Source organism: Rutidosis leptorrhynchoides, chromosome 10 (genome assembly GCF_046630445.1).
Source record: "Rutidosis leptorrhynchoides isolate AG116_Rl617_1_P2 chromosome 10, CSIRO_AGI_Rlap_v1, whole genome shotgun sequence".
NCBI lineage: Eukaryota > Viridiplantae > Streptophyta > Magnoliopsida > Asterales > Asteraceae > Rutidosis > Rutidosis leptorrhynchoides.
The window spans coordinates 42044646-42116734 of NC_092342.1; positions in this window are offsets into that span (position 1 = coordinate 42044646).

Below are 72089 nucleotides of genomic sequence, written 5' to 3' on the forward strand. Positions count from 1 at the left end.
TGCAATTAATAATTTTTATCATGTCGCTTTCATGTGAATAGTAAATTAATTAATTTCTTTTCATTTACTATTCATGAATAGTAAATGAGTTAAAAAAAAGTTTTGAAAAAAAATAATAATAATAAAAAAATTATTAATTCCTTTAATAAAAAAAAATTGTGTAAAAAAATCGTTTTTTTAAAGGAAAAAAATTCGTTTTAAAAAAAAAATTGTAAAAAAAAATCGTTTTTTTTATAAAAAAAAAATTTTAAAAAAAAATTTTTAAAATCCTTAAAAAACGAAATATAAAAAAAAATTAAAAAAAAAGTTTTTTTTTTATTACCTTTAGATTTTTAGACTCTAGTTACAATTTTTAGTATTAAGTTTAGTTTTGCCATAGTTATTTTTATTTCTAGAATTTTTAGGTTTGCCGTAAAATCCCTTAAGTGCTTATTCCTTAGACTAAGATTTATGTGCTTTAGAATTTTGCGACGCCGTTTTTCGCGCTACTTTCTTATTTTTATTTTTCGACGCCTATTTTTCGACCTTTTTCGACGCGTTTTTTTTTTCTTTCTTATTTTTCGCTATTCTAGTTTTAGGATAAGATTTTTATTCTACTTCTTATCTAAATTTCTTAAAATTACGAAAATTTATTTTAAATGGTTAAATTGATAGACAACAAAATTTTCTGGTTCGTAGTAATAGTTGGATTTGTACGTGGACCGGGTTATTGGAGTCAAACAGTACTCAATTATATTGAGACCAAACGAATCCTGCCCCTCTGCTGCATCTTTTGGCTATTCGAAATGTGGGCAAAATCAGAAAAGTCTATTAATTGGATAACTTATATAATTTTTCTTTCCTTTTAAAAACTAATAGGATATTCAGTGAATGCACCGAGTAAAACGTTCACCACCTTTCATACGTTCACCACCTATAACTCGATCAAGACATTTAGCAAATATTACCGCCGTTGATTTTTCTTTAGAATCGTCATCCAGTCAACCAAGTACTCCAATTCAAATTTCCGATAATCCATTTTTTGAACCCGACCTCACAATTGAGAATCCGGAGAATATTCAGGGACGATTCATAGATCCTGAACCATTAAATTTTCCTCCGGAACCACCAATCATTCAAACAGAGATTGTTGAGGAACAAACCATTAAATCAGAATCCTCTAGTGATTCCGATTCAACAAATTCAATTATGGAGAATCTGGAACCTTTAAGTATGGAAGACCGAATGAGAGCCACACGCACGGGCCAAGGTCACGCCATTATTAAGCCAGACATTAATGCGCCAGATTATGAAATCAAAGGACAAATCCTACACATGGTAACTAATCAGTGCCAATATAGTGGTGCGCCGAAGGAAGATCCAAACGAACATCTTCGTACGTTTAATAGGATCTGTACACTATTCAAAATCCGAGAAGTTGAGGATGAACAGATCTATCTCATGTTGTTTCCCTGGACTTTAAAGGGAGAAGCCAAAGATTGGTTAGAATCGTTACCTGAAGGGGCGATTGACACATGGGATGTTTTAGTTGAGAAATTTCTTAAAAGATTCTTTCCGGCATCTAAAGCCGTGAGACTTCAAGGAGAAATTGTTACGTTTACACAAAAGTCAAATGAAACTCTATATGAGGCGTGGACAAGATTTGGAAAGTTGTTGAGAGGATGTCCTCAACACGGTTTAGACACTTATCAAATAGTACAAATATTCTACCAAGGCGTAAACATCGCTACACGAAAAGATATCGACACAGCAGCTGGTGGTTCTATTATGAAGAAAACCGAAACTGATGCTTACAAAATTATTGATAACGCTGCTTCCCACTCACATGAGTGGCACCAAGAAAAAGATATCGTTAGATCATCTAAAGCAGCTAGAGCCGATTCTAGCCATAACTTTGATTCTGTTTCCACAAAAATAGATGCTTTCGAGAGACGAATGGAAAAGATGACTAAAGACATTCACGCAATACGAATCAGTTGTGAGCAATGCGGTGGACCACACTTAATGAAAGATTGTAATGTTGTACAAACGATGGAACAACGTGAGAATGTTTCCTACATGAACCAAAGGTCGGGAAATAATTATCAACCGCCAAGGCTAAACTTCAATCGAAATCAAAACATTCTTTACAATCCAAAAGGACCCGACAATAACTCGTATAACCAACAAGGTCCGAATAACCAACCAACTCAAAACAACACTTTCAATCAACAAAGACCTGGCTTATATAAACCACCACAACAAACCGACGAGAAGAAGTCAAATCTGGAAGAAGTGGTATTTAAGCTAGTTGAATCTCAAACACAATTTATTGAAACTCAAACCCAAACGAATGAGAGGTTTGATCAGTCATTTAGAACTCAACAAGCTTCCATTTTGAATCTAGAAAAACAAGTAGGTACTCTTGTTAGATTGATGAGTGAAAGGGAACAAGGAAAGCTACCGAGTAATAATGAAGTAAATCCTCGGAATGAAAATGTTAACATGATATCAACAAATTCTGAAAAACCAATACCAGAAGATGGGAAAGTTTTAGATGTAAGTAACAATGAAGAAGTTACAACATCACCACCACCCGAGTATGTAAAGCCAGTGGTGGCACCATACAAAACACCCATCCCGTTTTCAAGAAAAGGAGTTGAGTATGAGCAAGTAATAGGTAATAAAGTTTGTGATACCTCTGGAAAGAAGAAGAAGAAGAATAAAAAAGTGCAAGAAACAAAAATAGTAGAAGTAAACCCGGTGAAGACAGTTCCACCAAATCCTCCACCTAGGGTAGGTGATCCGGGTGAATTTATTGTTCCTTGTCTACTTAGTGACTGTGTCATGTATGATGCACTAGCAGATTTAGGTTCAAGTGTAAGTATTATGCCTCTTTCATTATATAAGAGATTAGGTGTAGGTGAGTTAAGTCCAACGGATATGAGTGTTCGACTCCTTGATCAAACCATTAAGCACTCAGTTGGAATTGCTGACAACCTACCCGTTCAATTAGGTAATTTAACCTTTCTAGTCGAATTCATTGTCATTGACATAGAAGAGGACTCAAACGTTCCTCTAATTTTAGGTTGATCATTCTTAGCGTCCACCGGGGCGTTATTTGATGTAAGAAAGGGTAGAATGACACTTAGTAATGATGAGAAATCGATCACCTTTATGATTCAAAAGTCTAAATCTCCATCAACCAAAACCGTTGAACCAGCGGAAACGATTGGTAAGAACCATGTTGTTTTACCAACTCCAACGGTAGTGCTTAACAATAATAAAATGCCTAAGTGTAGGGAAAATGAAGTAACACCTAATGATGACCTGATAACAAAGAACCCCGTTGTTGATACGAAATTAAATGATCCCGTTATTAATAGTTCAATGAAGAAACTTATTAAACGGATTCGCGATGCTAGAACCAAGGGGAACTCTAAGTTATGTAACCGGTTAGTATCTAATCTATAGCCTAAAGAAAAGGCGAAACTAGTTGAAATTGTGGATATTACACAGGAATCCGACCAATGGCTTAAAAAAAAGTCATAGATATGCAAGTTGATTATGGTCCAAGAGAAATTGACGATGAAGTTATTCACAATTTCGACACCACAGCTACCTAAGTATGGGGAGATTCAAGTGTAAGACCCGAATATTTATCTGGTATACTTGTGTATTATGGTGTTCAAGGGTGTGGATTTTATTGTATATAAATTAAAATGCAAAAGAAACTGTTCCAGTAGGATCGCGCGCCGCGCGGGTTTGGGGCACGCCGCGCCATTTGGCGCTGATAGAATCCTTTGTTTTAAATTGGTTTAAATGAAGGGTATTTGGGTAATTTCACTTGGGGCCAGATTTGTGAGCCACATTAGCTGGTTTGGATCAGTTTTGGATCATTTTCACATCCATTCATCACTCCCAACTATCTAGAGAGAGAGAGAGATTCTAGAGAGAGATTTAGGGTTTTGGTGAAGAAGGAGGCCGAATTGATCAAAAGCTCGAGTTCTAAAGTTGTTCCTTTCATTCCTAGCTACGTTGTGGTAGTATTGGTAAGCTCAAACTCCGAATTTCATCTATTTGATTTGATATTCAAGTTAGGGTTTGAGTTAGTTTGATGAAAAACCCTTTTAGATGATGAAATGGGTTTAGTGATGCTAGTAATTGGGTTTATTGTTAATTGTTGGTGGATTTTGGGTTGGTGAACTAATTAGCCATGTTTAGGACTTGAAATTAAGTTTAATCACTTAAGTTAGTGATTATGAAAGTATTGAAACCCATTTAAGGTTATTTTGTTGACTAACTTTGACTTTGGGTCAAATTAGGGTTTGGTGGTGATTATGACCCAATTGGCGATTTAATGCGGTTTATAAACTTGAAATGGATTAAGTTGAAGTATAAAACCAAGTTAAATGTGTTTTGGTGTTAAAACTTGTAAATGGTGAGATTTTGACTTAATGGGTCAAAACTAGGGTTTTAGTGTCAAAATGGGTATGACACGTGTTTAACACTTGAGTTCGGCTTTAATTGGCATATTAGGACCATTCTCACTTGTGTTAGTGATTATAGGTTAGTTTTGGGCACGGTTTGTGCTTGGAAGTGCATTTGGGTCGAAATTACACTAAGTGACGAATTGGGTTGATTTGTAAATCCACTCTAAGTGTATTGTTGTAATTGTGATAATGGAATAGGTATTTTCCATTGGCGGGTTGCGATTTACTTGGAAGCTTTCTTCAAGACTTCAAGGTGAGTGTTAATATCCTATGTGCATATGTATGTGTAGGATGGGTGCGGGTCGGGTGAAGTGGTTCTCGGTTATAGAGCTCACTTCACATATAGGTGGATTGATGGACTTGGATATAGGTCCAATTGGCACGGTTGTGCGTTTTGGTTGACCACCTTTGACGAGGTGCACACTTTGTGTGTACGTTATCACATGGGCGTGTGATGTGGATTATATAACCCCAATGGCGAAGGGTTATTATTGTGAGTGGAATAATTATGCGTTCATGTTTAGGGCGTATTTGTTTGTGGATGTTATGGTAGCATCGAGTGTGAACCACGAGCCGGTAGCACTATAAAATAATTGATGTGAACCACGAGCCGGTAGCATCGAGTGTGAACCACGAGCCGGTAGAACTATAAAATAATTGATGTGAACCACGAGCCGGTAGCATCGAGTGTGAACCACGAGCCGGTAGCACTATAAAGTAATTGATGTGAACCACGAGCCGGTAGCATCGAGTGTAAACCACGAGCCGGTAGCACTATAAACGAGTGAGACTCAAATGCGTATGGTGTGAACCACGAGCCGGTAGCACCATAGCATTATGGTTAACCTTGGGTGTTTTTACGCGTTGTTATATATGTATATTGTATACGTATAATGTTGCATTGTCGTTATGTGGCTAACCTTATGGGTGTAGCTAATTGGCATCGTTCACATCGTTACTGTGAACTTATATTTGTTGATATTATTAGCTTGGTGCTTAGTGTTTGTACGGTACGCCTAGACTAGCTTGCCTTTATGCTTGGACGTTCGGTATGCGGTATTTGTTATTTGGGTGGCGTATTCATTTTATACATATATATGTATGTAGTATATTATCACTCACTAAGCGTTAGCTTACCCTCTCGTTGTTGACTTTTTATAGATTGCATGCGGACGGTGGCTCGGGTAAGCGCGAGGACTAGAAGACTTGCATAGTTGCTTAGAGACTTGCTTCTGGATTGTTTAGGATTGGGTAGCGTATCCCCGATCGCCATGCTCGGCTTTATTGTGTATTAAAAGTCTTATGGTCAAAAACGTGTAATTGGTACTTAAGTGGTAATTTGGGTTGATGTGGGCCCCGCTTTGTAAAATTCGTTCACACCTTAGTTATGTGCTAGTTTAACATATATAAACTTGTGTCTAAAAGCGTTTTGGTTAAATGTGTCGGGAACTCGCTTATCTTTTTCGCACTTAAAAGTCCCGGGGACAGCCCGTTTTGGCGCGGCGCGCCAGGTAGGGGGCGCGGCGCGCGGGTATGCTGTTCAGGATTTTTTTTTGTTGTGAAAATTAACGGGTTTTGTCGTGGTTTGGTTTGGGTTGTTACAAGTGGTATCAGAGCATGGTCTAAGGGATTTAGGTGACTTGAGATAGGTGCCTAGACTTAGACTTGTGTGTGCTTAAATTGTTGCGGGACTTGTAGGATTACGGGTCGGAATGGGTTTAGTTAGTGCCTTGTTATAGGTTGACTAACGTTTGTATTAGTAATGCGGATATTATTAATATGTTGTTGTGTTGTGATAATAATTCTCGCGTGTGTTTGTACCACGTAGAATTTTGGTTGTGTTTGTGTATATCATCGAGCGAGACGGTCGTTGTACTAACGAGTCGATGCAGCATGTGTGCGTAATAAGAACTTGCAAACCTTATTACGGGTGCAAATCGTGTCTAACAAGTGATGCACGATGAGTGTTTAGCAAGATGGGGCTGTGTCGTGCGTACGGTTTTACACGTTCGTGGACTAATCGTTTTGCATTCTTTAGAATGGCGACGCGAAATGAGATCGAGACGAATGACGAGGAGTTTAATACTAGAGTTGCGGCCACCGTTGTGGAGCAAATGGGTGCGTTAGAAGAAAGAATGGAAAGGAGGTATTCTGAACTTCAAAGTAGTGGTGAAATGGAGCGTTATCTTAAGAGCTTCATGAGGACTAAACCCCCGATGTATGACGGAAAGCCGGATCCTTTGGTAAGCACAACTTGGATTTCGGACGTCGAAGGGTGTTTCTGTACTATTGATTTCCCTCCCGAGAGAAAGACGAGACTCGCTACGAGTTTGTTGCGGGGTAGGGCAAGGGATTGGTTGGATGGTAAGATTGATCTTGTCGGTGGCGAGACGTTTATGGCTTTATCGTGGGACGACTTTAAGGAGGAATTCTTCGAGGAGTTCCGGACTTCGGCCGATTTGTGGGAATTGCGTAATGAGTTGCGAAATTTGCGACAAGGATCTATGGATTTGAGTACTCTCAAGACGACCTTTATGGCGAAGGCTCGTTTTTGTCCGGAGTATTTGGGGAATGATCGTTTGTTGATGGGAGATTTCTATCGGACCTTGAATGATGACTTGAAAAGTAAAATTAGCCGGGGTCAAGCGAAATCGTTTTCGGAATTATTCGACTTGGCTAGAGGTTTCGAGTCGTATTCACGATCGAAAAAGGGTGAACCTTCAAGTGAGCGAAGGGTCGTTTCTTATGGTGCTCCGAGTAAGAGGGCTAAGGGTCCGAGTGTGAGCACGGGTGGTACGCGAGAGGGTATGTCGGATTCTAGTGCGGCTAGATGTTACAATTGTGGCGTGAGGGGTCACAAGTCATGGGAATGTTCGGTACCAAAGGGTGATGGTATGGTGTGCTTCAATTGCCAAAAAGAAGGACATCGTAAGTCGGAATGTCCCAAGTTAGCGGGGACGGGTGCGGCCAGGAGACGTTAAGGTACGTTTAATTTTGATAAATATGTCTTCTGATTATTTATCAAATGCCGTTTGAGTTTGAGTTGCGTGCCTTTGTTGTGCATGTTATGCTATGGGTGACGTTCCTAATGGAAGTACCCTATGTTGATGATTGATTGACGGGCGAAGGGCGTAAGACTTGGTGCAACCAAGCATTCCTTAGTATTTGGGAAACGTTTCTACCAAGCCACGGAAATGGTTTTGGTGTTTGGTTGTTAAGCGCGTGTTCGCTTTGATGTTGAAGTGACGAATCATGAGGTTCGTCGGTTGGTTGGAACCCTTGAGATCGAGTGTTTTAAATCTCGATGTGTGTTGGTAATGGAGTCTTTATGACACGACATTAGGTGCCTCTTTTATACCTACTAGCGTGGTGTTCGACTCCGATTGTGTTGCGGTACACTTTTCGTACAAAGTGTTTAAGGGTTGGTTAAAATCCTTCGTGTGCTCAAGGTTGGAGCAAGATGTGGTAATGGGTCGTGTGAGCCCAATTGTTGGTAAAGTCTACCTGTGGTAGCATTGTGCGGTTGTACGAGTTGTGGATATGGAACGTGGTTCTAAGTGGGGGAGTTACACTCCCGCACGAGGAAGTTTTAGTGTGAGATTTCGGATGATGCTATTGGTACATCCGGAAAATGTTGTCGAGACCTGGTTGGGTCGATTTGTGGTAGAGTACAATTTCGGATAAATTGTACTTATGGTTTGGATTTGAATCATCACCGAGGTGGTAACGTGGTAAATCTCGTTGAGAGATAATGGACGTGTTTGGCGAGCAAGGTGAAATCCTCCGGTTAAGGGAGGTGTGTGTCGGGTTCTCTTGTGGAGAATTATTGTTTGGTACCTATGTTTGGTATAGGTGGTTCTTGCTCGATTATGGTATGGTTGTTTGATGAAGCATGATCTTTAGGGTCCGCTGACTTCATCATGGGAATACGTGATTGGTGGAGCATGACTTTCGGGGTCCGCTGACTTCATCATGAGCGTGGTGTTATATCGGTGAAGCATGATCTTCGGGTCCGCTGACTTCATCCGGTGTTGTGATCGGTGAAGCATGATCTTCGGGTCCGCTGACTTCATCCGGTGTTGTGATTGGTGGAGCATGACCTTCGGGGTCCGCTGACTTCATCAAGGGAGTAGTGTTATGTCGGTATGGTGTAACACTATCGGGAAATGCGAGTACCGGTGGGAAATGCGAGTACCATTCCTATGTTGAGATTGTGAATCGCGTGTGGTTTCGGATTCACCATGACGCGTGTAGTTCGGTCATCTTATCAAAATGAATCTCGTGTAGTTCGGATTCATGGTGACTCGTGTAGTTCGGTCATCTTATTGAGGTAGTAATCTCGTGTGGTTTCGGATTACTAAGGCTCGTGTAGTTCGGCCAACCTCGATGTTGTGGAAGCGAATCTCGTGTAGTTCGGATTCACAAATGACTCGTGTGGTTTTGGTCATTGTATTGAGGAGTGAGTCTCGTGTAGTTCGGATTCACAAATGACTCGTGTAGTTCGGTCATTCCTCCGGGATAGTGACTCTCGTGTAGTTCGGATTCACTATGGCGCGTGTGGTTCGGCCATTCCCGATTGTTGTTATGGTGAAGGTAGTGAGTCGCGTGTAGTTCGGATTCACTAGGGCGCGTGTGTTTTCTGTAGTGACCCGAACTTTTCCATGTTTATATATATTAATTGAGATTGATATTTACATGATTAAATGTTTCCAACATGTTAAGCAATCAAACTTGTTAAGACTTGATTTATTGAAATAGGTTTCATATAGACAATTGACCACCCAAGTTGACCGGTGATTCACGAACGTTAAAACTTGTAAAAACTATATGATGACATATATATGGATATATATATATATAGTTAACATGATACTATGATAAGTAAACATATCATTAAGTATATTAACAATGAACTACATATGTAAAAACAAGACTACTAACTTAATGATTTTTAAACGAGACATATATGTAACGATTATCGTTGTAAAGACATTTAATGTATATATATCATATTAAGAGATATTCATACATGATAATATCATGATAATATAATAATTTAAAATCTCATTTGATATTATAAACATTGGGTTAACAACATTTAACAAGATCGTTAACCTAAAGGTTTCAAAACAACACTTACATGTAACGACTAACGATGACTTAACGACTCAGTTAAAATGTATATACATGTAGTATTTTAATATGTATTTATACACTTTTTAAAAACTTCAATACACTTATCAAAATACTTCTACTTAACAAAAATGCTTACAATTACATCCTCGTTCAGTTTCATCAACAATTCTACTCGTATGCACCCGTATTCGTACTCGTACAATACACAGCTTTTAGATGTATGTACTATTGGTATATTGTGACGATCGCCCCAAATCCATATGGACGAACACGTCATTCATTGATTTCATTGCGAGGTATTTGACCTCTATGTGATACATTTTGTAACATTGTATTCGTTTGAAAAGGTATTTCATAAATGAATATATAAATTCCAGGTTTTTAACATCTGATGATTTCTACGTATAGACAATCACCATTTAAATGGTTTACAATAATACATCTGTTGACAATACAGTCAAAATAAGATACATGGTAATGGTTTGGTGAATGCAAGTTTCTTGTATATAGCATGTATGACTCCAAGCACATATCTTGTATCACGTATAAGCAAACAGCGGAAGACTTCTAGAATCCTGAGAATAAACATGCTTCAAGTGTCAACACAAAGGTTGGTGAGTTCATAGTTTTAATATTACACATAATCCGTATATCAATGTGGATTACAAAAGTTCAGTTGTTTTATTCAAAACGTTTATCAATAGGTTTTACATAAAAGGTGGATCACAAGATTTCAGTTGTTTCATCCGAAACGTTTATCAATCGGTTCTACAAAATTGAGCACCCTGGTAACTAAACTTTAACGCTTATATAATTTGTACCCTTTGTATAATCATCTTAATAATACACGCAAACCAACGTGTACGCTTCTCAAATAGCATACGTCCGTTAAAAGGCTAGCGCTCTAGCTCGGACGGGGATGTCAAGCCCTATGGATCCATATACGATTATTCGTGCCCACCAGTCCACATCCTATGTACTGGCAGCTACTAGTTACCAAAGCTAAGGGATTTTCGGTTTAACTCAGTGTAGAATTAAGTATGTACTTGTATCCATTGAGTTTAAAATAAATTGCATGTATTCTCAGCCCAAAAATATTTAAAGCATTTAAAAAGGGAGCAAATGAAACTCACGCATATAAATATTGTATATCGGTTAATAAAGCATTTGCATGTATTCTCAGCCCAAAAATGTAGAGAGTAAAAGGGATCTTATGAAACTCACAGTTAAATATTGATATACAATATTGTAGGAAAGCACGTAGACGCATCGGAGATGATAAACACGAGGTTTGCTTCACAAAAATACCCCCGAACATTACCCATAACCTTCTTGGTAATAACCCATATTTTCCTTAGCTCTAGCTCGCTCGAAAACTCGTTTTGAAAGTGACACGCTCAAGACCTCGTCGTAGTATTTTATGTATAATATTAATACTACTACTAATAATAATAAGATTAATAATAATATTAATCTTAAAAATAATAATAATAATAATAATAATAATAATAATAATAATAATAATAATAATAATAATAATAATAATAATAATAATAATAATAATAATAATAATAATAATATAAATACTGAGTAATATATGTGTAAAAAAAAATGGAAGAATTCGACTGAATTTATAGAGGTTGCCTGCCCAGCCTTCCCATGCGATCGCATGGGTCTGAGGCACAATGGCCATGCGATCGCATGGCCTCTTTTTCCAGCTCACAATCATTTTGTATTTTAGTTTGTCGACATATTTAAATATAATATATATTATATTTAATTTATATAATTATTTATATATTATATTATATTTACGTGCATAGTTAACTTGTAACTTTTGTTCCGATAAGTCGTACGTTGTTACTTGACTTATGTCCCGGTTCCGGTTTCTCGAATGTCCTTTCGTACGCTGAGAAAACTTGCATTTTACATTTCGTGACTCGTACCTTTGTTAAAATATAGCCTTAAATTATTCCTAAACTATACCACTCAAAGTATATCTTAAACTTTCGAGTATTTTGGTCATTTACTTCTATAAATCATCGTCTCACTATTTGTTAAAATACATTTTTAAAATAGTGTTTCACTGTAGCAAAGTTACTGTAGCAAAGTCAATTTTTACTGTAGCAATTTAATGTAGCAAAGTCAATTTTACTGTAGCAAATAGTGATTTTCAAAAACACTGTAGCATTTTGGGTACTGTAGCAATTTGAAAATACTTTATCAAATTAGTGTTTTACTGGTTCATCTTAAACGTTTTAGTTAACTTATCTAAATATTAATCAAATCAATAATCGAATGTTACTATCGTTTACTAAATAACTTGAAATCATATATATTCAATTAGATATATAAACCAATAAGTTTAATGTACGGTATTATGCAATTAAAACTTTGTTACGTTTTCAAGTTATAGTATATATATGTATCTATTTACATATAATTGTTCGCGAATCGTTGAGAAAATCGAAGGGTACTTGAATAGTTCAAAAATTTTGAGATTCAGTTTTACAGACTTTGTTTATCGTGTCGAAATCATTAATCCTTTAAAGATTAAGTTTAAATTTAGTCGCAAATTTTCGGGTCATTACAGTACCTACCCGTTAAAGAAATTTCGTCCCGAAATTTGGTGAAGGAAAGTTTAATAACGTAGATCAGGATATTCTTGTATCAAAGAATATGATATAGTTTGAATTCTCATCATGAATTCGTTTGTTCATAAAATCCTCATCAAAAGGATATAACAGAATGAAATGTTTTGTATACCTTAAATTAGTCGAGTTTCGTTTATGAATAGCGTGAGTTAAATAAATAACAAGTTTTTCACCTATGTGTAGATATGGATAAAACAATTCGATTATACGGATAGTATGAGTGAAGCTATCACAAAATAGTGAAATGAGGTAATTAAAGCTTCGTCTTATCGTTTGACGTAGTCAGAGTTGATTTCCGGAATTTAGGGAATAGAAAATCTTCATAATCTAAATAAGATTTTATTCTTCGGAATTTGCGGAAATTAGGATTTTCTTTGATTAAATGTGTAATCTGCCTCGATTGCTATGTCTGATATTTCGCTATAAATTGACCTATTCCGTCTCATTATTTTCACCATCCCTACTTTCTTCCCCAATTAATACATTCAAAAGATTGTGAAAATGCTCAATCCAGTTCTGGTTCTTGACCTAATATTGACGTTTGCAACAATCATCCTTCTTTTCCAACTCCCACCAGAAGAATCTGTTTATTTCTATTATGCTCTAGGGATTGTTGTATTTATCATTCTCCCGTGTCTTTATCTTGCTATTCGCATAGACATACATGGTTTATGATCTTTCTTGTTTGCTGTGATGTATACTCCTGTTCATATTCTGAAGTTCCAGGTTTTTGTTTTCTCTTCCCGACCTCAAGTCAAGCGAATAATGGTCCAGAATTCGTAGGTATGGAGTTTTGGATGAACATAGTTAATGTTCTGAGAAGGTAATCGTAATGGCACGATCTTGATTTGTCAAATTACCAGAATATTCGAAAAAGACCGAATCATCAAGAAAAATATTTTCTTGATATGTTTAGAGTTTAAATAGAATAAAAGAGTTATGTAACATGGTTCATGATGAGGGTGTGATATGTGAACCTTTATCAAGTTCCATTAGAAACTCAGCATGACTTACTGTAATATAATCACGTTGATCAAGTGTCATTATATTATACTAATTCATGCTTCAGTTCCCAACACTACTTCAAAACATTCAAATTTTAAACTTGAAGGTTTCAGAATTTAGAAACTAAAATAGTTTCTTTTATGATGTAATACAGATAGCGCGAAGAGATGAATGATTTCAGATAAGAATGCTTATGAAAATATCTCAGAAATATCGAGGATATTTATAATAAAAGATACGATGATATCTTAGAATTTCTAATATCGAAGAATGATGAAGAAGATTTGTTCGTAACGGATTTTGAGTTAGTAGCAAGGTATTCGTTAATGACTTCAGCAGATACTGAATCATTTGTATTCTTTGAAGGCAGGTTTAGTCTTTGTGATTTATCCACAGCCCTCCTTCATACTTTGCTCAATCCGTTTTCCAGTTTCAAACCTTTTTTTTTTTCTCAGCTTTACCACCATACTATTCTTTATCATCAAACTTTTGACTGTTAAGGTCGTTTATAGTTTTTGCTGCTTCATCAGCATTGTTCCAATTTCAGAGAACTAGTTTCATAGTTTGGGGTGTTTTTCGGAAACTTCACATTCGAAGTATGTAATTCGAGGAGGTAGACGTTATATGTACACATATAACTGTTGGCGTAGACGTGCTGCAAGATTTCAAAATACTGATTGCAAATTCCCGATAGTTGGAACGGAAACTATTGTTACAAGATGTGGATGAGTACATGATAGGGTTTCAATGTATATATAGTGATTTCCGGAGAGATTCAAATAGCAGAGTGACGGAGTCGCTGGTACATTTACTGCTAATATGGTGGAACATAAAAGGTTTCCCAGTAACAAAAACGTATATGCCAAAGTTATAAGTCTGAAAGGTCGTCGTTGACTAGTTGAATGGGTGATAATACTGGATACTTTTAAAAAGGAATTTCAAGGTTATTTTCAGTAATAATAATGCCGAAGGATTTATCACAGATACGTGTTAAAGTTTTACTTAGGTTTCGAGAGCTTTCCAGATATATGATTATAAGTACAAATCTTTCTTCTCGTAGATATCGTGTAGTTGGTTTGTCTTCTCGTTTGTTCATTAGTTGAAGTGTTTCCAAGAATTTCGATGGGTTTGAACGCAAAATGTAATCATATGATGTTCTAGTACTGTTCTGAATTCAAAGCATGGTTTTCGAAGCATGGTTTTGAAAGATGTAGGAATCTAAGAGTGATGTTTTTCGTTTAATCTTGACTTGGATTCTGATCTATCGAAATCAGAATATGAAATTGAATGAAAATGGTTATTCTGCGATGAACAGATACGTATATCTATAGGTTTGAGTAGTATAGTTAATGATTGCTGAATCAGAATTGAAGAATGTATAGTGTAACATATTAATGTAGAATTTATATATTTCTAGGGTATTACCTACCCGTTAAAATATTCTCATCATTAACAGTTTGTACAAAAGGATTTTCAATTACAATCTTTATGAAAATATATGTATGTATATTTCCTTCAGATGTAATATAAATTTAATGAGTTATTAAACTCATTTGATTTTCGGTTGGAACTAGAAACGAATAATCTCTTCTATATTAAAGATTACATAATCGTCGCAGGATATTTCTCCAATGAAGTTATGAATCAATACTTCATCGTTTATGGTTAGTAGTATTCTTCGGTGTCTACGGTGCATATGAGGTTGATACTCGTGGAACAGATTGTGAGGTTGAGGTTTCCGGTGCGGATGTTGTTGTTGGTGGTACTGGTACTGTTGTTGGTTGTGCTGTTGGTACTGGTGGTGCTACCGGTGCTGCCTGTGATGCCTGCAAATTGTGCATCATATTCTCCAAAGCCATAACTCGAGCGCGAAGCTCGTTAACTTCTTCTATTATTCCGGAATGATTGGCGGTTGGTACGAGAGGATGAATAAAGTTTAAAATTCTGGTTATCATATAATCGTTGCGAGATATCCTGGAAATGAGGGTGAATATAGTGTTTCGAACGGGTTCACCGGTAAGTGCCTCAGGTTCCTCACCAAGAGGTGAATTCGGTTGGTGGAAAGGATCGCCTTCCTCTTGTCTCCATTGATTAAGTTGATTACGAACCCATCCCCAATTCATCCAGAATTGGTGATGACTGATTGGTTGATTCATTCCGGTTACACTGCTTTCGGAACTCAGGTGGAAATTCATATCGGAATCCGAAGAACTCGAATTACTTGTAGAATTCATCTTACACGGTTAGATAAAGAATTTTTGATGTGAAATGATTTTCGGATATCGGATGATATTCTAATTACATAGAATACCTTTATATAGTACAAAGGTTCCGCAAATTACGGAGAAACTTTCGGAAACTGTCAAGTAAAGGTAACAGTAACAGATATGCTAAGATATTCATTTTGTCTATACACTAGTCATGCAATCCATGCAATAAGGTGTGTCTAGACTACAAATGATAGGTAGGTAATTTTCCACACAAGGAATGATAAGCAGGTAATTTCTAACAAAAAAATTATAAGCAACAACTTTTATCATGCAGACATGGTCGAAGTCCAGACTCACTAATGTATCCTAACAATAACCGGTTAGACACGCTAATGCAAATTCTGGTTCGCTAAGACCAACGCTCTGATACCAACTGTGACGATCGCTCCAAATCCATATGGACGAACACGTCATTCATTGATTTCATTGCGAGGTATTTGACCTCTATGTGATACATTTTGTAACATTGTATTCATTTGAAAAGGTATTTCATAAATGAATATATAAATTCCAGGTTTTTAACATCTGATGATTTCTACGTATAGACAATCACCATTTAAATGGTTTACAATAATACATCTGTTGACAATACAGTCAAAATAAGATACATGGTAATGGTTTGGTGAATGCAAGTTTCTTGTATATAGCATGTATGACTCCAAGCACATATCTTGTATCACGTATAAGCAAACAGCGGAAGACTTCTAGAATCCTGAGAATAAACATGCTTCAAGTGTCAACACAAAGGTTGGTGAGTTCATAGTTTTAATATTACACATAATCCGTATATCAATGTGGATTACAAAAGTTCAGTTGTTTTATTCAAAAAGTTTATCAATAGGTTTTACATAAAAGGTGGATCACAAGATTTCAGTTGTTTCATCCGAAACGTTTATCAATCGGTTCTACAAAATTGAGCACCCTGGTAACTAAACTTTAACGCTTATATAATTTGTAACCTTTGTATAATCATCTTAATAATACACGCAAACCAACGTGTACGCTTCTCAAATAGCATACGTCCGTTAAAAGGCTAGCGCTCTAACTCGGACGGGGATGTCAAGCCCTATGGATCCATATACGATTATTCGCGCCCACCAGTCCACATCCTATGTACTGGCAGCTACTAGTTACCAAAGCTAAGGGATTTTCTGTTTAACTCAGTGTAGAATTAAGTATGTACTTGTATCCATTGAGTTTAAAATAAATTGCATGTATTCTCAGCCCAAAAATATTTAAAGCATTTAAAAAGGGAGCAAATGAAACTCACGCAAATAAATATTGTATATCGGTTAATAAAGCATTTGCATGTATTCTCAGCCCAAAAATGTAGAGAGTAAAAGGGATCTTATGAAACTCACAGTTAAATATTGATATACAATATTGTAGGAAAGCACGTAGACGCATCGGAGATGATAAACACGAGGTTTGCTTCACAAAAATACCCCCGAACATTACCCATAACCTTCTTGGTAATAACCCATATTTTCCTTAGCTCTAGCTCGCTCGGAAACTCGTTTTGAAAGTGACACGCTCAAGACCTCGTCGTAGTATTTTATGTATAATATTAATACTACTACTAATAATAATAAGATTAATAATAATATTAATCTTAAAAATAATAATAATAATAATAATAATAATAATAATAATAATAATAATAATAATAATAATATAAATACTGAGTAATATATGTGTAAAAAAAATGGAAGAATTCGACTGAATTTATAGAGGTTGCCTGCCCAGCCTTCCCATGCGATCGCATGGGTCTGAGGTACAATGGCCATGCGATCGCATGGCCTCTTTTTCCAGCTCACAATCGTTTTGTATTTTAGTTTGTCGACATATTTAAATATAATATATATTATATTTAATTTATATAATTATTTATATATTATATTATATTTACGTGCATAGTTAACTTGTAACTTTTGTTTCGATAAGTCGTACGTTGTTACTTGACTTATGTCCCGGTTCCGGTTTCTCGAATGTCCTTTCGTACGCTGAGAAAACTTGCATTTTACATTTCGTGACTCGTACCTTTGTTAAAATATAGCCTTAAATTATTCCTAAACTATACCACTCAAAGTATATCTTAAACTTTCGAGTATTTTGGTCATTTACTTCTATAAATCATCGTCTCACTATTTGTTAAAATACATTTTTAAAATAGTGTTTCACTGTAGCAAAGTTACTGTAGCAAAGTCAATTTTTACTGTAGCAATTCAATGTAGCAAAGTCAATTTTACTGTAGCAAATAGTGATTTTCAAAAACACTGTAGCATTTTGGGTACTGTAGCAATTTGAAAATACTTTATCAAATTAGTGTTTTACTGGTTCATCTTAAACGTTTTAGTTAACTTATCTAAATATTAATCAAATCAATAATCGAATGTTACTATCGTTTACTAAATAACTTGAAATCATATATATTCAATTAGATATATAAACCAATAAGTTTAATGTACGGTATTATGCAATTAAAACTTTGTTACGTTTTCAAGTTATAGTATATATATGTATCTATTTACATATAATTGTTCGCGAATCGTTGAGAAAATCGAAGGGTACTTGAATAGTTCAAAAATTTTGAGATTCAGTTTTACAGACTTTGTTTATCGTGTCGAAATCATTAATCCTTTAAAGATTAAGTTTAAATTTAGTCGCAAATTTTCGGGTCATTACATATATACACTCCAATGATCAGCTCTTAGCAGCCCATGTGAGTCACCTAACACATGTGGGAACCATCATTTGGCAACTAGCATGAAATATCTCATAAAATTACAAAAATATGAGTAATCATTCATGACTTATTTACATGAAAACAAAATTACATATCCTTTATATCTAATCCATACACCAACGACCAAAAACACCTACAAACACTTTCATTCTTCAATTTTCTTCATCTAATTGATCTCTCTCAAGTTCTATCTTCAAGTTCTAAGTGTTCTTCATAAATTCCAAAAGTTCTAGTTACATAAAATCAAGAATACTTTCAAGTTTGCTAGCTCACTTCCAATCTTGTAAGGTGATCATCCAACCTCAAGAAATCTTTGTTTCTTACAGTAGGTTATCATTCTAATACAAGGTAATATTCATATTCAAACTTTGGTTCAATTTCTATAACTATAACAATCTTATTTCAAGTGATGATCTTACTTGAACTTGTTTTCGTGTCATGATTCTGCTTCAAGAACTTCGAGCCATCCAAGGATCCATTGAAGCTAGATCCATTTTTCTCTTTTCCAGTAGGTTTATCCAAGGAACTTAAGATAGTAATGATGTTCATAACATCATTCGATTCATACATATAAAGCTATCTTATTCGAAGGTTTAAACTTGTAATCACTAGAACATAGTTTAGTTAATTCTAAACTTGTTCGCAAACAAAAGTTAATCCTTCTAACTTGACTTTTAAAATCAACTAAACACATGTTCTATATCTATATGATATGCTAACTTAATGATTTAAAACCTGGAAACACGAAAAACACCGTAAAACCGGATTTACGCCGTCGTAGTAACACCGCGGGCTGTTTTGGGTTAGTTAATTAAAAACTATGATAAACTTTGATTTAAAAGTTGTTATTCTGAGAAAATGATTTTTATTATGAACATGAAACTATATCCAAAAATTATGGTTAAACTCAATGTGGAAGTATGTTTTCTAAAATGGTCATCTAGACGTCGTTCTTTCGACTGAAATGACTACCTTTACAAAAACGACTTGTAACTTATTTTTCCGACTATAAACCTATACTTTTCTGTTTAGATTCATAAAATAGAGTTCAATATGAAACCATAGCAATTTGATTCACTCAAAACGGATTTAAAATGAAGAAGTTATGGGTAAAACAAGATTGGATAATTTTTCTCATTTTAGCTACGTGAAAATTGGTAACAAATCTATTCCAACCATAACTTAATCAACTTGTATTGTATATTATATAATCTTGAGATACCATAGACACGTATACAATGTTTCGACCTATCATGTCGACACATCTATATATATTTCGGAACAACCATAGACACTCTATATGTGAATGTTGGAGTTAGCTATACAGGGTTGAGGTTGATTCCAAAATATATATAGTTTGAGTTGTGATCAATACTGAGATACGTATACACTGGGTCGTGGATTGATTCAAGATAATATTTATCGATTTATTTCTGTACATCTAACTGTGGACAACTAGATATAGGTTACTAACGAGGACAGCTGACTTAATAAACTTAAAACATCAAAATATATTAAAAGTGTTGTAAATATATTTTGAACATACTTTGATATATATGTATATATTGTTATAGGTTCGTGAATCAACCAGTGGCCAAGTCTTACTTCCCGACGAAGTAAAAATCTGTGAAAGTGAGTTATAGTCCCACTTTTAAAATCTAATATTTTTGGGATGAGAATACATGCAGGTTTTATAAATGATTTACAAAATAGACACAAGTACGTGAAACTACATTCTATGGTTGAATTATCGAAATCGAATATGCCCCTTTTTATTAAGTCTGGTAATCTAAGAATTAGGGAACAGACACCCTAATTGACGCGAATCCTAAAGATAGATCTATCGGGCCCAACAAGCCCCATCCAAAGTACCGGATGCTTTAGTACTTCGAAATTTATATCATATCCGAAGGGTGTCCCGGAATGATGGGGATATTCTTATATATGCATCTTGTTAATGTCGGTTACCAGGTGTTCACCATATGAATGATTTTTATCTCTATGTATGGGATGTGTATTGAAATATGAAATCTTGTGGTCTATTATTATGATTTGATATATATAGGTTAAACCTATAACTCACCAACATTTTTGTTGACGTTTTAAGCATGTTTATTCTCAGGTGATTATTAAGAGCTTCCGCTATCGCATACTTAAATAAGGACGAGATTTGGAGTCCATGCTTGTATGATATTGTGTAAAAACTGCATTCAAGAAACTTATTTTGTTGTAACATATTTGTATTATAAACCATTATGTAATGGTCGTGTGTAAACAGGATATTTTAGATTATCATTATTTGATAATCTACGTAAAGCTTTTTAAACCTTTATTGATGAAATAAAGGTTATGGTTTGTTTTAAAATGAATGCAGTCTTTGAAAAACGTCTCATATAGAGGTCAAAACCTCGCAACAAAATCAATTAATATGGAACGTTTTTAATCAATAAGAACGGGACATTTCAGTTGGTATCAGAGCGTTGGTCTTAGAGAACCAGAATTTTGCATTAGTGTATCTTATCTAGTTTGTTAGGATGCATTAGTGAGTCTGGACTTCGACCGTGTTTACTTGAAAAATGATTGCTTAACAAATTTTGTTGGAAACTATATATTTTTAACATGTGAATATTATGTGATATATTAATCTCTTAAAGCGTTTGATATTATGTGATAGATGTCTACCTCTAGAACAAGTCCCATTGACTCACCTAATAATAATGAAGAGTCAAATGTAAATTGGAATGATTCGTGGACTGATTCACAAGTTCCCGAAGAGGAACCGGAAGAAGAGTCGGAAACAGAAGAAGAATCGGAACCGGAAGAAGAATCGGAACCGGATGAAGAAATAGAACCGGTGGGGGAAATAATAAAACGGTTAAGTAAAAGAAAATCCTCAACCAATCGACCAAGGTTAATTATGGTCAATGGTGTTTCCACCAAGGAAGCAAAATATTGGGAGGATTACCAATTCTCCTATGAATCGGATTCCGACGAGAATTCCGATGATGTTATAGAAATTACCCCAACTGAATTTAAAAAGGCAAAAGAAAATAATAAGGGAAAGGGCATAAAAATAGAGAAATCTAATTCCAACCCCGATGAACTTTATATGTATCGTCAACCCCCGAAGTCCTTAAGTTGTAACAATGACCCGGGAACCTCTAAACCACCAGGTTTTTCTAAACCAATGTGGACAACGATGGCTCGTATTAGGGGAACATCATATATCCCTAGAAACTTGGCAAAACGATCCAAAACCGAAGAAGAAGAAGAAACAAGCGAGTCGGAATAAGATAGTTGTATTTGTGTGGTGTAATATATGTAATATAGTGTGCTTATGCTTTATGATATATGTAAAAATTGCTTGTATTAATAAGTATTTTTTTTTATGAATCTAACTCTTGTCTATTTTACAGTATAAAAACACAAAATGGATAGACAACCCAATATTTTAAGAGACCTACCCGGAGACATGATTGATGAAATCTTGTCTAGAGTCGGTCAGAATTCTTCGGCACAACTATTTAAGGCGAGATCAGTTTGTAAGACATTCGAAGAACGTTCCAAGAATGCCTTGGTTTATAAAAGGCTTTCGTTCGAAAGATGGGGGATATCACATTGAGAAATCCAAAAGTTACGATGTGTTTACTTTGACGCATATATTGCGGGGAACCTAAATGCTATTTTACGCAACGGGTTAAGGAATTATTTTGACTCAGTATATCCGAATATAGGACTTCGTGATTTAGAAAAAGCGGCTAACATGCAACATAAAGAAGCATGTTATGCTTACGGATTAGTAATGTTCGCTTCTCACCAAAGTGAGAACAAGAACATCGGGCTACAACTATTAAACAAAACGTTCCCACAAGTGACGGAGTCGGTAATTGGGGTAAGAAATGAGGTTTTTAGATTGTTACGGGACTGTTGGACATTATGTAACCCTCGTCCCTTTGACGACGTTACAACACGCTGTTTTATCAACGGCCATAATGGTTATGTTCCACAAGACCAAGGATGGGAAGTAATCCTAGTAAAACCAGAATGCATGACTTGTTTCTGGACGTATGAATTACGTGTCTTTATTGCCTTTGCTGAACGACTTGTGTACTAGCTAGAATTATCTTCACAACCATCTTGTATCAAATTTATTGTGTGCTATATTTCATGCTATATGTAAAATAAGCGGTATTGTAAGTTTGTAAAATATTGTGTAAAAGTTTGAACGCGAAATATTATTATAATCAGTTTTTCATATAGAATTGTAGTAGTTGAATTGTATATTAGCTACTAAGTATGAACTTAACGGGTAGGTACTACCCGAATTTAAACTTATAAAACGCTAATATGAAGAAAAAGCTTTTATAAATGAGTTCATATTATGCTACGAAATACTATTAACTACTCTTAATATTCTGTATGATTAACTTGTTCCATTTGACTATTTTGAAGGAAATGGCACCGACTACTCGACACACCGTGAATATGAATGAAGAGGAATTCCGTACTTTTCTAGCTTCAAACATAGCCGCAGTACAGGCTGCGCTACATACCAACAATAACCTTGGATCTAGCAGTACAGGAAATCGTGTAGGATGCACCTACAAAGAATTCACTGCCTGCAAACCTTTGGAATTTGATGGAACCGAAGGACCGATCGGATTGAAACGGTGGACCGAGAAGGTCGAATCGGTGTTTGCCATAAGTAAGTGTACTGAAGAGGACAAAGTGAAGTACGCTACGCATACCTTCACAGGTTCTGCGTTAACATGGTGGAATACCTATCTAGAGTAAGTGGGACAAGACGATGCGTACGCACTACCGTGGTCAGTATTCAAGCACTTGATGAACGAGAAGTACCGTCCCAGAACCGAGGTCAATAAGCTCAAGACAGAACTTAGAGGGTTACGAACCCAAGGATTTGATATTACCACGTACGAAAGACGATTCACAGAATTATGCCTATTGTGTCCGGGAGCATTCGAAGATGAGGAAGAGAAGATCGACGCGTTTGTGAAAGGATTACCGGAAAGAATCCAAGAAGATATAAGTTCACACGAGCCCGCCTCCATACAACAGGCATGTAGAATGGCTCACAAACTAGTGAACCAGATTGAAGAAAGAATTAAAGAACAGACTGCTGAAGAGGCCAATGTAAAGCAAGTCAAAAGAAAGTGGGAGGAAAATGGTGATAAGAATCACCAATACAACAACAACAGCAATTACAACAATAATCGCAACAATTATCCCAACAATCGCAACATCAATCGCAACTACAACAAACGGCCCAACAACAACAACAACAACAACAACAACTACAACAATCATCCCAACAACAATAATAACCGCAACAACAACAACAATCAGAAGCAGCTACGCCAAAGGTGTGAAAAGTATCACTCGGGGTTCTGCACCAAATTTTGCAACAAGTGTAAAAGAAATGGTCATAGCGCGGCGAAGTGTGAGGTCTACGGACCAGGAGTTAATAGAACGAAAGGAACAAATGGTGTCGGAACGAGTAATGGTGGAGCAAGTAGTGTCAGAGCAAGTTATGCCAATGTAGTTTGTTATAAATGTGGAAAACCGGGCCACATTATTAGAAATTGCCCAAACCAGGAGAACACGAATGGACAAGGCCGCGGAAGAGTTTTCAATATTAATGCGGCAGAGGCACAGGAAGACCCGGAGCTTGTTACGGGTACGTTTCTTATTGACAATAAATCTGCTTACGTTTTATTTGATTCGGGTGCGGATAGAAGCTATATGAGTAGAGATTTTTGTGCTAAATTAAGTTGTCCATTGACGCCTTTGGATAGTAAATTTTTACTCGAATTAGCAAATGGTAAATTAATTTCAGCAGATAATATATGTCGGAATCGAGAAATTAAACTGGTTAGCGAAACATTTAAGATTGATTTGATACCAGTAAAGTTAGGGAGTTTTGATGTGATAATCGGTATGGACTGGTTGAAAGAAGTGAAAGCAGAGATCGTTTGTTACAAAAATGCAATTCGCATTATACGAGAAAAAGGAAAACCCTTAATGGTGTACGGAGAAAAGGGCAACACGAAGCTACATCTTATTAGTAATTTGAAGGCACAAAAACTAATAAGAAAAGGTTGCTATGCTGTTCTAGCACACGTCGAGAAAGTACAAACTGAAGAAAAGAGCATCAATGATGTTCCCATTGCAAAAGAATTTCCCGATGTATTTCCGAAAGAATTACCGGGATTACCCCCACATCGATCCGTTGAATTTCAAATAGATCTTGTACCAGGAGCTGCACCAATAGCTCGTGCTCCTTACAGACTCGCACCCAGCGAGATGAAAGAACTGCAAAGCCAATTACAAGAACTTTTAGAGCGTGGTTTCATTCGACCAAGCACATCACCGTGGGGAGCTCCTGTTTTGTTTGTCAAGAAGAAAGATGGTACATTCAGGTTGTGTATCGACTACCGAGAGTTGAACAAATTTACCATCAAGAACCGCTACCCACTACCGAGAATCGACGACTTATTTGATCAACTACATTCAAAGATTGACTTACGTTCCGGGTATCATCAAATGCGAGTGAAAGAAGATGATATTCCAAAGACTGCTTTCAGAACACGTTACGGTCATTACGAGTTTATGGTCATACCGTTTGGTTTAACTAATGCACCAGCTGTGTTCATGGACCTTATGAACCGAGTGTGTGGACCGTACCTTGACAAGTTTGTCATTGGTTTCATTGATGACATACTTATTTACTCAAAGAATGACCAAGAACACGGTGAACATTTGAGAAAGGTGTTAGAAGTATTGAGGAAGGAAGAATTGTACGCTAAGTTTTCAAAGTGTGCATTTTGGTTGGAAGAAGTTCAATTCCTCGGTCACATAGTGAACAAAGAAGGTATTAAGGTGGATCCGGCAAAGATAGAAACTGTTGAAAAGTGGGAAACCCCGAAAACTCCGAAACACATACGCCAGTTTTTAGGACTAGCTGGTTACTACAGAAGGTTCATCCAAGACTTTTCCAGAATAGCGAAACCCTTGACTGCATTAACGCATAAAGGGAAGAAATTTGAATGGAATGATGAACAAGAGAAAGCGTTTCAATTATTGAAGAAAAAGCTAACTACGGCACCTATATTGTCATTGCCTGAAGGGAATGATGATTTTGTGATTTATTGTGACGCATCAAAGCAAGGTCTCGGTTGTGTATTAATGCAACGAACGAAGGTGATTGCTTATGCGTCTAGACAATTGAAGATTCACGAACAAAATTATACGACGCATGATTTGGAATTAGGCGCGGTTGTTTTTGCATTAAAGACTTGGAGGCACTACTTATATGGGGTCAAAAGTATTATATATACCGACCACAAAAGTCTTCAACACATATTTAATCAGAAACAACTGAATATGAGGCAGCGTAGGTGGATTGAATTGTTGAATGATTATGACTTTGAGATTCGTTACCACCCGGGGAAGGCAAATGTGGTAGCCGATGCCTTGAGCAGGAAGGACAGAGAACCCATTCGAGTAAAATCTATGAATATAATGATTCATAATAACCTTACTACTCAAATAAAGGAGGCGCAACAAGGAGTTTTAAAAGAGGCAAATTTAAAGGATGAAATACCCAAAGGATCGGAGAAGCATCTTAATATTCGAGAAGACGGAACCCGGTATAGGGCTGAAAGGATTTGGGTACCAAAATTTGGAGATATGAGAGAAATGGTACTTAGAGAAGCTCATAAAACCAGATACTCAATACATCCTGGAACGGGGAAGATGTACAAGGATCTCAAGAAACATTTTTGGTGGTCGGGTATGAAAGCCGATGTTGCTAAATACGTAGGAGAATGTTTGACGTGTTCTAAGGTCAAAGCTGAGCATCAGAAACCATCTGGTCTACTTCAACAACCCGAAATCCCAGAATGGAAATGGGAAAACATTACCATGGATTTCATCACTAAATTGCCAAGGACTGCAAGTGGTGTTGATACTATTTGGGTAATAGTTGATCGTCTCACCAAATCAGCACACTTCCTGCCAATAAGATAAGATGACAAGATGGAGAAGTTAGCACGACTGTATTTGAAGGAAGTCATCTCCAGACATGGAATACCAATCTCTATTATCTCTGATAGGGATGACAGATTTATTTCAAGATTCTGGCAGACATTACAGCAAGCATTAGGAACTCGTCTAGACATGAGTACTGCCTATCATCCACAAACTTATGGGCAGAGCGAAAGGACGATACAAACGCTTAAAGACATGCTACGAGCATGTGTTATTGATTTCGGAAACAGTTGGGATCGACATCTACCGTTAGCAGAATTTTCCTATAACAACAGCTACCATTCAAGCATTGAGATGGCGCCGTTTGAAGCACTTTATGGTAGAAAGTGCAGGTCTCCGATTTGTTGGAGTGAAGTGGGGGATAGACAGATTACGGGTCCGGAGATTATACAAGAAACTACCGAGAAGATCATCCAAATTCAACAACGGTTGAAAACCGCCCAAAGTCGACAAAAGAGCTACGCTGACATTAAAAGAAAAGATATAGAATTTGAAATTGGAGAGATGGTCATGCTTAAAGTTGCACCTTGGAAAGGCGTTGTTCGATTTGGTAAACGAGGGAAATTAAATCCAAGGTATATTGGACCATTCAAGATTATTGATCGTGTCGGACCAGTAGCTTACCGACTTGAGTTACCTCAACAACTCGCGGCTGTACATAACACTTTCCACGTCTCGAATTTGAAGAAATGTTTTGCTAAAAAAGATCTCACTATTCCGTTAGATGAAATCCAAATCAACGAAAAACTTCAATTCATCGAAGAACCCGTTGAAATAATGGATCGTGAGGTTAAAAGACTTAAGCAAAACAAGATACCAATTGTTAAGGTTCGATGGAATGCTCGTAGAGGACCCGAGTTCACCTGGGAGCGTGAAGATCAGATGAAGAAGAAATACCCGCATCTATTTCCAGAAGATTCGTCAACACCTTCAACAGCTTAAAATTTCGGGACGAAATTTATTTAACGGGTAGGTACTGTAGTGACCCGAACTTTTCCATGTTTATATATATTAATTGAGATTGATATTTACATGATTAAATGTTTCCAACATGTTAAGCAATCAAACTTGTTAAGACTTGATTTATTGAAATAAGTTTCATATAGACAATTGACCACCCAAGTTGACCAGTGATTCACGAACGTTAAAACTTGTAAAAACTATATGATGACATATATATGGATATATATATATAGTTAACATGATACTATGATAAGTAAACATATCATTAAGTATATTAACAATGAACTACATATGTAAAAACAAGACTACTAACTTAATGATTTTTAAACGAGACATATATGTAACGATTATCGGTGTAAAGACATTTAATGTATATATATCATATTAAGAGATATTCATACATGATAATATAATAATTTAAAATCTCATTTGATATTATAAACATTGGGTTAACAACATTTAACAAGATCGTTAACCTAAAGGTTTCAAAACAACACTTACATGTAACGACTAACGATGACTTAACGACTCAGTTAAAATGTATATACATGTAGTATTTTAATATGTATTTATACACTTTTTAAAAACTTCAATACACTTATCAAAATACTTCTACTTAACAAAAATGCTTACAATTACATCCTCGTTCAGTTTCATCAACAATTCTACTCGTATGCACCCGTATTCGTACTCGTACAATACACAGCTTTTAGATGTATGTACTATTGGTATGTATACTCCAATGATCAGCTCTTAGCAGCCCATGTGAGTCACCTAACACATGTGAGAACCATCATTTGGCAACTAGCATGAAATATCTCATAAAATTACAAAAATATGAGTAATCATTCATGACTTATTTACATGAAAACAAAATTACATATCCTTTATATCTAATCCATAAACCAACGACCAAAAACACCTACAAACACTTTCATTCTTCAATTTTCTTAATCTAATTGATCTCTCTCAAGTTATATCTTCAAGTTCTAAGTGTTCTTCATAAATTCCAAAAGTTCTAGTTACATAAAATCAAGAATACTTTCAAGTTTGCTAGCTCACTTTCAATCTTGTAAGGTGATCATCCAACCTCAAGAAATCTTTGTTTCTTACAGTATGTTATCATTCTAATACAAGGTAATATTCATATTCAAACTTTGGTTCAATTTCTATAACTATAACAATCTTATTTCAAGTGATGATCTTACTTGAACTTGTTTTCGTGTCATGATTCTGCTTCAAGAACTTCGAGCCATCCAAGGATCCATTGAAGCTAGATCCATTTTTCTATTTTCCAGTAGGTTTATCCAAGGAACTTAAGGTAGTAATGATGTTCATAACATCATTCGATTCATACATATAAAGCTATCTTATTCGAAGGTTTAAACTTGTAATCACTAGAACATAGTTTAGTTAATTCTAAACTTGTTCGCAAACAAAAGTTAATCCTTCTAACTTGACTTTTAAAATCAACTAAACACATGTTATATATCTATATTATATGCTAACTTAATGATTTAAAACCTGGAAACACGAAAAACACCGTAAAACCGGATTTACGCCGTCGTAGTAACACCGCGGGCTGTTTTGGGTTAGTTAATTAAAAACTATGATAAACTTTGATTTAAAAGTTGTTATTCTGAGAAAATAATTTTTATTATGAACATGAAACTATATCCAAAAATTATGGTTAAACTCAAAGTGGAAGTATGTTTTCTAAAATGGTCATCTAGACGTCGTTCTTTCGACTGAAATGACTACCTTTACAAAAACGACTTGTAACTTATTTTTCCGACTATAAAAATATACTTTTATGTTTAGATTCATAAAATAGAGTTCAATATGAAACCATAGCAATTTGATTCACTCAAAACGGATTTAAAATGAAGAAGTTATGGGTAAAACAAGATTGGATAATTTTTCTCATTTTAGCTACGTGAAAATTGGTAACAAATCTATTCCAACTATAACTTAATCAACTTGTATTGTATATTATGTAATCTTGAGATACCATAGACACGTATACAATGTTTCGACCTATCATGTCGACACATCTATATATATTTCGGAACAACCATAGACACTCTATATGTGAATGTTGGAGTTAGCTATACAGGGTTGAGGTTGATTCCAAAATATATATAGTTTGAGTTGTGATCAATACTGAGATACGTATACACTGGGTCGTGGATTGATTCAAGATAATATTTATCGATTTATTTCTGTACATCTAACTGTGGACAACTAGTTATAGGTTACTAACGAGGACAGCTGACTTAATAAACTTAAAACATCAAAATATATTAAAAGTGTTGTAAATATATTTTGAACATACTTTGATATATATGTATATATTGTTATAGGTTCGTGAATCAACCAGTGGCCAAGTCTTACTTCCCGACGAAGTAAAAATCTGTGAAAGTGAGTTATAGTCCCACTTTTAAAATCTAATATTTTTGGGATGAGAATACATGCAGGTTTTATAAATGATTTACAAAATAGACACAAGTACGTGAAACTACATTCTATGGTTGAATTATCGAAATCGAATATGCCCCTTCTTATTAAGTCTGGTAATCTAAGAATTAGGGAACAGACACCCTAATTGACGCGAATCTTAAAGATAGATCTATCGGGCCCAACAAGCCCCATCCAAAGTACCGGATGCTTTAGTACTTCGAAATTTATATCATATCCGAAGGGTGTCTCGGAATGATGGGGATATTCTTATATATGCATCTTGTTAATGTCGGTTACTAGGTGTTCACCATATGAATGATTTTTATCTCTATGTATGGGATGTGTATTGAAATATGAAATCTTGTGGTCTATTATTATGATTTGATATATATAGGTTAAACCTATAACTCACCAACATTTTTGTTGACGTTTTAAGCATGTTTATTCTCAGGTGATTATTAAGAGCTTCCGCTGTCGCATACTTAAATAAGGACGAGATTTGGAGTCCATGCTTGTATGATATTGTGTAAAAACTGCATTCAAGAAACTTATTTTGTTGTAACATATTTGTATTGTAAACCATTATGTAATGGTCGTGTGTAAACAGGATATTTTAGATTATCATTATTTGATAATCTACGTAAAGCTTTTTAAACCTTTATTGATGAAATAAAGGTTATGGTTTGTTTTAAAATGAATGCAGTCTTTGAAAAACGTCTCATATAGAGGTCAAAACCTCGCAACGAAATCAATTAATATGGAACGTTTTTAATCAATAAGAACGGGACATTTCATTTTCGGCCAGCCTTCGTGTCGTGTGATCTATTGGTTGTTTGATACACCAATGGTAGGGTCGTAAGGACCATGTTGCGGGAACTATCGGTCGTTTTATACGTCGATGGTGGGGTCGTGAGGACCATGTTGTGGGATTAGTGAGGCGATAGCCGTGTTTCGCTCACATGTTTGTTACGGATGTGACGATGGTTGATTTCGTACACCTTGGGTTTTGCATTTCCATGGTCGTTTTGGGCGCTATCGGTTCTAGCCGTTGGATTATGATGTTACGGTAGTTGTGTATTGGTCGTATGGCGCACTACAAGGGATGTTTAGTGATTGGTGTAATCCGTAAGGGTTCGTTTGGTTCGGTCTTCATCGTTTCGTTTTGTTGACCTTAGGTCGATATTTGGTTGTTTTTAGCATTGTACTTGAAAAGGGTACACTATAGGGTTGATATCTCGGTTCGAGATTGATTGAGTTTCCCGATGTGAGGGATTGAGCATGGTTTTAGTGCTCGGATTGTGATTTGTTAAATCGCGTGTGACGATTTTGGTTGTTAGAGGTGATTCATTGGGAAGAGTTGCCTAGGAAAGTCGGATTGGGACGTATGTTTGAGGACCGTGGAGTGTGGTCCGTTTGGTTAAGTGACGAGGATCACGAGGACGTGATCGAGTTTAAGTGGGGGAGAGTTATAAGACCCGAATATTTATCTGGTATACTTGTGTATTATGGTGTTCAAGGGTGTGGGTTTTATTGTATATAAATTAAAATGCAAAAGAAACTGTTCCAGTAGGATCGCGCGCCGCGTGGGTTTGGGGCGCGCCGCGCCATTTGGCGCTGACAGAATCCTTTGTTTTAAATTGGTTTAAATGAAGGGTATTTGGGTAATTTCACTTGGGGCCGGATTTGTGAGCCACATTAGCTGGTTTGGATCAGTTTTGGATCATTTTCACATCCATTCATCACTCCCAACTATCTAGAGAGAGAGAGAGAGATTCTAGAGAGAGATTTAGGGTTTTGGTGAAGAAGGAGGCCGAATTGATCAAAAGCTCGAGTTCTAAAGTTGTTCCTTTCGTTCCTAGCTACGTTGTGGTAGTATTGGTAAGCTCAAACTCCGAATTTCATCTATTTGATTTGATATTCAAGTCAGGGTTTGAGTTAGTTTGATGAAAAACCCTTTTAGATGATGAAATGGGTTTAGTGATGCTAGTAATTGGGTTTATTGTTAATTGTTGGTGGATTTTGGGTTGGTGAACTAATTGGCCATGTTTAGGACTTGAAATTAAGTTTAATCACTTAAGTTAGTGATTATGAAAGTATTGAAACCCATTTAAGGTTATTTTGTTGACTAACTTTGACTTTGGGTCAAATTAGGGTTTGGTGGTGATTATGACCCAATTGGCGATTTAATGCGGTTTATAAACTTGAAATGGATTAAGTTGAAGTATAAAACCAAGTTAAATGTGTTTTGGTGTTAAAACTTGTAAATGGTGAGATTTTGACTTAATGGGTCAAAACTAGGGTTTTAGTGTCAAAATGGGTATGACACGTGTTTAACACTTGAGTTCGGCTTTAATTGGCATATTAGGACCATTCTCACTTGTGTTAGTGATTATTGGTTAGTTTTGGGCACGGTTTGTGCTTGGAAGTGCATTTGGGTCGAAATTACACTAAGTGACGAATTGGGTTGATTTGTAAATCCACTCTAAGTGTATTGTTGTAATTGTGATAATGGAATAGGTATTTTCCATTGGCGGGTTGCGGTTTACTTGGAAGCTTTCTTCAAGACTTCAAGGTGAGTGTTAATATCCTATGTGCATATGTATGTGTAGGATGGGTGCGGGTCGGGTGAAGTGGTTCTCGGTTATAGAGCTCACTTCACATATAGGTGGATTGATGGACTTGGATATAGGTCCAATTGGCACGGTTGTGCGTTTTGGTTGACCACCTTTGACGAGGTGCACACTTTGTGTGTACGTTATCACATGGGCGTGTGATGTGGATTATATAACCCCAATGGCGAAGGGTTATTATTGTGAGTGGAATAATTATGCGTTCATGTTTAGGGCGTATTTGTTTGTGGATGTTATGGTAGCATCGAGTGTGAACCACCAGCCGGTAGCACTATAAAATAATTGATGTGAACCACGAGCCGGTAGCATCGAGTGTGAACCACGAGCCGGTAGCACTATAAAATAATTGATGTGAACCACGAGCCGGTAGCATCGAGTGTGAACCACGAGCCGGTAGCACTATAAAGTAATTGATGTGAACCACGAGCCGGTAGCATCGAGTGTGAACCACGAGCCGGTAGCACTATAAACGAGTGAGACTCAAATGCGTATGGTGTGAACCACGAGCCGGTAGCTGTAGTGACCCGAACTTTTCCATGTTTATATATATTAATTGAGATTGATATTTACATGATTAAATGTTTCCAACATGTTAAGCAATCAAACTTGTTAAGACTTGATTAATTGAAATATGTTTCATATAGACAATTGACCACCCAAGTTGATCGGTGATTCACGAACGTTAAAACTTGTAAAAACTATATGATGACATATATATGGATATATATATATAGTTAACATGATACTATGATAAGAAAACATATCATAAAGTATATTAACAATGAACTACATATGTAAAAACAAGACTACTAACTTAATGATTTTTAAACGAGACATATATGTAACGATTATCGTTGTAAAGACATTTAATGTATATATATCATATTAAGAGATATTCATACATGATAATATCATGATAATATAATAATTTAAAATCTCATTTGATATTATAAATATTGGGTTAACAACATTTAACAAGATCGTTAACCTAAAGGTTTCAAAACAACACTTACATGTAACGACTAACGATGACTTAACGACTCAGTTAAAATGTATATACATGTAGTGTTTTAATATGTATTTATACACTTTTGAAAGACTTCAATACACTTATCAAAATACTTCTACTTAACAAAAATGCTTACAATTACATCCTCGTTCAGTTTCATCAACAATTCTACTCGTATGCACCCGTATTCGTACTCGTACAATACACAGCTTTTAGATGTATGTACTATTGGTATATACACTCCAATGATCAGCTCTTAGCAGCCCATGTGAGTCACCTAACACATGTGGGAACCATCATTTGGCAACTAGCATGAAATATCTCATAAAATTACAAAAATATGAGTAATCATTCATGACTTATTTACATGAAAACAAAATTACATATCCTTTATATCTAATCCATACACCAACGACCAAAAACACCTACAAACACTTTCATTCTTCAATTTTCTTCATCTAATTGATCTCTCTCAAGTTCTATCTTCAAGTTCTAAGTGTTCTTCATAAATTCCAAAAGTTCTAGTTTCATAAAATCAAGAATACTTTCAAGTTTGCTAGCTCACTTCCAATCTTGTAAGGTGATCATCCAACCTCAAGAAATCTTTGTTTCTTACAGTAGGTTATCATTCTAATACAAGGTAATAATCATATTCAAACTTTGGTTCAATTTCTATAACTATAACAATCTTATTTCAAGTGATGATCTTACTTGAACTTGTTTTCGTGTCATGATTCTGCTTCAAGAACTTCGAGCCATCCAAGGATCCATTGAAGCTAGATCCATTTTTCTCTTTTCCAGTAGGTTTATCCAAGGAAATTAAGGTAGTAATGATGTTCATAACATCATTCGATTCATACATATAATGCTATCTTATTCGAAGGTTTAAACTTGTAATCACTAGAACATAGTTTAGTTAATTCTAAACTTGTTCACAAATAAAAGTTAATCCTTCTAACTTGACTTTTAAAATCAACTAAACACATGTTCTATATCTATATGATATGCTAACTTAATGATTTAAAACCTGGAAACACGAAAAACACCGTAAAACCGGATTTACGCCGTCGTAGTAACACCGCGGGCTGTTTTGGGTTAGTTAATTAAAAACTATGATAAACTTTGATTTAAAAGTTGTTATTCTGAGAAAATGATTTTTATTATGAACATGAAACTATATCCAAAAATTATGGTTAAACTCAAAGTGGAAGTATGTTTTCTAAAATGGTCATCTAGACGTCGTTCTTTCGACTGAAATGACTACCTTTACAAAAACGACTTGTAACTTATTTTTCCGACTATAAACCTATACTTTTTCTGTTTAGATTCATAAAATAGAGTTCAATATGAAATCATAGCAATTTGATTCACTCAAAACGGATTTAAAATGAAGAAGTTATGGGTAAAACAAGATTGGATAATTTTTCTCATTTTAGCTACGTGAAAATTGGTAACAAATCTATTCCAACCATAACTTAATCAGCTTGTATTGTATATTATGTAATCTTGAGATACCATAGACACGTATACAATGTTTCGACCTATCATGTCGACACATCTATATATATTTCGGAACAACCATAGACACTCTATATGTGAATGTTGGAGTTAGCTATACAGGGTTGAGGTTGATTCCAAAATATATATAGTTTGAGTTGTGATCAATACTGAGATACGTATACACTGGGTCGTGGATTGATTCAAGATAATATTTATCGATTTATTTCTGTACATCTAACTGTGGACAACTAGTTATAGGTTACTAACGAGGACAGCTGACTTAATAAACTTAAAACATCAAAATATATTAAAAGTGTTGTAAATATATTTTGAACATACTTTAATATATATGTATATATTGTTATAGGTTCGTGAATCAACAGTGGCCAAGTCTTACTTCCCGACGAAGTAAAAATCTGTGAAAGTGAGTTATAGTCCCACTTTTAAAATCTAATATTTTTGGGATGAGAATACATGCAGGTTTTATAAATGATTTACAAAATAGACACAAGTACGTGAAACTACATTCTATGGTTGAATTATCGAAATCGAATATGCCCCTTTTTATTAAGTCTGGTAATCTAAGAATTAGGGAACAGACACCCTAATTGACGCGAATCCTAAAGATAGATCTATTGGGCCTAACAAACCCCATCCAAAGTACCGGATGCTTTAGTACTTCGAAATTTATATCATATCCGAAGGGTGTCCCGGAATGATGGGGATATTCTTATATATGCATCTTGTTATTGTCGGTTACCAGGTGTTCACCATATGAATGATTTTTATCTCTATGTATGGGATGTGTATTGAAATATGAAATCTTGTGGTCTATTGTTACGATTTGATATATATAGGTTAAACCTATAACTCACCAACATTTTTGTTGACGTTTAAAGCATGTTTATTCTCAGGTGAATATTAAGAGCTTCCGCTGTTGCATACTAAAATAAGGACAAGATTTGGAGTCCATGTTTGTTTGATATTGTGTAAAAACTGCATTCAAGAAACTGATTTCGATGTAACATATTTGTATTGTAAACCATTATGTAATGGTCGTGTGTAAACAGGATATTTTAGATTATCATTATTTGATAATCTACGTAAAGCTTTTTAAACATTTATTTATGAAATAAAGGTTATGGTTTGTTTTAAAAATGAATGCAGTCTTTGAAAAACGTCTCATATAGAGGTCAAAACCTCGCAACGAAATCAATTAATATGGAACGTTTTTAATCAATAAGAACGGGACATTTCAGTTGGTATCAGAGCGTTGGTCTTAGAGAACCAAAAAATTTGCATTAGTGTGTCTTATCGAGTTTGTTAGGATGCATTAGTGAGTCTGGACTTCGACCGTGTTTTCTTTAAAAATGATTGCTTAACATTTTTGTTGAAAACTATATATTTTTAACATATGAATATTATGTGATATATTAATCTCTTAACGTGTTTGATATTATGTGATAGATGTCTACCTCTAGAACAAGTCCCATTGACTCACCTAATAATAATGAAGAGTCAAATGTAAATTGGAATGATTTGTGGACTGATTCACAAGTTCCCGAAGAGGAACCGGAAGAAGAGTCGGAACCGGAAGAAGAATCGGAACCGGAAGAAGAATCGGAACCGGATGAAGAAATAGAACCGGTGGGGGAAATAATAAAACGGTTAAGTAAAAGAAACTCCTCAACCAACCGACCAAAGTTAATTATGGTCAATGGTGTTTCCGCCAAGGAAGCAAAATATTGGGAGGATTACCAATTCTCCGATGAATCGGATTCCGACGAGAATTCCGATGATGTTATAGAAATTACCCCAACTGAATTAAAAAGGCAAAAGAAAATAATAAGGGAAAGGGCATAAAAATAGAGAAATCTAATTCCAACCCCGATGAACTTTATATGTATCGTCAACCCCCGAAGTCCTTAAGTTGTAACAATGACCCGGGAACCTCTAAACCACCAGGTTTTTCTAAACCAATGTGGACAACGACGGCTCGTATTAGGGGAACATCATATATCCCTAGAAACTTGGCAAAACGAACCAAAACCAAAGAAGAAGAAACGAGCGAGTCGGAATAAGATAGTTGTATTCATGTGGTGTAATATATGTAATATAGTGTTCTTATGCTTTATGATATATGTAAAAATTGCTTGTATTAATAAGTATTTTTTTATGAAACTAACTCTTGTCTATTTTACAGTTTAAAAATACAAAATGGATAGACAACCCAATATTTTAAGAGACCTACCCGGAGACATGATTGATGAAATCTTGTCTAGAGTCGGCCAGAATTCTTCGGCACAACTATTTAAGGCGAGATCAGTTTGTAAGATATTCGAAGAACGTTCCAAGAATGTCTTGGTTTATAAGAGACTTTCATTTGAAAGATGGGGGATATCACATTGGGAAACCCATAAGTTACGATGTGTTTACTTTGACGCATATATTGCGGGGAACCCAAATGCTATTTTACGCAACGGGTTAAGAAATTATTTTGACTCAATATATCCGAATATTGGACTTCGTGATTTAGAAAAAGCGGCTAACATGCAACATAAAGAAGCATGTTATGCTTACGGATTAGTAATGTTCGCTTCTCACCAAAGTGAGAACAAGAACATTGGGCTACAACTATTAAACAAAACGTTTCCACAAGTGACGGAGTCGGTAATTGGGGTAAGAAATGAGGTTTTTAGATTATTACGGGACTGTTGGACATTACGTAACCCTCGTCCCTTTGATGACGTTACAACACGCTGTCTTATCAACGGCCATAACGGTTATGTTGCACAAGACCAAGGATGGGAAGTAGTCCTAGTAAAACCAGAATGCATGACTTGTTTCTGGACGTATGAATTACGTGTCTTTATTGCCTTTGCCGAACAACTTGTGTACTAGCTAGAATTGTCTTCACAACTATCTTGTATCAAAGTTATTGTGTGCTATATTTCATGCTTTATGTAAAATAAGCGGTATTGTAAGTTTGTAAAATATTGTATAAAAGTTTGAACGCGAAATATTATTACAATCAGTTTTTCATATAGAATTGTAGTAGTTGAATTGTATATTAGCTACTAAGTATGAACTTAACGGGTAGGTACTACCCGAATTTAAACTTATAAAACGCTAATATGAAGAAATAGCTTTTATAAATGAGTTCATATTATGCTACGAAATACTATTAACTACTCTTAATATTCTGTATGATTAACTTGTTCCATTTAACTATTTTGAAGGAAATGGCACCGACTACTCGACACACCGTGAATATGAATGAAGAGGAATTCCGTACTTTTCTAGCTTCAAACATAGCCGCAGTACAGGCTGCGCTACATACCAACAATAACCTTGGATCTAGCAGTACAGGAAATCGTGTAGGATGCACCTACATAGAATTCACTGCCTGCAAACCTTTGGAATTTGATGGAACCGAAGGACCGATCGGATTGAAACGGTGGACCGAGAAGGTTGAATCGGTGTTTGCCATAAGTAAGTGTACTGAAGAGGACAAAGTGAAGTACGCTACGCATACCTTCACAGGTTCTGCGTTAACATGGTGGAATACCTATCTAGAGCAAGTGGTACAAGACGATGCGTACGCACTACCGTGGTCAGCATTCAAGCACTTGATGAACGAGAAGTACCGTCCCAGAACCGAGGTCAATAAGCTCAAGACAGAACTTAGAGGGTTACGAACCCAAGGATTTGATATTACCACGTACGAAAGACGATTCACAGAATTGTGCCTATTGTGTCCGGGAGCATTCGAAGATGAGGAAGAGAAGATCGACGCGTTTGTGAAAGGATTACCGGAAAGAATCCAAGAAGATATAAGTTCACACGAGCCCGCCTCCATACAACAGGCATGTAGAATGGCTCACAAACTAGTGAACCAGATTGAAGAAAGAATTAAAGAACAGACTGCTGAAGAGGCCAATGTGAAGCAAGTCAAAAGAAAGTGGGAGGAAAACGGTGATAAGAATCACCAATACAACAACAACAGCAATTACAACAATAATCGCAACAATTATCCCAACAATCGCAACATCAATCGCAACTACAACAAACGGTCCAACAACAACAACAACAACAACAACAACAACAACAGCAACTACAACAATCATCCCAACAATAATAATAACCGCAACAACAACAACAATCAGAAGCAGCTATGCCAAAGGTGTGAAAAGAATCACTCGGGGTTCTGCACCAAATTTTGCAACAAGTGTAAAAGAAATGGTCATAGCGCGGCGAAGTGTGAGGTCTACGGACCAGGGGTTAATAGAACGAAAGGAACAAATGGTGTCGGAACGAGTAATGGCGGAGCAAGTAGTGTCGGAGCAAGTTATGCCAATGTAGTTTGTTATAAATGTGGAAAACCAGGCCACATTATTAGAAATTGCCCGAACCAGGAGAACACGAATGGACAAGGCCGTGGAAGAGTTTTCAATATTAATGCGGTAGAGGCACAGGAAGACCCGGAGCTTGTTACGGGTACGTTTCTTATTGACAATAAATCTGCTTACGTTTTATTTGATTCGGGTGCGGATAGAAGCTATATGAGTAGAGATTTTTGTGCTAAATTAAGTTGTCCATTGACGCCTTTGGATAGTAAATTTTTACTCGAATTAGCAAATGGTAAATTAATTTCAGCAGATAATATATGTCGGAATCGAGAAATTAAACTGGTTAGCGAAACATTTAAGATTGATTTGATACCAGTAGAGTTAGGGAGTTTTGATGTGATAATCGGTATGGACTGGTTGAAAGAAGTGAAAGCGGAGATCGTTTGTTACAAAAATGCAATTCGCATTATACGAGAAAAAGGAAAACCCTTAATGGTGTACGGAGAAAAGGGCAACACGAAGCTACATCTTATTAGTAATTTGAAGGCACAAAAACTAATAAGAAAAGGTTGCTATGCTGTTCTAGCACACGTCGAGAAAGTACAAACTGAAGAAAAGAGCATCAATGATGTTCCCATTGCAAAAGAATTTCCCGATGTATTTCCGAAAGAATTACCGGGATTACCCCCACATCGATCCGTTGAATTTCAAATAGATCTTGTACCAGGAGCTGCACCAATAGCTCGTGCTCCTTACAGACTCGCACCCAGCGAGATGAAAGAACTGCAAAGCCAATTACAAGAACTTTTAGAGCGTGGTTTCATTCGACCAAGCACATCACCGTGGGGAGCTCCTGTTTTGTTTGTCAAGAAGAAAGATGGTACATTCAGGTTGTGTATCGACTACCGAGAGTTAAACAAACTTACCATCAAGAACCGCTACCCACTACCGAGAATCGACGACTTATTTGATCAACTACAAGGCTCGTCTGTTTATTCAAAGATTGACTTACGTTCCGGGTATCATCAAATGCGGGTGAAAGAAGATGATATTCCAAAGACTGCTTTCAGAACACGTTACGGTCATTACGAGTTTATGGTCATGCCGTTTGGTTTAACTAATGCACCAGCTGTGTTCATGGACCTTATGAACCGAGTGTGTGGACCATACCTTGACAAGTTTGTCATTGTTTTCATTGATGACATACTTATTTACTCAAAGAATGACCAAGAACACGGTGAACATTTGAGAAAGGTGTTAGAAGTATTGAGGAAGGAAGAATTGTACGCTAAGTTTTCAAAGTGTGCATTTTGGTTGGAAGAAGTTCAATTCCTCGGTCACATAGTGAACAAAGAAGGTATTAAGGTGGATCCGGCAAAGATAGAAACTGTTGAAAAGTGGGAAACCCCGAAAACTCCGAAACACATACGCCAGTTTTTAGGACTAGCTGGTTACTACAGAAGGTTCATCCAAGACTTTTCCAGAATAGCAAAACCCTTGACTGCATTAACGCATAAAGGGAAGAAATTTGAATGGAATGATGAATAAGAGAAAGCGTTTCAGTTATTGAAGAAAAAGCTAACTACGGCACCTATATTGTCATTGCCTGAAGGGAATGATGATTTTGTGATTTATTGTGATGCATCAAAGCAAGGTCTCGGTTGTGTATTAATGCAACGAACGAAGGTGATTGCTTATGCGTCTAGACAATTGAAGATTCACGAACAAAATTATACGACGCATGATTTGGAATTAGGCGCGGTTGTTTTTGCATTAAAGCCTTGGAGGCACTACTTATATGGGGTCAAAAGTATTATATATACCGACCACAAAAGTCTTCAACACATATTTAATCAGAAACAACTGAATATGAGGCAGCGTAGGTGGATTGAATTATTGAATGATTACGACTTTGAGATTCGTTACCACCCGGGGAAGGCAAATGGGGTAGCCGATGCCTTGAGCAGGAAGGACAGAGAACCCATTCGAGTAAAATCTATGAATATAATGATTCATAATAACATTACTACTCAAATAAAGGAGGCGCAACAAGGAGTTTTAAAAGAGGGAAATTTAAAGGATGAAATACCCAAAGGATCGGAGAAGCATCTTAATATTCGGGAAGACGGAACCCGGTATAGGGCTGAAAGGATTTGGGTACCAAAATTTGGAGATATGAGAGAAATGGTACTTAGAGAAGCTCATAAAACCAGATACTCAATACATCCTGGAACGGGGAAGATGTACAAGGATCTCAAGAAACATTTTTGGTGGCCGGGTATGAAAGCCGATGTTGCTAAATACGTAGGAGAATGTTTGACGTGTTCTAAGGTCAAAGCTGAGCATCAGAAACCATCAGGTCTACTTCAACAACCCGAAATCCCGGAATGGAAATGGGAAAACATTACCATGGATTTCATCACTAAATTGCCAAGGACAGCAAGTGGTTTTGATACTATTTGGGTAATAGTTGATCGTCTCACCAAATCTGCACACTTCCTACCAATAAGAGAAGATGACAAGATGGAGAAGTTAGCACGACTGTATTTGAAGGAAGTTGTTTCCAGACATGGAATACCAATCTCTATTATCTCTGATAGGGATGGCAGATTTATTTCAAGATTCTGGCAGACATTACAGCAAGCATTAGGAACTCGTCTAGACATGAGTACTGCCTATCATCCACAAACTGATGGGCAGAGCGAAAGGACGATACAAACGCTTGAAGACATGCTACGAGCATGTGTTATTGATTTCGGAAACAGTTGGGATCGACATCTACCGTTAGCAGAATTTTCCTACAACAACAGCTACCATTCAAGCATTGAGATGGCGCCGTTTGAAGCACTTTATGGTAGAAAGTGCAGGTCTCCGATTTGTTGGAGTGAAGTGGGGGATAGACAGATTACGGGTCCGGAGATTATACAAGAAACTACCGAGAAGATCATCCAAATTCAACAACGGTTGAAAACCGCCCAAAGTCGACAAAAGAGCTACGCTGACATTAAAAGAAAAGATATAGAATTTGAAATTGGAGAGATGGTCATGCTTAAAGTTGCACCTTGGAAAGGCGTTGTTCGATTTGGTAAACGAGGGAAATTAAATCCAAGGTATATTGGACCATTCAAGATTATTGATCGTGTCAGACCAGTAGCTTACCGACTAGAGTTACCTCAACAACTCGCGGCTGTACATAACACTTTCCACGTCTCGAATTTAAAGAAATGTTTTGCTAAAGAAGATCTCACTATTCCGTTAGATGAAATCCAAATCAACGAAAAACTTCAATTCATCGAAGAACCCGTTGAAATAATGGATCGTGAGGTTAAAAGACTTAAGCAAAACAAGATACCAATTGTTAAGGTTCGATGGAATGCTCGTAGAGGACCCGAGTTCACCTGGGAGCGTGAAGATCAGATGAAGAAGAAATACCCGCATCTATTTCCAGAAGATTCGTCAACACCTTCAACAGCTTAAAATTTCGGGACGAAATTTATTTAACGGGTAGGTACTGTAGTGACCCGAACTTTTCCATGTTTATATATATTAATTGAGATTGATATTTACATGATTAAATGTTTCCAACATGTTAAGCAATCAAACTTGTTAAGACTTGATTAATTGAAATATGTTTCATATAGACAATTGACCACCCAAGTTGATCGGTGATTCACGAACGTTAAAACTTGTAAAAACTATATGATGACATATATATGGATATATATATATAGTTAACATGATACTATGATAAGAAAACATATCATAAAGTATATTAACAATGAACTACATATGTAAAAACAAGACTACTAACTTAATGATTTTTAAACGAGACATATATGTAACGATTATCGTTGTAAAGACATTTAATGTATATATATCATATTAAGAGATATTCATACATGATAATATCATGATAATATAATAATTTAAAATCTCATTTGATATTATAAATATTGGGTTAACAACATTTAACAAGATCGTTAACCTAAAGGTTTCAAAACAACACTTACATGTAACGACTAACGATGACTTAACGACTCAGTTAAAATGTATATACATGTAGTGTTTTAATATGTATTTATACACTTTTGAAAGACTTCAATACACTTATCAAAATACTTCTACTTAACAAAAATGCTTACAATTACATCCTCGTTCAGTTTCATCAACAATTCTACTCGTATGCACCCGTATTCGTACTCGTACAATACACAGCTTTTAGATGTATGTACTATTGGTATATACACTCCAATGATCAGCTCTTAGCAGCCCATGTGAGTCACCTAACACATGTGGGAACCATCATTTGGCAACTAGCATGAAATATCTCATAAAATTACAAAAATATGAGTAATCATTCATGACTTATTTACATGAAAACAAAATTACATATCCTTTATATCTAATCCATACACCAACGATCAAAAACACCTACAAACACTTTCATTCTTCAATTTTCTTCATCTAATTGATCTCTCTCAAGTTCTATCTTCAAGTTCTAAGTGTTCTTCATAAATTCCAAAAGTTCTAGTTTCATAAAATCAAGAATACTTTCAAGTTTGCTAGCTCACTTCCAATCTTGTAAGGTGATCATCCAACCTCAAGAAATCTTTGTTTCTTACAGTAGGTTATCATTCTAATACAAGGTAATAATCATATTCAAACTTTGGTTCAATTTCTATAACTATAACAATCTTATTTCAAGTGATGATCTTACTTGAACTTGTTTTCGTGTCATGATTCTGCTTCAAGAACTTCGAGCCATCCAAGGATCCATTGAAGCTAGATCCATTTTTCTCTTTTCCAGTAGGTTTATCCAAGGAAATTAAGGTAGTAATGATGTTCATAACATCATTCGATTCATACATATAAAGCTATCTTATTCGAAGGTTTAAACTTGTAATCACTAGAACATAGTTTAGTTAATTCTAAACTTGTTCGCAAATAAAAGTTAATCCTTCTAACTTGACTTTTAAAATCAACTAAACACATGTTCTATATCTATATGATATGCTAACTTAATGATTTAAAACCTGGAAACACGAAAAACACCGTAAAACCGGATTTACGCCGTCGTAGTAACACCGCGGGCTGTTTTGGGTTAGTTAATTAAAAACTATGATAAACTTTGATTTAAAAGTTGTTATTCTGAGAAAATGATTTTTATTATGAACATGAAACTATATCCAAAAATTATGGTTAAACTCAAAGTGGAAGTATGTTTTCTAAAATGGTCATCTAGACGTCGTTCTTTCGACTGAAATGACTACCTTTACAAAAACGACTTGTAACTTATTTTTCCGACTATAAACCTATACTTTTTCTGTTTAGATTCATAAAATAGAGTTCAATATGAAATCATAGCAATTTGATTCACTCAAAACGGATTTAAAATGAAGAAGTTATGGGTAAAACAAGATTGGATAATTTTTCTCATTTTAGCTACGTGAAAATTGGTAACAAATCTATTCCAACCATAACTTAATCAACTTGTATTGTATATTATGTAATCTTGAGATACCATAGACACGTATACAATGTTTCGACCTATCATGTCGACACATCTATATATATTTCGGAACAACCATAGACACTCTATATGTGAATGTTGGAGTTAGCTATACAGGGTTGAGGTTGATTCCAAAATATATATAGTTTGAGTTGTGATCAATACTGAGATACGTATACACTGGGTCGTGGATTGATTCAAGATAATATTTATCGATTTATTTCTGTACATCTAACTGTGGACAACTAGTTATAGGTTACTAACGAGGACAGCTGACTTAATAAACTTAAAACATCAAAATATATTAAAAGTGTTGTAAATATATTTTGAACATACTTTAATATATATGTATATATTGTTATAGGTTCGTGAATCAACAGTGGCCAAGTCTTACTTCCCGACGAAGTAAAAATCTGTGAAAGTGAGTTATAGTCCCACTTTTAAAATCTAATATTTTTGGGATGAGAATACATGCAGGTTTTATAAATGATTTACAAAATAGACACAAGTACGTGAAACTACATTCTATGGTTGAATTATCGAAATCGAATATGCCCCTTTTTATTAAGTCTGGTAATCTAAGAATTAGGGAACAGACACCCTAATTGACGCGAATCCTAAAGATAGATCTATTGGGCCTAACAAACCCCATCCAAAGTACCGGATGCTTTAGTACTTCGAAATTTATATCATATCCGAAGGGTGTCCCGGAATGATGGGGATATTCTTATATATGCATCTTGTTATTGTCGGTTACCAGGTGTTCACCATATGAATGATTTTTATCTCTATGTATGGGATGTGTATTGAAATATGAAATCTTGTGGTCTATTGTTACGATTTGATATATATAGGTTAAACCTATAACTCACCAACATTTTTGTTGACGTTTAAAGCATTTTTATTCTCAGGTGAATATTAAGAGCTTCCGCTGTTGCATACTAAAATAAGGACAAGATTTGGAGTCCATGTTTGTATGATATTGTGTAAAAACTGCATTCAAGAAACTGATTTCGATGTAACATATTTGTATTGTAAACCATTATGTAATGGTCGTGTGTAAACAGGATATTTTAGATTATCATTATTTGATAATCTACGTAAAGCTTTTTAAACATTTATTTATGAAATAAAGGTTATGGTTTGTTTTAAAAATGAATGCAGTCTTTGAAAAACGTCTCATATAGAGGTCAAAACCTCGCAACGAAATCAATTAATATGGAACGTTTTTAATCAATAAGAACGGGACATTTCAGTAGCACCATAGCGTTATGGTTAACCTTGGGTGTTTTTACGCGTTGTTATATATGTATATTGTATACGTATAATGTTGCATTGTCGTTATGTGGCTAACCTTATGGGTGTAGCTAATTGGCATCGTTCACATCGTTACTGTGAACTTATATTTGTTGATATTATTAGCTTGGTGCTTAGTGTTTGTACGGTACGCCTAGACTAGCTTGCCTTTATGCTTGGACGTTCGGTATGCGGTATTTGTTATTTGGGTGGCGTATTCATTTTATACATATATATGTATGTAGTATATTATCACTCACTAAGCGTTAGCTTACCCTCTCGTTGTTGACTTTTTATAGATTGCATGCGGACGGTGGCTCGGGTAAGCGCGAGGACTAGAAGACTTGCATAGTTGCTTAGAGACTTGCTTCTGGATTGTTTAGGATTGGGTAGCGTATCCCCGATCGCCATGCTCGGCTTTATTGTGTATTAAAAGTCTTATGGTCAAAAACGTGTAATTGGTACTTAAGTGGTAATTTGGGTCGATGTGGGCCCCGCTTTGTAAAATTCGTTCACACCTTAGATATGTGCTAGTTTCACATATATAAACTTGTGTCTAAAAGCGTTTTGGTTAAATGTGTCGGGAACTCGCTTATCTTTTTCACACTTAAAAGTCCCGGGGACAGCCCGTTTTGGCGCGACGCGCCAGGTAGGGGGCGCGGCGCGCGGGTATGCTGTTCAGGATTTTTTTTTGTTGTGAAAATTAACGGGTTTTGTCGTGGTTTGGTTTGAGTTGTTACATCAAGTGTTCTAAAAGGAAAATGCTCTCTAGAGTTAGTTGTCCTGTTCTCGTGTAGTTTCGAGAATGGAATCCGATTGGTCTTTTCCGCTAGCAGACACTAAAGAACTAGTTTTCTCTCCCCATTCTGATTTTTTTTTATTTTATTTTGTAGGTTTTATATGAAATTAATATGCTTTTTAAATTTAAGTTTTGTGTGAATTTAAAAACAAAATTTACTTTATTTCATTAAGTAAAAAAATGATTTCTAAAATTCGTCGTGAGTTGAAGATTAGGTAGTTGAACCGAAATTACTTTAACCGAGGGCGGGACGAGAAATTTTGTTATCATTATTTTTAATTTAATTGATTTAAAGTATGCCAAAAAAAATATTAGATTTTATAAATTTTTGAACGTGGGGTAATATACCCAACTTCAAAATTATGTATGTTTGTATTTTATGTTATATACAAAACAGGGTAAAACAACGCACTTTCAAAGACTGTCATTAAGTTCAGAAAAAGATACTAATTTTGACGACAAGAAACAAAATATCAAATGTGAAATAACAACAATATGTTTGCAAACTCGGTATTTTTAATCATTTTTCTACACTAATCACCCTCATGAATTTAAATTTTTACTGATTTCTTGCAAATGAGGGCATTGCAAGATCTCAAGTGTGGGGAAGGGTTATAAATTCTTTCGGGTTTACACTTGTTTTAATTGCCATATTTTGTGAAAATTTGAAAAATTTTCAACTAAATGAATTCAAAATCATGTTTATACATATTTATGAACGATAAAACTAGGTGTTAATGCCGAAATTATTGTTACCTCGAGGACATAAATTGAGAAACAACCCAAAACGCTTGAATTCATTTAAAATGGGATAGAAGAGAATAAAAAGGCAAAGAAAAGAATAAATAAAAGCTAAGTGTGGGGAGAATGTACCAAGTTATTCAATTAAAAACTATCTATCACATTTTTGTATAAGAATTATTGCAGGTACTTTTGCTTTGGACGATACTAATCAGTTTTACCCGGTTTACTGTAATATATTTTAAAGAAAGATGGATCTACACGATGAATCAATTCCATCATTAAAAGGAAGTAAAGTCTTCCGAAAAAGACACGCGCTTCTTGATTTAGGTCAAGAAGTTGTCGTCCAGACCAGCTGTAGGTTGACAAAAAATCTAGAAAAGTCATCTCTAAAATCAGCAGGAAATTCACGGACCTCAGCATCAAACAGGGTCGCCAAATGGTCAGATTTATCCTAACCATGAGAAGGATTTATCTCGTACAATGGGGGGGCACCGTGCAAATTAGCTTGATAAGACTAATGAATCAAATCCCCAGAAAGGATAATCTCCTTAAAGATCAAAAAATCAGCTTTTAAGACTGATATTACTCAATCCTAGAGATTGACCTTAAAGATTGAGAATTACAAACTCGTGGAATTCAATGATATCTAAACTCGAGCTTGAACGAGAAAATATTTTGATAAAAAATAAAACCGATTTGTTTTCTGAAAACCTATTTTCAATGCGTTCATTACCATTGAACGTAAAATCCTAGGAATTCACCTAGAATTCATTAGGTCACCTGAACCAATTCGGGTGTCAACCGTAAGAACGGTGGTTGCATAGCATGGTCGAAGACAGGACCTTGTGCCAGACCGAAAAAAATTATAGGGTGATCTTTACTATTGCTCCTACAAAGGATAGTAATTGCATCCGACACGTTTTAGACCATGAACAAATGCATGTCATTAAACATTGCCTTAACAGTTTCTTGTTCATCGCTTTCCTTTACAACCGGACGGTAGTTTACCGAAAGGTAATATACGGAACAAGTAAACTGGACGTGTTGCTTTCCCAATACAAGGTTAGTAAGTGGGTAACACAAAACCACAAGTGTTGAGCTAAAATTTTCAAATCTGAAACCCACACAACCCACAAAAATATTTTGCAAACACCGGTGAAGGATTATTCCGAAAAACTTATCTAGGGTAAAAGCTAGATTAAATTTTCAAAAAGATCAAATGTTTTCATAAAGATCCAATTTCCTTAAGGATCTACATTTTCATAGTCATGTGGGACTGTAAACCACCTTTCAAATGTGCACTTTGCTTTGGAAACCGAAAGTAAATCGGCTATTTGATTGCAAGTGTCGTTGACCTAAACCCGAGGCAACTGTGGATGATACACCCACCTTTAACCATAGTTCTATCGTTACTATCATTGTTTATACCACCATATCAAAATCACTAATGTACAAAGTGTGATGAATAAAAAAGTGATTCATGTATGTTTTTATTTCAAGTTATGTATTGCTTGAGGACAAGCAACGCTCAAGTGTGGGGATATTTGATAAGGCTAAAAAGGAACATATATTTCATAGCAATATCCCTTCTAAATAATAGGTTTTCATATATAATTGTATTATATTTTCATTGTAATTGTTTAAATAAATAAGTGCGAAGACAAAAGGCGAAAACGAAGATTTGAAGACACAAACGTCCAAAAAGCTCAAATGTACAAGATACAATTCAAAAGGTTCAATTTATTGATGAGAAACGTCTAAAAATGACAAGAGTACAAGTTACAAAACGCAGAGTACAAGATATTAAATTATACGAAAGGACGTTCGAAAATCCGGAACCGGTACCCGAGCCAACTATCAACGCTCGACGCAACGGAGCTAAAAGTACAAGTCAACTATGTACAAGAATATAATATAATATTTAAATAATTCATAATAAGAATAATAATAAATAATAAAAAGTTGTTAATTGAGCATAGTTAAGGGGTCATAAGTGAAAATTTCAAATCACCAATTGTCTATAAAATGAAATTCACGGTGTAATGAAAAGAACACCTTTCTTCATATTTCTTTCTCTCTTCTGTAATATGTAATATATATTTATATTATAATTTTAATATAAGTTAATTTTAATAATAAAGTTATGGTTTAGTTGGGTTATTGTAAGAAATATTTTACGGGTTTTTAAGTCAAAATTCTGTCCGTGCAACGCTACGCGATTAATCACCACTGTAAGCTATGTTCTTCCTTTTTAATTTAATGTCTCGTAACTAAGTTATTATTATGCTTATTTGAGCCGAAGTAATCGTGATGTTAGGCTAAAATATTAAGATGGGGTTATTGAATTTTGTACCATAATTAAGGTTTGGGCAAAAGACCGACACTTGTGGAAATTGGACTATTGACTATTAATAGATGGGGGGTATTGTCTAATTGAGTGATAACTCATTGGAGTCTGTCGAACCTATCTTCAAATTAATTATCCTAATAATTAATAATGATTATGGTTGTCCTATTTAGTGACATTCATATGGAATCTATTATAATCATTTAATTAATTATTCGGGTTGGGTAATTGATTATTCAAACTGATCAAGTGGGTAAATTAATATTCATATCTAATCAAAACAGGGGTGGATTACATACAGTGATAACTGGTGTAATTGTTGACAGAAGTGATAACTGCGTCACAGTTTAAATCCTTAATTAGTTGGAATATTTGACTTCGGGTATAAGGGTAATTTGACGAGGACACTCGCACTTTATATTTATGACCGATGGACTATTATGGACAAAAACCAGATAGGTATCAAATAAACCATGACAAAGGACAATTAACCCGAGTAACAATTAATTAAAATCAAAACGTTAAACATCATGATTACGGAAGTTTAAATAAGCATAATCCTTTTATTTCATATTCTATCGCAATTTTATTTATTGTTATTTTATTTATCGTCATTTATATATTTTACGCACTTTAATTATTGTTATTTATAACGGTCATTAAACGGTAAAAAACCCCCTTTTATAATAATATTACTACTTATATATATATATATATATATATATATATATATATATATATATATATATATATATATATATATATATATATATATATATATATATATATATATATATATATATATATATATATATATATATATATAAATATAGTTTTATAAAAATATAGTACGTAATCACTAGCTCCCTGTGGAATGAACCGGACTTACTAAAAACTACACTACTCTACGATTAGGTACACTGCCTATAGTGTTGTAGCAAGGTTTAGGTATATCCCATCCGTAAATTAATAAAACTTGTGTCATATTTTGTAGTATTTTGTATTAAAAATAATACTATTTCGTACCCTCATGCTACATCATCAAAGCCTCAGGCTAGATCACAACTCAAAGTATATATAATATTTTGGAATCAACCTCAACCCTGTATAGCTAACTCCAACATTACTGTATATAGAGTGTCTATGGTTGTTCCGAAATATATATATAGATGGGTCGATATGATATGTCAAAACATTGTATTCGTGTCTATGGTATCCCAAGATTACATAATATATTAGAATACATGTATAATACAATATGAGTTAGCTAGGATATGATTAATATAGATTTGTTACCAATTTTCACGTAGCTACAACAAGCAAAATTATCCAATCTTGTTTTACCCATAACTTCTTCGTTTTAAATCCGTTTTGAGTGATTCAAGTTGCTATGGTTTCATATTGAACTTAAGTTTATGAATCCAAACAGAAAAAGTATAAGTTTATAGTCAGAAATACAGGTTACAAGTCATTTTTGTAAAGGTAGTCATTTCAGTCGAAAGAACGACGTCTAGATGACCATTTTGGAAAAGATACTTCCACTTTGAGTTTAACCATAATTTTTGGATATAGTTTCATGTTCATAAGAAAAATCATTTTCCCAAAAGAACAACTTTTAAATCAAAGTTTATCATAGTTTTTAATTAACTAGCCCAAAACAGCCCGCGGTGTTACTACGACGGCGTATATCCGGTTTTACGGTGTTTTTCGTGTTTTCAGGTTTTAAATCATTAAGTTAGCATATCATATAGATATAGAACATATGTTTAGTTGATTTTAAAAGTCAAGTTAGAAGGATTAACTTTTGTTTACGAACAAGTTTAGAATTAACTAAACTATGTTCTAGTGATTACAAGTTTAAACCTTCGAATAAGGTAGCTTTATATATATATGAATCGAATGATATTATGAACATCATTACTACCTCAGGTTTTGTGGATAAACCTACTGGAAATGAGAAAAATAGATCTAGCTTCAAAAGATCCTTGGATGGCTTGAAAGTTCTTGAAGTAGAATCATGACACGAAAATAAGTTCAAGTAAGATTTCCACTCGAAATAAGATTGTTAAAGTTATAGAAATTGAATCAAAGTTTGAATATGAGTATTACCTTTTATTAGAAAGATATCTTACTGTAAATAAGAAAGATTTCTTGAGGTTGGATGATCACTCAAAGTGGATTTGCAAGATTGGAAGTAAGCTAGCAAACTTGGAAGTGTTGTTGGTGTGTTCTTGAGTAGTTGTTTTATAACTTGGTTTATGTATGGATTTATGAACTAGATTGAGCTAGATTTTGTTGAAGATGATGAAGAACACTTAGAACAAAGGAAGAACACTTGAGAGAGATGAGTTTGATGCATAAAAATTGAAATGGAAATGTGTTTGTGGTAGGTGTAAGTTCACGTGAAAATGGGTCTCCATATAGGCTCCATAAGTTTGTTATTTTGTGTAATCATTCATGCTAGTTGCCAAATGATGGTTCCCACATGTGTTGGTGACTCACAAGGGCTGCTAAGAGTTGATCATTGAAGTGTATATACCAATAGTAAATACATTTAGAAGCTAGGTATTGTACGAGTACGAATACAGGTGCATACGAGTAGAATTGTTGATAAAAATGAACGAGGATGTAATTATAAGCATTTTTGTTAAGTAGAAGTACTTTGATAAGTGTCTTGAAGTCTTTAAAAAGTGTATGAATACATATTAAAACACTACATGTATAAACATTTTAACTGAGTCGTTAAGTCATCGTTAGTCGTTACATGTAAGTGTTGTTTTGAAACCTTTAAGTTAACGATCTTGTTAAATGTTGTTAACCCATTGTTTATTATATCTAATGAGATATTAAATCATTACAATATCATGATATAATGATGTATTAATATATCTTAATATGATATATATACATTTAAATGTTGTTACAACGATAATCGTTACATGTATGTCTCGATTCGAAATCCTTAAGTTAGTAGTCTTGTTTTTATATATGTAGTTCATTGTTAATATATTTAATGATATATTTACTTATCATAATATCATGTTAACTATATATATATATCCATATATATGTCATCATATAGTTTTTACAAATATTAACGTTCGTGAATCACCGGTCAACTTGGGTGGTCAATTGTCTATATGAAACCTATTTCAATTAATCAAGTCTTAACAAGTTTGATTGCTTAACATGTTGGAAACACTTAATCATATAAATATCAATTTCATTTAATATATATAAACATGGAAAAGTTCGGGTCACTACACTAAAGACCTTTTGAGATCCATCAAACGGTCTGGATAGCTCCAAAAATTATGGTGTTGGTGAACGAGGAAGTAGTGGTGACGATGTTGCTAGTGGTAGTGATGATGTTGTTGGTGGTGGTGATTGGTGTGGTAATGGTGATGAACCAGTAACTAGAGGTGATTTTTGTGGTGGTGGTGATGGTGATATTCATGCAATAAATCATAAGTAAGTTGGTTGATACATTCGAGATTTAAGTATTGGCTTTTAACGTGTTGATAGTCGACAAAAATCAGAAAAGTAGATTCGGGACCCTAGTTTTTTCCTTTATGATCTTGATAATCGAAAAAATATCAGGAAATCTTATTTTGAATATCCTATTATGTTGTTCAACACGCAACACACACGAATCAACACGCACCGTGCATGGTACGCAATGCGTGATGCGTGTTGAGTGGTATACTACTATATCCACCAAGGATGCTCATTGATCACACATCACACATCACACATCAAGTTACACTCATCATGGTGGTGCGTGATGCATGATCAGGGGCATTTGTGTAATTATCATAATTTGAGGACATATTGTGAAACTGTTTCGAAAAAATGTGGGCATTTTGACCAATTCTCTTTTTATTTCATCCACTAAAATATAATTGAATTATTGAATTCGTAAGTAATACTTACAGAAAGATGACTCAATTAATTTTTTCTTTTGTTTTCTTTTGCATACAAGAAATAATACTGTTGGAAAATGAGAACTAAGAATAATATTCAAATATATTAGAATAAATACGTGTGTTTTCCTTCAAATACATCCAAATACAAAATAAAGTCTTGTTGAAAACAATATCACATACCTTTCTTTCTAATCCTCCGATTTCTTTATACTTACAAGAAAAACTCAAGATATTATGTTTAAATCCTTTCGATTTCTATCCTTGCCACACTTAAAAAAACTCGAGAATGCAGTGTTAGTCAGAGGGCCAGTTGAGTATTTTTAGTTTTAATAATAATAATAATAATGAATTATAACGATAATTTTTATGGCTTATATAGAATTACACCAATAGTCGATCCCTTCTTCAAATTACACAAATTGTCCCTGACTAATTAGCTAGTGCACGACGATCTTCCTTATGGTTTTCATCAAATAAATTTATTTGTGATTGTCTTTTGAAAATTACATTGGTTGCCCTGGAGTTACTTAAAGTGTCAACATGAAAACAAGTATGTGAATACGCGATAGTTAAATATCGGCCGAACCACGTCAAATCAGTCGTTCCACACACTCTTCATTTAACCCAATCAAATGTCCTTTAGACCATTGATTTAGGAGAGATGATTTTAACATATTTTTTTATCATACGCTATTAAAATAAATTTTGAAGACCATTTTACTATTTGAATAAAAGTAAAGTAGACTAAATTTTATTTTGAGAGTGTATGACAAAAATATCTATCACATGTTTTTATTTGTTTATCCCTTGATCCCCATTCCTCTTTTTTACGAGAGTTAAATATTGGTCTAGCCACGTAAAAATAATCTTTCCACAAACTCCTCATCTGACCTCATTCAAATGACCTTTTACGTTTAGGAGAAGCACGAGCGGAGCGGTCTGGCTAAACGTGCAAGACCCCGTATGGAGATCTTCCCGTTCGCTGAACAACCCATTTGTTGCAAGCAACAGTGAACTATGCTTTAAAAGACAAACTCCATATATTTTTGACCATTAATTTAAGTGAGATGATTTTTGACATCTTTACTATTTTATCATACACTATTAAAATAAAATTTGAAGACCATTTTAACAGTTGAATAAAAGTAAAATAGTTTAAATTTTATTTCCATAGTACATATGACAAAAATATTTTTATCCCTTCCCGTGATTAATTACGCGGTTAGCCCTCATGTTTAAAAATTATTACACGATAACCATTTTTGTTTGTCTTTGACATGGTTAGTCACCCACCTTTAAACTAATTATGCAGTTGATCCCTCAACCTAACGATCGTTAACTTTTTTCGTTAAAATTAATCACATGCCTTACATATAAGGGTATTTTTGTCTTTATACCACTTCCTTTTTTTCATTTATTTCACTTTATCCATTTTCCTTTACCATCATCTTCAGAAATCATAATTCCTAGATAAATCTTTAAAGGAATTGCGTTTCAACAAACTTACAAATCACAATAAACTGAATCTTCAAAGAACCATTTATCCAAATTCTATATTATATGTTAACCACCATTTTATACATTTCTAAAATCTTTAAAGAACTTGATGGTGCGTAACACATTTCTTCCATCAATCTTTTGGTTGAAGTGCTACTAGTTTCAAAAATTGAATTTAACCACTATAAACCAATTATTTGTTCCTAAACTAATTAAGATCATATTTTGATATATAAAAGTATAGAAAGATAATCAATGTAATAAAATTACCAATTCTAAAACACAAATCGAGATATTGCAACTAGTGAAAGATTACTCAGACATATAATTGTCTCTGGCAACGAATGTATTGGCTAATCCTAATGTGCTAGCAAGTATCGCACTAACACGACTTTACCTTTGTGGTCATTAGCAGATTTGATAGTTTCAAATCCTTGTGAATGATATGTTTCTCGTGATGAAGGTACCATAAACTCTTGAACACCCGTTGTCCATTATTTTTTCAAAGATAATTAAAAATGTCTGGATTTCTGTGACCTAACTATAGCATCATCAAATCGTATCATGATAAACTATTGCAGTGATTATTGCCATGAGATGGATTTTTACTTTTAATTAATCTCGCACATTGCTTATGGTTTTATATGTGTTGAGTACACATTGCTTCTGTTTTGATTTGTGTTGAGTACACAGTGCTTTTGTTTTGAGTTTATCTAATCAAACTCATGAATTTTAATCTTCAAACTGAAATGTCCCGTTCATATGGATTATAAACGTTTCATATTAATTGGTTTCGTTGCGAGGTTTTGACCTCTATATGAGACGTTTTTCAAAGACTGCATTCGATTTTTAAAACAAACCATAACCTTTACTTTATCGATAAAGGTTTAAAAGACATAGCGTAGATTACCAAATAATGGTAATCTAAAGTACAACGTTTACACACGACCATTACATAATGGATTACAAAAATATATTACAACAATCTATTTTCCGAATGCAGTTTTTCTTTAAACATTAACATACAAGCATGCTGACTCCAAATCTTGTCCTTAATTTAGCATGCAACAGCGGAAGCTCTTAATAATCACCTGAGAATAAACATGCTTTAAACGTCAACAAAAATGTTGGTGAGTTATCGGTTTAACCTATATATTTATCAAATCGTAATAATAGACCACAAGATTTCATATTTCCATTTCTCATAAACATCATGCATGCATATAGCCATCTGCATAAAAATCATTCATATGGATTGAACACCCGGTAACCGACATTAACCATAATGCATAGAATATCCCCACAGACATCTACGTCTGTATAATAATAATCTCGAAGTACTAAAGCCATCCATAGACATGAATGAGGGTTGTTAGGCCCAATAGATCTATCTTTAAGATTCGTGTCAATTAGGGGCCATTTCCCTAATTCTTAGGTTACCAGACTTGAAAGGCGATATTCGATTTCGATAATCCAACCATAGAATGTAGTTTCGCGTACTTATATCTATTTGTAAAACATTTATAAAACTGCATGTATTCTCATCCCAAAAATATTAGATTTCAAAAGTGAGACTATAACTCACTTTCACGTATTTTCACTTCGTCGAAAAATAAGACTTGGCCACGGGTCGATTCAAGAACCTATAACAAAATATATACATACATATTAAAGTATGAATGAAATATATTAACAACATATTTTATTACATTTTAACGATTTAAATTTGTTAAGTTAACAGTCCAACGTTAGTAGTCCACAATTAGTTGTCCACAGTTAGTAGTACAGAAATAAATCAATATATTTTCTCGAATCAATCCACGACCTATTGTATACATGTCTCAGACTCGATCACAACTCAAAGTATATATATTATTTTAGTATCAACCTCGACCCTCTATATGCTAACTCGAGCATTACCGCGTATAGAGTGACTTACGGTTATTCCAAATAATATATATAAATGACGTCGATATGATATGTCAAAACATTGTATACGTGTCTATGGTCTATCAAGATTACATAATATATGTTAGATTACATGTATAATACAATAAGTTAGTTAAGTTATGGTTAGTATAGATTTGTTATAAATTTTTTGTAGCTAAAACTAGCAATTTATCCAATTTTGTTTTACCCATCATTTCTTCGTTTCAAAACCGTTTTGAGTGAATCAAGTAGCTATGGTTTCATAACGAATTGAAATTTATGAAACTAAACAAAAAAAGTATAAGTTTATAGTCGGAAATACAGGTTACAAGTCATTTTTGTAAGAGGTAGTCAATTCCGTCGAAAGAACGACATCTTGATGACCATTTTGAAAAACATACTTCCACTTTGAGTTTAACCATGATTTTTGGATATAATATCATGTTCATATGAAATATCATTTTTCCAGAAAACAAACTTCAAATTCAAAGATTAAGATAGTTTTTATTTATCCAACCCAAAACAGCCCCCGGTTTTACTACAACGGCGTATGTCCGGTTTTACGGTGTTCTTCATGTTTTCAGGTTGTAAATCATAAAGTTAGCATATCATATAGATATAGAACATGTGTTTAGTTGATTTTAAAAGTTAAGTTAGAAGGATTAACTTTGTTTGCGAACAAGTTTAGAATTAACTAAACTATGTTCTAGTGATTACAAGTTGTGATTACAAGTTTAAATCTTCGAATAAGATAGTTATATATATATGAATAGAATGATGTTATGAACATCATTACTACCTCAAATTTAGTAGGTAAACCTACAGAAAATGACAAAAAATGATCTAGAGCTTCAAAGGATCTTGAATGGCTTGAAAGTTCTTGAAGTGGAATCATGACACAAAAACAAGTTCAAGTAAGATTTTTACTTGAATTAAGTTAGTTATAGTTATAGAAATCGAATCAAAGTTTGAATATGAATATTATCTTGAATTAGAAAGATAACCTACTGTAAATAACAAAGGTTTCTTGATCTTAGATGATTACTTGGAATGGATTTGAAAGCTTTGAAGTAGACTTTCAACTTGAAAGTGTTCTTGAAGTGTTCTTGAGTAGTTGTTTTGTAAGTTGTTTTATGTTTGGATTTATGAGCTAGATTGATATAGATTTTGATGAAGATGATGAAGAACACTTAGAACAATATGAGAGAACTTGAAAGAGAGTAGTTTGATGCATGAAAATTGAAAAATAAAAGTGTTAATGATGGTGATGAAAAACATGAACTAGCATGGCCATATAAGGTCACATTAGTTTGTAATTTTGTGTAATCATTCATGCTAGTTGCCAAATGGTGGTTTCATGAAATGTCCCGTTCTTATTGATTAAAAACGTTCCATATTAATTGATTTCGTTGCGAGGTTTTGACCTCTATATGAGACGTTTTTCAAAGACTGCATTCATTTTTAAAACAAACCATAACCTTTATTTCATAAATAAAGGTTTAAAAAGCTTTACGTAGATTATCAAATAATGATAATCTAAAATATCCTGTTTACACACGACCATTACATAATGGTTTACAATACAAATATGTTACATCGAAATCAGTTTCTTGAATGCAGTTTTTACACAATATCATACAAACATGGACTCCAAATCTTGTCCTTATTTTAGTATGCAACAGCGGAAGCTCTTAATATTCACCTGAGAATAAACATGCTTTAAACGTCAACAAAAATGTTGGTGAGTTATAGGTTTAACCTATATATATCAAATCGTAACAATAGACCACAAGATTTCATATTTCAATACACATCCCATACATAGAGATAAAAATCATTCATATGGTGAACACCTGGTAACCGACAATAACAAGATGCATATATAAGAATATCCCCATCATTCCGGGACACCCTTCGGATATGATATAAATTTCGAAGTACTAAAGCATCCGGTACTTTGGATGGGGTTTGTTAGGCCCAATAGATCTATCTTTAGGATTCGCGTCAATTAGGGTGTCTGTTCCCTAATTCTTAGATTACCAGACTTAATAAAAAGGGGCATATTCGATTTCGATAATTCAACCATAGAATGTAGTTTCACGTACTTGTGTCTATTTTGTAAATCATTTATAAAACCTGCATGTATTCTCATCCCAAAAATATTAGATTTTAAAAGTGGGACTATAACTCACTTTCACAGATTTTTACTTCGTCGGGAAGTAAGACTTGGCCACTGTTGATTCACGAACCTATAACAATATATACATATATATTAAAGTATGTTCAAAATATATTTACAACACTTTTAATATATTTTGATGTTTTAAGTTTATTAAGTCAGCTGTCCTCGTTAGTAACCTATAACTAGTTGTCCACAGTTAGATGTACAGAAATAAATCGATAAATATTATCTTGAATCAATCCACGACCCAGTGTATACGTATCTCAGTATTGATCACAACTCAAACTATATATATTTTGGAATCAACCTCAACCCTGTATAGCTAACTCCAACATTCACATATAGAGTGTCTATGGTTGTTCCGAAATATATATAGATGTGTCGACATGATAGGTCGAAACATTGTATACGTGTCTATGGTATCTCAAGATTACATAATATACAATACAAGTTGATTAAGTTATGGTTGGAATAGATTTGTTACCAATTTTCACGTAGCTAAAATGAGAAAAATTATCCAATCTTGTTTTACCCATAACTTCTTCATTTTAAATCCGTTTTGAGTGAATCAAATTGCTATGATTTCATATTGAACTCTATTTTATGAATCTAAACAGAAAAAGTATAGGTTTATAGTCGGAAAAATAAGTTACAAGTCGTTTTTGTAAAGGTAGTCATTTCAGTCGAAAGAACGACGTCTAGATGACCATTTTAGAAAACATACTTCCACTTTGAGTTTAACCATAATTTTTGGATATAGTTTCATGTTCGTAATAAAAATCATTTTCTCAGAATAACAACTTTTAAATCAAAGTTTATCATAGTTTTTAATTAACTAACCCAAAACAGCCCGCGGTGTTACTACGACGGCGTAAATCCGGTTTTACGGTGTTTTTCGTGTTTCCAGGTTTTAAATCATTAAGTTAGCATATCATATAGATATAGAACATGTGTTTAGTTGATTTTAAAAGTCAAGTTAGAAGGATTAACTTTTGTTTGCGAACAAGTTTAGAATTAACTAAACTATGTTCTAGTGATTACAAGTTTAAACCTTCGAATAAAATAGCTTTATATGTATGAATCGAATGATGTTATGAACATCATTACTACCTTAATTTCCTTGGATAAACCTACTGGAAAAGAGAAAAATGGATCTAGCTTCAATGGATCCTTGGATGGCTCGAAGTTCTTGAAGCAGAATCATGACACGAAAACAAGTTCAAGTAAGATCATCACTTGAAATAAGATTGTTATAGTTATAGAAATTGAACCAAAGTTTGAATATGATTATTACCTTGTATTAGAATGATAACCTACTGTAAGAAACAAAGATTTCTTGAGGTTGGATGATCACCTTACAAGATTGGAAGTGAGCTAGCAAACTTGAAAGTATTCTTGATTTTATGAAACTAGAACTTTTGGAATTTATGAAGAACACTTAGAACTTGAAGATAGAACTTGAGAGAGATCAATTAGATGAAGAAAATTGAAGAATGAAAGTGTTTGTAGGTGTTTTTGGTCGTTGGTGTATGGATTAGATATAAAGGATATGTAATTTTGTTTTCATGTAAATAAGTCATGAATGATTACTCATATTTTTGTAATTTTATGAGATATTTCATGCTAGTTGCCAAATGATGGTTCCCACATGTGTTAGGTGACTCACATGGGCTGCTAAGAGCTGATCATTGGAGTGTATATACCAATAGTACATACATCTAAAAGCTGTGTATTGTACGAGTACGAATACGGGTGCATACGAGTAGAATTGTTGATGAAACTGAACGAGGATGTAATTGTAAGCATTTTTGTTAAGTAGAAGTATTTTGATAAGTGTATTGAAGTCTTTCAAAAGTGTATAAATACATATTAAAACACTACATGTATATACATTTTAACTGAGTCGTTAAGTCATCGTTAGTCGTTACATGTAAGTGTTGTTTTGAAACCTTTAGGTTAACAATCTTGTTAAATGTTGTTAACCCAATGTTTATAATATCAAATGAGATTTTAAATTATTATATTATCATGATATTATCATGTATGAATATCTCTTAATATGATATATATACATTAAATGTCTTTACAACGATAATCGTTACATATATGTCTCGTTTAAAAATCATTAAGTTAGTAGTCTTGTTTTTACATATGTAGTTCATTGTTAATATACTTAATGATATGTTTACTTATCATAGTATCATGTTAACTATATATATATCCATATATATGTCATCATATAGTTTTTACAAGTTTTAACGTTCGTGAATCACCGGTCAACTTGGGTGGTCAATTGTCTATATGAAACATATTTCAATTAATCAAGTCTTAACAAGTTTGATTGCTTAATATGTTGGAAACATTTAATCATGTAAATATCAATCTCAATTAATATATATAAACATGGAAAAGTTCGGGTCACTACAGTACCTACCCGTTAAATAAATTTCGTCCCGAAATTTTAAGCTGTTGAAGGTGTTGACGAATCTTCTGGAAAGAGATGCGGGTATTTCTTCTTCATCTGATCTTCACGCTCCCAGGTGAACTCGGGTCCTCTACGAGCATTCCATTGAACCTTAACAATTGGTATCTTGTTTTGCTTAAGTCTTTTAACCTCACGATCCATTATTTCGACGGGTTCTTCGATGAATTGAAGTTTTTCGTTGATTTGGATTTCATCTAACGGAATAGTGAGATCTTCTTTAGCAAAACATTTCTTCAAATTCGAGACGTGGAAAGTGTTATGTACAGCCGCGAGTTGTTGAGGTAACTCAAGTCGGTAAGCTACTGGTCCGACACGATCAATAATCTTGAATGGTCCAATATACCTTGGATTTAATTTCCCTCGTTTACCAAATCGAACAACGCCTTTCCAAGGTGCAACTTTAAGCATGACCATCTCTCCAATTTCAAATTCTATATCTTTTCTTTTAATGTCAGCGTAGCTCTTTTGTCGACTTTGGGCGGTTTTCAACCGTTGTTGAATTTGGATGATCTTCTCGGTAGTTTCTTGTATAATCTCCGGACCCGTAATCTGTCTATCCCCCACTTCACTCCAACAAATCGGAGACCTGCACTTTCTACCATAAAGTGCTTCAAACGGCGCCATCTCAATGCTTGAATGGTAGCTGTTGTTGTAGGAAAATTCTGCTAACGGTAGATGTCGATCCCAACTGTTTCCGAAATCAATAACACATGCTCGTAGCATGTCTTCAAGCGTTTGTATCGTCCTTTCGCTCTGCCCATCAGTTTGTGGATGATAGGCAGTACTCATGTCTAGACGAGTTCCTAATGCTTGCTGTAATGTCTGCCAGAATCTTGAAATAAATCTGCCATCCCTATCAGAGATAATAGAGATTGGTATTTGATAATGCTAAAAACGAACATATATTTCATAGCATTATTCTTCAAGAAAGACAAGCTTTTAGTTGCAATTGTTCTATTTACAAGAGATATTCGTTTAAATAATAAAAGGTGAAGACAAAAGACAGATTCGACGAATTGAAGACGCAAACGACCAAAAAGCTCAAAAGAATAAAAGACAATCAAAAAGGTTCCAATTATTGATAAGAAACGTCTCGAAATTACAAGAGTACAAGATTCAAAACGCAAAGTACAAGATATTAAATTGTACGCAAGGACGTTCGAAAATCCGGAACCGGGACCAGAGTCAACTCTTAACGCTCGACGCAACGGACTAAAAATTACAAGTTAACTATGTATATAAATATAATATAATATATAATTAATTATATTAATTATATATATATTATATATATATTATTAAAACCGTCGGCAGCAAGAAACTCCAAGGGTGTGAGCTGTAAATATATCTCCGCGACTCGCGGAGTTTGAAGGGCATTTTGCCGCGAGTCGCGGAGCCCTAATTTTCAACCCTGGCTATAAAGTCAACCGAATTCTGATCAAATTTCATATCTTTTTTTCTTCTCATTCATACGAGTAATATATATATATAATTTATATTTTAATTTTAATTTTAATTATAATTCTAATAATAAGGGTATGTTAGCGAATGTTGTAAGGGTGTAAGTCGAAATTCTGTCCGTGTAACGCTACGCTATTTTTAATCATTGTAAGTTATGTTCAACCTTTTTATATTAATGTCTCGTAGCTAAGTTATTATTATGCTTATTTAAAACGAAGTAATCATGATGTTGGGCTAATTACTAAAATTGGGTAATTGGGCTTTGTACCATAATTGGGGTTTGGACAAAAGAACGACACTTGTGAAAATTAGACTATGGGCTAATAATGGGCTTTATATTTGTTTAACTAAATGAAAGTTTGTTAATGTTAATATAAAGATTTACAATTGGGCGTCCCTATAAATTACCATATACACTCGATCGGACACGATGGGCGGGGTATTTATATGTACGAATAATCGTTCATTTAACCGGACACGGGAATGGATTAATAGCCACTAGAATAATTAAAACAGGGGTGAAATTACATTCAAGGGTAATTGGTGTAATTGTTAACAAAGTAGTAAAACCTTGGTTTACACGCAGTCGATAACCTGGTGTATTCATTAAACAAAGTATTAAAACCTTGTTACAATTCGAATCCCCAATTAGTTGGAATATTTATCTTCGGGTATAATAATAATTTGACAAGGACACTTGCAATTTATATTTATGACTGATGGACTGTTATGGACAAAAACCAGACGGACATATTGAATAATCCAGGACAAAGGACAATTAACCCATGGGCATAAAACTAAAATCAACACGTCAAACATCATGATTACGGAAGTTTAAATAAGCATAATTCTTTTATTTCATATTTAATTTCCTTTATTTTATATTTAATTGTACTTCTAATTATCGCACTTTTATTTATTTTATTTTATCGCACTTTTAATTATCGTACTTTTTAATTATCGCAAGTTTATTTTATCGCACTTTTATTATTCGCAATTTCATTATCATTATTTACTTTACGCTTTAATTTAAGTTTTGTATTTATTTTATATTTTACATTAGGTTTTAACTGCGACTAAAATCTTAAAATCGACAAACCGGTCATTAAACGGTAAAAACCCCCCTTTATAATAATAATATTACTTATATATATGTTTGTATTTTTATAAAAGTAAACTAATATAGCGTTGAGCTTTGTTTAAAGATTTCCCTGTGGAACGAACCGGACTTACTAAAAACTACACTACTGTACGATTAGGTACACTGCCTATAAGTGTTGTAGCAAGGTTTAAGTATATCCATTCTATAAATAAATAAATATCTTGTGTAAAATTGTATCGTATTTAATAGTTTTTCCTAGTAAAATATAAGCTATTTTATATACACCTCGCTTCACATCAAGTTATTTTTGGCGCCGCTGCCGGGGAAAAACTCTTAAACGCCGGAAGCGCAACGCTAATATAAAAAAAAAAAAAAAAAAGATTTTTAGTTACTTTTATTAAAAATTCGCTTTTGTAAAAATACGTTTTAATTATTCAAAAATATAAAAAGAAAAACAAAAATATATGTATTTTTAAGATTTTGTAAATATTTAAGTTTTATAAATTTCTTTATTTCTATTTTAGTTTATAAAAATATAAGTTTTATTTTAAAATCGTTTATTTAAATTAAAAACAGAAAACATAAAATAAATAGAAAAAAAATAAAGAAAAAAAAAAACGCGTAAAAACACAAAGCTGTCAACTGAATTCCTGAACCCCGCGACTCGCGGGGTGTTCTTCTTTATTTGCCGCAACTCGCGGAGACCTTCTGACACACGGACAAAACCCTAATCAAGCATTGATTACGGGTTATTTTTAATTATTATTAATTATTAAACCTAATTATAATTATTATTATTATTATTTTTAGTTTTAGTTTTATTTTTACTTTTTATTTATTTATGTATTTAGTATTAATTAAGTTTTTATTAAATTGTAAAATTAGTAGTTTAATAAAATAATAATATAAAAATAATATTTTTATAAAAATTGTACTTTTTACAACTTTTTGTATATTTTTATATTTTGTACCTTTTTAATCGTTGTAGCGTAATATTTGTATTTTTTTAGCTCATATTTAATTTTAAACTTAAGTTTTTGCTATAGTTATTTTTACTCCTAGATTTTTAGGCTTTGCCGTAGAATTCCTTAAGTGCTTTTTCTTTAGACTAAGATTTAGGTGCTTTAGAATTTTGCGACGCCTTTTTAAGTTTTAGTTTCTTTTTAAGTTATTTCCATTTGGGATTTAGTTTTTCCTGTAAGCTTTAATATTTTTAGAGACCTTTTACTATGTACCAATTATCATTCCAATTAGTAATTTCAATTTGCGAGTATAATTTTAAGTTAGTTGTAGTAATAAGGTTAAATTAGTTAAGTATTTTTAAGTTTTGATAAGTTTCTTTTATTTTTCCGTCACCTTTTATTTTTCAACCATTTTTTTTTTCTTTTTCGACCTTTTTCGACGAACTCTTTTTCTCTCTTATTTCTCGCCATTCTAGTTTTTAGGACTTAGAATTTTTTCTACTTCTTCTCTAAATTTCTTAAAATTACGAAAATTTATTTTAAGTGGTTAAATTAATAGACATCAAAATTTTCTGGTTCGTAGTAATAGTTGGATTTGTACGTGGACCGGGTTATTGGAGCCAAACAGTCCTCAATTATATTGAGACCAAACGAATCCTGCCCCTCTGCTGCATCTTTTGGCTATTCGAAACGTGGGCAAAATCAGAAAAGTCTATTGATTGGATAACTTATTATAATTTTTCTTTCCTTTTTAAAACTAATAAGATATTCAGTGAATGCACCGAGCAAGACGTTCATCACCTTTTGTAGGTTCACCACCTGTAACTCGATCAAGACATCGTTTAACAAATATAACCGCCGTTGATTTTTCTTTAGAATCGTCATCCAGTAGACCAAGTACTTCAGTTCAAATTTCCGATAATCCATTTTTTGAACCCAACCTCACAATTGAGAATCCAGAAAATATTCAGGAACGGTTCGTAGATCCTGAACCATTAAACTTTCCTCCGGAACCACCAATCATTCAAACAGAGATTGTTGAGGAACGAACCATTAAATCTGAAGCATCTAGTGATACCGAGTCAACAAATTCAATTATGGAGAATCTGGAACCTTTAAGTATGGAAGACCGAATGAGAGCTAAACGCACTGGCCAAGGTCACGCAATTACTCATCCAGACATTAATGCGCCAGATTATGAAATCAAAGGACAAATTCTACACATGGTGACTAATCAATGCCAATTTAGTGGTGCGCCGAAGGAAGATCCAAATGAACATCTACGTACCTTTAATAGGATCTGCACACTATTTAAAATCCGAGAAGTGGAGGATGAACAGATATATCTCATGTTATTTCCCTGGACTTTAAAGGGAGAAGCCAAAGATTGGTTGGAATCGTTACCTGAAGGGGCGATCGATACATGGGATGTTTTAATTGACAAATTTCTTAAACAATTCTTTCCTGCATCTAAAGCCGTAAGACTTCAAGCAGAAATTGTTACGTTCACACAGAAACCAAATGAAACTCTATATGAGGCGTGGACAAGATATGGAAAGTTGTTAAGAGGATGTCCGCAACATGGTTTAGACACCGGTCAAATAGTACAAATATTCTACCAAGGATGCGACATCACTACAAGGAAAGACATAGATATAGCAGCTGGTGGTTCTATTATGAAGAAAACCGAAACTGATGCTTACAAAATTATTGATAACACTGCTTCCCACTCACATGAGTGGCACCAAGAAAAAGATATCATTAGATCATCTAAAGCAGCTAGAGCCGATTCTAGCCATGACTTAGATTCCATTTCAGCAAAGATAGATGCTTTCGAGAGACGAATGGAAAAGATGACTAAGGATATTCATGCTATACGAATTAGTTGTGAGCAGTGTGGAGGACCACATTTGACAAAAGATTGTCTCAGTATTGAATTAACAATGGAACAAAGAGAGAATATTTCATACATAAACCAAAGGCCTGGAAATAATTATCAGAATAATTATCAACCGCCAAGACCGATTTACAATCAAAACCAGAATTATAACCGAAATATTCCATACAATAACCAACAAGGTCCTAGCAATCAACAAGTATCCAATAATACTTACAATCAGCAAAGACCGAATTTTCAAAACAAACCACCACAACAAACCGATGATAAAAAGCCGAATTTAGAAGATATGATGACGAAGCTAGTTGAAACTCAAACGCAGTTTTTCACATCTCAAAAACAAACCAATGAACAAAATGCTCAAGCATTTAGAAATCAACAAGCTTCTATTCAAAATCTGGAACAAGAAGTAAGTAACCTAGCAAGGTTAATAGGTGAAAGAAAACCGGGAAGTTTACCTAGTGATACAAATGCTAACCCCCGGAATGAAACAGCTAAAGCTATTACCACAAGAAGTGGTACAACACTTAAATCACCTGAAATACCTGTAACTTCTGATGAAACTATTCCTACTCCACAAGAACCACAACCTGATCAAGATAAGGAAAAAGAACAGGTAGTTGAAAAGGTTAATGAAGATAACACAGTTAAGGATAAACCTTATGTTAAACCGTACCAACCACCACTTCCTTACCCGAGTAAAATGAAGAAGGAAAAACTTGAAGCCGAGCAATCCAAATTCTTGGATATGTTTAAACAGATAAATGTAAATCTTCCTTTCATTGATGTGATTTCAGGAATGCCAAGATATGCTAAATTCTTGAAAGATCTAATCACGAATAGAAAGAAAATGGAAGAACTCTCGGCTGTTACTATGAATGCTAATTGTTCAGCAGTGCTGTTGAATAAGATACCAGAAAAATTATCTGATCCAGGAAGTTTCACAATTCCATGTTTTCTGGGTAGTCTTAGTTCAATAGAAGCATTGGCAGACTTAGGTGCTAGTATAAATCTAATGCCGTATTCACTATACGCTAAACTAGACCTTGGAGAATTAAAACCAACCAGAATAAGCATACAACTAGCCGATAGATCAATAAAATATCCTAGAGGGATAATGGAGAACATGCTAGTTAAAGTTGGTACTTTAGTATTTCCAGTAGATTTTGTTGTTTTGGACATGGAAGAAGATTCTCAAGTTCCTCTCATATTAGGAAGACCATTCTTAAACACGGCTAAAGCAATGATAGACGTGTTCGGTAAGAAACTGACCCTAAGTATAGAGGATGAGAGTGTTACCTTTTCAGTTGATAGAGCAATGCAACAACCACAATCTGCAGATGATACATGTTATTATATTCAAACTATAGATGCACATGCAGAATTATTAAAAGAATTTCCAGAATTACAAGGAACAGGAGAATGTTCTTTAGGAGAAGGTAATGAACCAATTGATGAAGCTGAAATGTTAGCTACACTTATAGCTAATGGATATGAACCAACAACAGAAGAAATTAAAATGCTAAAAGAAGAAGACAGATATCGATATAAATCATCGATAGAAGAACCTCCGAAATTAGAGTTAAAGCCACTTCCAAACCATTTGGAATACGCTTATTTACATGGTGAATCTGAATTACCTGTAATAATATCGTCTTCTCTTACTGAAAATGAGAAATCACAACTCATTTCTGTGTTGAAAGCTCATAAACCAGCCATTGCATGGAAGATTCATGATATTAAAGGAATAAGTCCTTCGTATTGCACACATAAAATCCTTATGGAAGAAGGTCATAAAACGTATGTGCAACGCCAACGAAGACTAAATCCTAATATGCAAGATGTAGTTAAGAAAGAGATTATTAAACTGCTAGATGCAGGTTTAATTTATCCAATCTCTGATAGTCCATGGGTAAGCCCAGTTCAATGCGTGCCTAAGAAGGGTGGCATGACTGTCATCACAAATGAGAAAAATGAGCTTATTTCTACTAGGACTGTAACAGGATGGCGTGTATGTATTGATTATAGAAAATTAAATGACGCCACCAGAAAAGATCACTTTCCCTTACCTTTCATAGATCAAATGTTGGAAAGATTAGCCGGAAATAGTTACTATTGTTTTCTAGATGGATTTTCCGGATATTTTCAAATTCCAATAGCACCCGAAGATCAAGAGAAAACCACATTCACGTGCCCTTATGGTACTTTTGCTTACAAACGCATGCCATTTGGACTTTGTAACGCCCCTGCAACCTTTCAAAGGTGCATGATGGCGATTTTTCATGACATGATAGAAGAATGCATGGAAGTATTCATGGATGACTTTTCAGTCTTCGGTGATACATTTAAATCATGTCTAGTTAATCTGGAACGAATGCTAATTAGATGCAAAAAATCAAATCTAGTACTTAATTGGGAGAAATGCCATTTCATGGTTAAAGAAGGCATCGTTCTTGGACATAAAATTTCAAAAGAAGGAATTGAAGTGGATAGAGCTAAAGTAGATGTAATTGCTAAACTTCCACATCCCACCAATGTTAGAGGAGTTAGGAGTTTTCTAGGGCATGCCGGTTTTTACCGACGTTTCATAAAAGATTTTTCTAAAATTGCCACTCCTATGAATAAACTCCTAGAAAAGGATGCGCCATTCATCTTTTCAGATGAATGTATCAAATCTTTTAATATTCTTAAAGAAAAACTCACTAATGCGCCGATCATGATAACACCAAATTGGAATCTACCATTTGAACTAATGTGCGATGCAAGTGATTTTGCAATGGGAGCCGTTTTAGGACAAAGGATTGAAAAACGATTTCAACCTATATATTATGATAGTAAGACATTACAAGGAGCACAAACGAACTATACAACTACTGAAAAAGAACTCCTTGCTATTGTCTTTGCTTTTGACAAATTTCGATCATATCTCGTTCTAGCAAAAACGGTGGTCTATACCGACCATTCTGCTCTTAGATACCTATTTTCAAAACAAGATGCTAAACCAAGATTAATCCGTTGGATCTTACTCTTACAAGAGTTTGATATTGAAATCCGAGATAAAAAGGGAGCAGAAAATCTCGCCGCTGATCAACTTTCTCGTCTTGAAAATCCCGAATTAGAAGTTCTGAATGAATCGGCCATACAAGACAACTTTCCTGATGAATATCTATTGAAGATAGATTATAAAGAAATCCCATGGTTTGCAGACTATGCAAACTACTTAGTTTGTGGATTCCTTGAAAAAGGATTATCGTACCAAAGACGAAAGAAATTCTTCAGTGATATAAAACACTATTTCTGGGAAGATCCACATCTGTTTAAAAGTTGTCCCGATGGAATAATACGCCGATGTGTATTTGGAGATGAAGCTAGTAAAATTTTAAACCATTGTCACACAGGACCAACAGGAGGGCATTATGGGCCTCAACTAACAGCAAGAAAAGTTTATGAAGCTGGATTCTATTGGCCTACAATTTACAAAGACGCACACCTTCTTTGCAAATCCTGTGATGCATGTCAAAGGGCCGGAAGAATAAGTCAACGTGATGAAATGCCACAAAATGTCATCCAAGTATGTGAAGTATTTGACATTTGGGGTATTGACTTTATGGGTCCATTTCCAAAATCTCATAATAATCTATATATACTCGTAGCCATTGATTATGTATCTAAATGGGCGGAAGCACAAGCTCTCCCAACTAACGATGCACGAGTTGTAGTCAACTTTTTAAAACGTCTTTTTGCAAGGTTTGGAACACCGAAAGCTTTAATAAGTGATCGGGGAACTCATTTCTGTAATAATCAACTTGAGAAAGTTCTTAAAAGATATGGAGTAACTCATAAAATCTCCACCGCATATCATCCACAAACAAGTGGACAAGTTGAAAATACCAACCGAGCTTTAAAACGTATTCTAGAGAAAACCGTAGGATCAAATCCGAAGGAATGGTCCATTAAATTGGAAGATGCACTCTGGGCTTTTAGAACAGCCTACAAAACTCCAATTGGAACCACACCTTTTAGACTTGTGTATGGAAAAGCATGTCATCTTCCAGTAGAAATTGAACACAAAGCATTTTGGGCTTTGAAAACATGTAACCTTGATTTACATGAAGCCGGACGTCTACGATTAAGTCAACTAAACGAGTTAGAAGAATTAAGACATGAAGCATACGAAAATTCGTTAATCTATAAAGAAACAACGAAGAAATGGCATGATAAAAGAATCAGAAGTTCAAAAGAATTCAAAGAAGGAGACAGAGTTCTTCTTTTCAATTCACGATTCAAGCTATTTCCTGGAAAATTGAAATCAAGATGGTCTGGACCATTCATAGTCAAAAGAGTTTTCCCATACGGAACGATAGAATTAATAAATTCAAATGGGATTGAATTTAAAGTTAATGGTCACAGAGTTAAACATTACATACATGGTCCGGTGGAAGTCGACAACGAAGTTAATCACAATTTCGACACCACAGCTAACTAAGTGTGGGGAGAATCAAGTCTTTAAAGGATAATATGTATTTCTGTTAGAGTTAGATTGTCTGTTTTCGTGTAGTTCTCGAAAATGGAACACGTATGGTCTTTCCCTAGCAGACCCTAAAGAACTAGTCTTCTCCCCCCATTCTGAATTTTTATTTTTTTTAGGTTTTTACGAAATGAAGACTGCCTGTGAATTAAACCATGGTC